The sequence below is a fragment of the Myotis nattereri genome (genome assembly GCF_964212035.1).
Source record: "Myotis nattereri genome assembly, chromosome: 11".
Taxonomy (NCBI): Eukaryota; Metazoa; Chordata; class Mammalia; order Chiroptera; family Vespertilionidae; genus Myotis; species Myotis nattereri.
In genome coordinates, this window is record NC_138086.1 from 17,003,305 (window position 1) to 17,054,159 (window position 50,855).

Here is a 50,855-nt window from a genome sequence, read left to right on the forward strand (position 1 = left end):
CCATGCCAGGTGCATTTTTAATTGGATAGAACTGTATAGTTTTCAAGGCCGACGCCAGCAAGCACATAAAGGGCTGGCTCTTCCATAAAAAGGGAAGTTCTGCTTGTAGCTTTGCTTAGATTTGGATTCATTTCCCTGAGCCCGCCGCGGTGAATAAAGTGTAACTCCAAACTCTCAGAGCGCTGTTTGGTTCTGGTCCGGTTTTTTTCTGTAACATAATGTCCCCCATGTTCTGACTCCCGCCTAACTCTCCTGCTCATTTACTGTAGGTTCGTTCCCTAACGCATTCTGTGACCAGCTATCATAAGTGTTCAGAGTTGCCCCCACACAGGCCCGTGGTCGGCAAACTGCGGCTCGTGAGCCACATGCAGCTCTTTGGCCCCTTGAGTGTGGCTTTTACTTACTAAGCCTTAGGAGTACCCTAATTAAGTTAATAACAATGTACCTACCTATATAGTTTAAGTTTAAAAAATTTGGCTCTCAAAAGAAATTTCAATCGTTGTACTGTTGATATTTGGCTCTGTTGACTAATGAGTTTGCCGACCACTGACATAGGCCATTCTCCCTCACACCTATGTGCATTTCCTCTTCTGGGAATGCCTGTCCCTTTTTACTAGTAGATTATCCCAAAATGTCCTTCTCATCCGACTTAGCTCATGCCTTTATCTTCTCTGTGGCACATTTTTTTGTCGCACTCTCTGGAAGCTAAATATCACCTCCTTTTGCTCATCTCTTTATCTCCTCAGTTGAGAATGAGAACTGCCTTGTTTAATATTATCATTGTACCTGGCACATAGTAGCTAAAAAATTCATGCCTGGCCAATAAATGACTGTAGTTCTATTCAAAGGGGAATACACCTAATTTAGGTTAGTCGGAAATAATTTAGGATTGTGAAAAAAGCTGGTGTGAACCTTATTTAAGAATTAATTTAGCCCGGTTGGTGTTGTTCAGTGATTGAGCAACAACCTATGAACCAGGAGGTCATGGTTCGATTCCCGATCAGGGCACGTGCCAGGGTTGCAGGCTTGATCCCTGGTGAGAGGCATGCAGGAGGCAGCTGATCAATGATTCTCTCTCATCATTCATGTTTCTCTCTCTCTCTCTCTCTCTCTCTCTCTCTCTCTCTCTCTCTCTCTCTCTCCTTCCCTCTCTGAAATCAATAAAAAATATTTTTTAAAAAAATTAATTTATTGGCTTCTTTTAAATTTAAGATATAAAGCAAAGAGATGACAGGCATCAGAAACAGAAATATTTTAGCAGAATCTGAAACTTTAAAAGTAAGGAATATGTGGATGAAAAAAAGGCCACATGTTAACCTGACTAGCTCAGGGAAGGCCTGCATGGCAATTTTGCAAACTCAAAGACCTAAAGTAACTACAAAGGATGGTCTGAAATTAAAACTTTAATTAAAAGCAGTTTATAGTGGGTAGTCATGTCCTAGGCCAGTATCTTCCCTGATAAAGGTCAATCTTTACCTTAACTGAGCCTATTGTCTTTTTGCATCCTAGATAACATACTTGTGAAACGTCAGGGTAACTTGTAACTTCCCTTTTTCCAGACCCTGCAGGGCACAGCCAAATGCATCTGGGCTCCTGGACAGAGACCATAAATTCCTTCATTGCTATTGTTGTCTTGTTGTCATGTTAAGTGTTAACTGTTAACTTTCCTGCACCCGTCTAAGTAAAAGAAGTATGAGTCTATCAATTTACTTTTTATCCAATCCCAGAGTACCCCCCCCCCCCCCGGCTTTGCTTGCTTCCACCTCCCTAATCTATCACCAATGGATTTCCTGTAGCCCACTTATGTCTCCTCCTTTGATTGTAATGTGTAAAACAAGGTGAAGAACTGCCGTTCTCTGGAGCATTATCCCAATCCGTTGAGATTCTGCTTCCCGGCAATTGTCCACAGTTTGGCTCAAATAAAGTCACAAAAATTCATTACAGGTTTGAATGTTTTTCCATTAACAAATGTTTAGGTCATAAAACATAAAATGATAGCATTATAGATTCTTAAAATTGAGAGGTTAATCAGAGCTCTTCTAATTCCAGGCCTAATTTCAATATTTCAGCTGAGAAACAGAGGATCCAAAGAGGAAAGACTGTTTCTTGGCACTTTCTGTTGACCTTATGTCATTTGAGGAGATATCGTAGGAAAATGAGCAGCGTGAAGGAGAAGCTGGAATTGAGAACCACGAGTGCAGGAAAATTCTAAGCCTCTCCCCAAATCCTGCCCACCCCCTCAGCCACTTGCTGTGGTTGTGGGTGTAATGATATGCTAAGAAATTGTAATAAGATAATTTTAAATTCTTCCTAAGTTTCTGTTATGTGATACTAGAGGATGCCCTCTCGCAATCTGGGACCCCTCGGGGGATGCCAGACTGCCAGTTTTGGCCCAATCCCCGCAGGCCAGGCTGAGGGACCCCACCAGTGCATGAATCCCTGCACCGGGCCTCTAGTATGCATATAAGATCTTTAGTTAATCTCTTCCTGCCCTCCCAACTTCCCCCTTCCCTCTGAGATTCATCAGTCTATTTCATGTTTTCATGCCTATGCGCTGAGCATCTGCCCCCTGGTGATCATTGTGCATCATAGCTACCGGTCCAATGGTTGAACAGTTGGATGGTTGCTTAGGCTTTTTGTATATACTAGAGGCCCGGTGCATGGATTCATGCACCAGCGGGGGTCCCTCCACCTGGCCTGTGCTCTCTCATAATCTGGGACCCTTCCCGGACTTGGGAAGGACTGTGGGAGGGCTCCAGGGCATGTCCGGCCCATCTCTCCCAGTCCCAATTGGGGCTGGTTGGGACTGATTGGGGCCGTCTCGCCCAGTCCTGATCAGAGCCAATGGGGGCCGGCCATCTGGGGAGGGACCACGGGTGGGCTCCAGGGTGTATCCGGCCCCATCTCACCCAGTCTTGATTGGCCAGACCCCAGCAGTAAGCTAACCTACTGGTTGGAGCATCTGTCTCCTGGTGGTCAGTGCACGTCATAGCAACTGGTTGAACAGTTGGACACAGCATATTAGACACTTAGCATATATACAGATAGAAGATTCTTTTTATTCTAATATAGTTGTTAGTATAAACGTGAAAATAACTGATTTTTACAAATCAGTGGCTATCATTTATAAATAAGGGAAACAAAATGAGTTAAGGGACACTGCAAAAAGAAAAGGCATAGAAAAAGAAAGTAACATTTCTAACAATTTCCTAAACACAGGAATATTGTACTTCTTCCTCATACTGAAAAGCAGGGCAGATGGGGAGCAAGATGGCAAAGCACTGAAAGGAAGCCTGACGAGATGATTCTAGAATAGAAAACAAACCTACGTGTTGTTAAGTTCACTGGTTAGTTCTTAGTCCTCATCGTACTTGAGCTAGCAGCAGAATTTGATACAGTTGATCCCTCCTTTCTACTGCAAATAGTTTTCTTCCCTTTGTCTCATTGCTTAATCCCAGGGTTCATCCCTCGAATGTCTTTATTTTTGTCTCCACATGCTGGTTTGATAAACTTATCTGGCCTCATGGCTTTAACTATCACTAACTTATCTCTCCAGGTCAGACTTTCTCCCTAAGTTTGGCCTCACAAAGCTTCTCTTGGACTTCCATAGGTGTGTCAAGCTTCGTACAATCCAGGCTGAGCTCCTATTCCTCCTCTCAAAGCTGCTCCTCTGACACCTTTTTCATCATAGTTAAAGGCAAGTCCATCATTCAGAATGCTTAGGTTCCATCCTGGCCTTCCCCCTCACAAACAGAGAAAAGTCCCTGCAGGTTAGGTGGTAATATGTTGTATTCATTGCTGGATCCTGAGTAGCCACACAGTTCATCTGGCACATAACACTGTTCAGAAAGTACTTGTTGAATAAGTGAAGGAGTGATTTTAACACTAAGTAAGAATGAATACATATTTTAAAATATGTTTTTCTTTAAAATCAGGAGTTAGGAAAATCAAAGAACAAAGTTAACAATTGGGAATGAAAGAAACTGACTTTTGTATGACTGCGAAATTTTTATATTAGATCACTCTATACATAGATGTGGTTCCTAAGCTTGGCAATACCTGAATAATCCTGAAGAGCTTTCAATGTCCTCCTGGCCAAGAATTAGAGTATCTGGGGAGGGGCTCAGGCAACAGCATTTCCTATAGCTCCCTGGTGATTCCAATGAGAGCCAAGCCTGAGAGCCAGCACTCCTTAGAAATTATACCTAGCGTTAGTGTTAACATACTAATGATTTGATCTAAATGTTTCATAATAGAATCTCTGTTTCCTCCCTAACACACTAGTACAGTGGTTCTCAACCTTCTGGCCCTTTAAGTACAGTTCCTCATGTTGTGACCCAACCATAAATTATTTTCGTTGCCACTTCATAACTGTAATGTTGCTACTGTTATGAATCATAATGTAAATATCTGATATGCAGGATGGTCTTAGGCGACCCCTGTGAAAGGGTCGTTCGACCACCAAAGGGGTCACGACCCACAGGTTGAGAACCACTGCACTAGTGTAATGTTCCTCATAAGATTTCCAACCACTCAGCACTGTGTACAGAAAGTCAAGAATGCAAGAAAATCAACCTAAAATTATTAGAACAAATAAGAGGTCTGAAAGGGCAACTGAAACAAAAGAAATACACAAAGAGAGCTAGCTTTCAATGTGCCAGAAATAACCAATTGAAATATACCGAGGAAAAACAATTCTATTCCCAAAGAAATCAAAATTACAAGATATGGAGGAATAAATAGATAGTCATGACAAATAAAAATTATGATTCTGTATAAAGTTCGAAGAGAAGTTTTTAATAAATTGAGACATACCATATTCCTGGGTTGGGGTATTAAATATTTAGACATGTCAGCTCTTCTCAAATGAGTCTAGTCTTAGTCACAATTCCATATCTGAAAGAGATTATGTGTGAAATAAAAATATTTTTAAAAGAACAATTATGAGGGAGGACTTGCCCTCCCAAATACCACATCACTCTATGAAGCTGTAATAATTAAAATAGTATGGTATCAGTGAAGGAATAGATGGGTATATGAGTGTGTGAGCACTTCCCTGGCTGCAGTTTTTGTTTTTGTTTTAAATTTATTTTTATTGATTTTTTACAGAGAAGAAGGGAGAGGGATAGAGAGTTAGAAACATCAATGAGAGAGAAACATCGATCAGCTGCCTCCTGCATGCCCCCCACTGGGGATGTGCCCTCAACCAAGGTACATGCCCTTGACTGGAATTGAACCTGGGACCCTTCAGTCTGCAGGCCGACACTCTATCCACTGGCCAAACCGGTCAGGGCATGGCTGCAGTTCTTTTTTTTTTTTTTTATTGGGCTGCAGTTTTTAATTGTGGGATTTAATTATCTGAACAACGAACTCAAATAATCTTGCATTTGAATTGTGTATTAATTCCCCCTCTTTGAGATTCACTTTTACAGGTTAAACATTCTGAAAAATAAATGGTTTAGCCTTGTTCAATGGTTACAGAAACAAATTTATTCAAATAGGAAAGGGAACTTCTCTTATTCCCTAAATCCTACTTTAGGGAGCCCTGGAAGGGAGGCCCAAGCTGGCACGTGACTCATGGAGAGTCATATGAGATATAGCTGCTAGCAACGATGTATTGGGAGAATGGAGCAGAGCAGGGAAAGAATAGAAGAAAGAAAGGGCCCTAGCTGGTTTCTCAGTGGTTAGAGCATCAGTCTTCTAATTGAAGGTTCCCAGGTTCAATTCTGGTCAAGGGCACTTACCTGCGTTGCAGGTTCCATCCCCTCCCCACACTGGGCATGTGTGGGAGGCAACCAATTGATGTGTCTCTCTCACACCAGTTTTTCTCTCTCTCCTTCTTCTCTGCCTCCCTTCCACTCTCTCTAGAAATCAATGGAAAAAATATACTCAGGTGAGGATTAAAATAATAATAATAATAATAATAATAATAATAATAATTTTAAAAATGGGCTGGATCAGAAAGGAATATGATAAAACCTTTTGTGTGGGGATGGATGTGATTGTATGGCTAACTATAGCAGGAACTGTATTTTTAATTCACAGTCAAAGGCCTGCATGCCCCATACATGTTTTAAGGAACGCAGAGTACCTGTGGGCAAGTGAGATGTATAGCAGCAGCAGGTGCTTTTAAACATGGAGACCAGATGCTTCATTGCTCCCTGGAAGTTCAGGTACAATGCTACCCAAATGGCTTGTTCCAAAAATAAAAAATGGGTGGTTCCAGGGACAGTGCCTCTAACACTGTGGTCCAGCCATTTCAACCTAAGACTCATATCAGTTGCTATAATTATCACCTTAAAACAGGACATGCATTTCTTGCTATATATAGATAGAAGCGACATGTATTTGGATGTTAGTGTTATTATTGTACCTTCCTCAGAACAACAGTCTTATTCAATAGTCCTTCACTGCCTGGTCACACCTCTCCCTGACACTCCCCCTCACCAGAGGGTCCCAAAGAAACCAGAGGCAGTGTTAAAAAATCTGATATACCTTGTTTGCACTTTGAGAAAACCAGCAGGAAAAGCCAACTTCCAAAATAGGCAAATGTGGAAGTGCTTATTAGCATTATGAACAGATATTCTTTTAAACATTTGAATTACTCAAAGCATGCTTTATTGTGTATTTATACTAGCAGATGATTAACTACTTGAGGGATAGACTTCATAAAAATAGTGGGTACCATGTTCATTGGATTACTGTTATTTTCATTATTATGGTTATTATCATTCTTAGTATCACTTCCAATTTACAGATGAATAAATTGAGACAGAAAATTTAAATAACAAATCTAACATGACAGAGATAGTAGGTGGTAAAACAAAGCTTGCTCATAGGGCTATGTCATCAGTAACATATTTTCATTTATTTACCACACAGCCTTTCCTTTTTGTCTTATTTTAAGCATTATTTTATAAATTTTTAAAAATTGATTTCAGAGAGGAAGGGAGAGGGAGAGAGGAATAGACACATCAAAGATGAAAGAGAATCAGTAATCGGCTGCCTCCTGCGCACCCCCTACTGGGGATAGAGCCCGCAACCCGGGCATGTGCCCTTGATCGGAATGGGACCCGGGACCCTTCAGTCCACAGGCTGATGCTTTATTCACTGAGCCAAACCAGCTAGGGCAGTGTTGGCGAACCTATGACACGGGTGTCAGAGGTGACACGCGAACTCATTTTTTTGGTTGATTTTTCTTTATTAAATGGCATTTAAATATATAAAATAAATATCAAAAATATACATCTTTGTTTTACTATGGTTGCAAATAGCAAAAAATTTCAATATGTGACACGGCACCAGAGTTAAGTTAGGGTTTTTCAAAATGCTGACACGCCAAGCTCAAAAGGTTTGCCATCACTGAGCTAGGGCAACCATTATTTTAAATATTTTATGATATAAGGATATATATAATAACTGTTCTGTAAATGGATAAAACAGGCACAAGTTGATTGGTCTAAGAGCAGAAATGTTCCTGAAATGTGCTGAACCACATTTTAAAATGTTGAGTATACATTTTCTCATAACTTGCATTATACTCTAATTCTTTATATGAATTTTTAATATTGTAAGCCTTTTAAAGTATTGTAAAAAACCAAAGAACTTCACAATGCTGGGTGCTTTTAGAAGAGCTCTTTATTGAAAACTCCCAAATTAGATTAGTAATTATAAAATAATTATAACCTTCAACCTTGACTTTTTCAAGACACGGTCAATAGCAGCATAAATACAAAATATTTCTTGAGGTTTGCTCCGACAAATACAACCTCTTCTATCGCAAAGAAGAGTTAGGTCCTCTGATTAAGGGTTTCCCACATTTTGAAATAAAACTGCTAAGCTCATGATAATGCATGTGTTTATTCATTAACACCAAGTAAAAGGAATAGGTCAGAGAGATAAGAAGGAAAACAAAAGCATACAGTGCTCCTCTAAGCCTAGGGAGTGAAGAGTTTCAGGAAAACGGAAGGAACCAAGGGCAACAAATCCAAAAGAGGGCCTGCAAAATAAGAAACAAGAAGTGGTGATCAACCTAGCCTAGACACTGGGAGGTCACTGAGACCCTTAAGAAGAATTGCTTTAGTGGAGTGGTGGGGACAGAAGCCAGATGGCCCTGTGAATGCTGACTGTGGCCCGAGTTAATCCAAGCATGACCACGTCAAAACAAATCTAAGGCTGGTTATTTTCATTAGAAAATCAGTGAAGACACTAACTTACTGGGTTTTTAAACAGAAAACAAACAACTCTCCCCAATTTAAATGCTGATTTTCTGCTTCCTTCAGATAGGCTGCTCGCTTTCTTTAGAATATACTGGTCTATAATCTGACCTAAAGATTCTTGATCAGATTAGATGCCATTGACTATCATACCCAATCTGTACATCACATTGACAACTATTAAATGCAAATCAAAGGAAAGACAGTAAATTTGTATGACAATAAGATCGTACTCAGTGAGATTTCACATGAGTCTGAACGATAAAGAATGAGCAGCAGTGTGAGTTAAAATTGATGAAGAGTGGATTTGGGTCTGCAGGTGCAGCCTCATAGATGTCATGTCTCTAGAACAACTGGCTGAAAAATATGGTTTAATTCTATGCAAGGGGTCCTGCTTTGTTCCTCCCACAGGAACCCTCATTGCAGCTGGGTTAGCGGATCATTTGTCTCCAGGAGAGTTCTTTGAACCAATCGGGACACAGATAATCTTATTGTACCTTTGCGGGTTTGTGTTTCTTTTGATGAAGTGTCTAGAGAAGTCATGGGTAATACTTTACTGTGTGCCAAGAACCACTTATGTTTCGGTTGTACAAGGTCAGATCTTAATTTAACCACCAACTGGGCACTTAATTTTAGATACACAGAGGGACACATTGGCTCCAAGGCACTTCCTCTGGTTTAGGAAGGCAAGGCCCTGGATAAGAATGACACAACGATCATTCCAGAAGGTGAGATTATGAAATATTCGATCTGTACCTCACCAAATAGCTTATTACGTAGTTTAGTATTAAGAATATTTGAAACAGATGGAAATACATATTACGGTAGTTTCTCATTACTTTCTTTCCAATTGATCACCATCGGTTTGCCTGTCTAGGGCCTTTTTAATTATAGAATAAAGCCAGGGTTGTTTTGTTTGTTTATAGAGTATTAACTCAGTTATATAGTTATTCATCACAATAAACAATAGCATTGTGATAAAAACAGATCAAGAATAAATATGTTTATAGGAAGGGCCAATATATACACTATGGAAGGGTCTTAGCTGGCCCTAGTTTCTAAAAAAAAGTTGAATGATTATTATCAATAATTAAAATAAATTTCTATCTAGGCCTTTTTATCACCTATAGTAAAAGATGGATGCTTTTTATTCAGATCAAAAATTCTTTAAATTCTTTTAAATTAGAAGAAAAGGAACTCAATAGAATTAAAAATTTGCTTCTGCAAATTAAATAATAGAATCTTGAAGTTGGAAAGTCCTTAGAATTTATCTGATACCATCACCCATCTGGCTCTTAAATGAACAGATAACTTCTAAAAAAGCATCTAAGTCTAAAATAAAATTATTTCTATGCAATAGCAGTGATATGGACACGGAAGTTCTAACACTGCTTTGTGATGAGGACATAATTGTCATAAAATATAATTTTAGGCTTCTGCTGTTTTTATGAGAATACTTCAAATGAAAATTTACCTAATATATTTATATTTCTACTGGAGTTGTCTGATAGGTTTGCTGGTTGTTTGCTTAAACCCTTTAAAAACTTTTTCTGAGGCTTATGAATATTAGGATTACAAGGTGAGACCCTCTTTTCATTAATTCCATGAGAGTAGTTGAGTCATGTACTGTAGTGGTTAAACCTGTGTTGCTCTAATATCAAATGACTGCATGGTCAGTTACCTAACCACTCTGTGCCTCACTTAATTTTCTCATCTGTAAAACGAGGGGGAAGTGTGTTGTAGAAATTAAATCACAGTCTATTTAATGTGCTCAGCATAGTGCATGTCACAGGTAAGCGCTCAATAGATATTACTTATAATAAATATCAAATTCAATAACAAATATTTATTGAGCACCTATGGTGAGCTTGACTCTGCAAAAACTTTGGAAAGGAGAGGAGGGAAGAGATTAATGTTGTTTGTGGGTAAGATCTAGAACGCATTATTTAAGGGCAGCACACTCCCTGAGGGCATGGATCCTTGTGTCTAGCATTGTGACTAGAACATAGCAGACATTGAATACCTGTTTTTGAGTGAGCAGATAGGATGTTCTGAAATTCCTTAGAAAAAAATATAATCACTGAGAGCTGGTGGGTCAACTCTTCTCCTTTGTTTTTTTTACTTAGTAGAGAAGGGGGATGTAGATAAGGTGCATCTGCATTTCAACAAGGTATTTGGAAGTATCTCTTGATGACGGTCTTGTTATTGAAAAGGAAACATTAATACTAAATGTTGGTGTCTTTGGGAGGATTTGTACCTGGATAAACATATTTTCTTGAAGGGTGCTAAACAATAGATCAACCTGAAGGCCTCTGTCCTATGCCAATTTCTGTTCAACATTTGTCATCATTAATGGAGCAGATAGACATAGAGAAAACATGCAAATAGATCTGCAAATAGAACACTACTTGGAGGAATAGAAAATGCATTAGATCTTAGCAGACGGCAGTAAAGGTCAAATCCAAAAAAAGAAAGAAAGAAAATGTAATACAATTAAATAAGTTCTATTATAGAATTGCACTGCTATAATGTGGGGGGAAATATGACTTGTAGGATTTGAATCAAGTGTGTAGCATGATGGTCCCCAATTAATCTGAGCGTGGGCTACATGGACAGATCCATGGTGTCTGGGGTGAAGGAGATGGTCACCCCGCTTAATGTGTTTATTTGACAGTAGCGGCTTCAGAGCCCATGGCCCAGAGCCTCTTTTAGAAAGTGATGGATATTAAAGAGGTGTGTTTACAGGGAAGCAATCAAGATTGTAGAAAGAGGTGAACCCACGTCATAGGAAGGACACATGCCCAGCCGTGGGAGGAGAAGGCTCTGTGGAGACCTGCCAGCCTTCGTGGGAGAAGTGTAAAGGCTCTCCTGTGGCAGAGGAACAGCATTTTCTCAGGGTGGCTCTGAGGCATACCCGGGTCATAGAGCAAGGATTTGAGGAGATGGGTTCAACTTCAATGCTCGTCCTCATTGTTAAAGCTTGCCAACGATGAAGGACAGTGTGAGATACAGGAAGCTTCTTGCCATTTTGGTGTTCAAGCTGAGCCTGGGAAATTACTTGTTGGGCCTGTTGTACGTGGAATTTCCTGGTGGAGCTACCCAATGGTCTTTAACTCTGAAGTGAAGTGGTTTGAGAGGAAAGGGAGGAGCGGGAAATGACGAATGTGTCAGAGTGCCTGTTCAAGGGTGAGGAACAGAGCTAAACCTGCCCAACGAGCTTTAAAATGCTACTTTCCCACTCCGGAGGGGTGCAGTTCCAGAATATTAACAGTAATGTTTATTGACTACCTGCAACATGCCAGACACAGCTAATGAGGCAGCTACTCTGGGAGGGCAGGATTTGAACGAAGGCTCAACTACCACACTCACCTGTCTCCAGCAGAAATCAATGGCCTGAACATGAATTCAAAATAAACATGAAGAAATGCAAAGAAATGCTCATTATTTTTTGACTGAATTTCAAGCAGAAAATGATTTGATTTGAGCACCAGACAGGAACTTCGGTCATGTCAAACAAAATACACCATGCCCAGGAACAAATATTTTTAGAGAGAGCATATATATCTAGATGAATATATGGGTGTACGTTTTCAAATACATATACATGTATGCGTCTGCAACAGTTTTTATGAAGGTCTCGGGATATTGAATTTGTATTGTTATTGTAGCTATTGGATGCAGTCAGAGCACTTTTTACTTTACAACTCAGTTGTGTAAACCAAATGTAGCTGTTTTATTGTCTGTATTGGCCCCACCTTGCTCCAGAGCTGCTACACACTGATTAGTGGAAAACACTTTCGGGGCCATGCAGACAGACATAATAACTTAGATAATGAGAAGGCTTGGATGGCTCAGGTGAATCCGTTGTTCAGATTCCTGCTTTTCCTCAATCCAAGACTCTCCCTCCACCAGGTTTCGCCTGCTTGACTACAAATTTGATCCATTTCCACTCTTCCCAATGTCACCAAGGTGCCCGGCTTGTCCGTAAGCGGCTATCTCTCCACCCCTAAGGCTCGGCCTGTGAGCCAGATGCCAGGCCAGCTGCTGGAAGGCCCTGTAAGCTCTGGCTCCATAAAGTCAATCAAAGTGGCTGGTCATGTCTGATTAAATGAGCATCACTCTCACACACCAAGCTTTCTCCCTGGCATTGAATAGTCTTCAAGGATATGAATTTTAATAACTATATAGTTTTCCATTGTTTGGGTATACAATACTGTCTTATACAAATTCTCTCTTGTTGGACGTTTTACATTGTTTCTTTTTAAAAAATATATTTTTATCGATTTCAGGAAGGAAGGGAGAGGGAGAGAGAGATAGAAACATCAATGATGAGAGAGAATCATTGATTGGCTGCCTCCTGCATGCCCCCCACTGGGGATCAAGCCCTTGACGGGAATTGAACTCGGGACCCTTCAGTCCGCAGGTTGACACTCTATCCACTGAGCAAAACCAGTTAGGGATTATATTGTTTCTAATGTGTTGTCAGTTTAAATATGGCTGGGATGAACATTTTCACATACAAATTTTTTTCCATATCTCTGATTATTTTTATGAGATTCCTAGATTAAAAAGCACAGACAAAGCGTTGGGCTTTTTAAAAATCACATTATCATCCTAGAAGTGATAGGGCACATTTATTCATATTTTGTCTCTTCATGGCCATGCTTACTCTATTCTTTTCTAGTCTACATTTCCATTTCCTAAGAAATCTCATACTTGTGAATCTAAAGCCTCTTTCTGTTCTATGTGTCATTTTCAAAAGCTAGCATGCATCTTCCAACATCTCTGTCATGGGTGAATTTGACTTGGAAATCAATAGTGGAGACTAAAAATGTCTAATTTTATAATATGAAACCACATACAAGTTAAACTAGTATGACAGTGTGTATCACTAGTGTATTTACTTAGAAATTAAGCCTCAGTTAATGCAGTCCCAAAATTAGAAGTGAACTTGGCAAAAAACATACGTATGACAGAGAAAGAAAACACAAGGTTAATCTATTCTTTTGCTGATTTTCACAGTGGTATATATTTGATCATCCAATTTTGTTTCCTGGGGGTGTGGGAGTGGGGGGGGGGGGAGAGAGAGAGAGAGAGAGAGAGAGAGAGAGAGAGAGAGAGAGAGATTTAGCAGAACAAGAGGTGCTGTTAAAGATGCTGTTTGAACTGGTCTAGTTCTCTCTGCGCCTATGAGTCTGTTTTCATTTTGTTTGTTGGTTTATTTTGTTCTTTAGACTGATGGGCTGCCAGAGGGGAGCGGGGTTGGGGGGCTGGGTGAAAAAGGTGAAGAGATTAAGAAGTACAAACTGGTAGTTACAAATCAGTCACAGGGACGCAAAGGACAGCATAGAAATACAATCAGTAATATTTATTGCAATCGCCATGTATGGTGCCAGGTAGGCACTTGAAATATCGGGGGGGGGGGTGCACTTTGTAACATAGGGAATTGTCTAACCACTATGCTGCACACCTGAAAACAACAAAAAAGAATATTGAATGTAAACTGTAATTGAAAAATAAAAATAAAAAACTTCACCTGGAGGAAAAAAGAAAAGAAAAGGCAAATACCATGAAGAGGGAATGGCTGTAACTCCTGGCTTGTAAATAACAGTCGCTGGTGCCTGTGGGGTGGGACCTGGGTCTGACAGTGTTGCCTCTCTTTGACATCCCTTGGGGACTAGTGGGCTCTGATGCCAAAGGAAGCCCTTTATTTGACTTGCCGCTTGTGCTGAAAAAAAAACGAAGGATCGGAAAAAGCTAAGTGTGTAGCCACCAAATAAAAACCAAAGTTATTACAAAATATTTTTTATATTGACGTCAATATGTCTTTAACATTATACAAATGGATGGTCAAAATGCAGAAAATGAGAATGCCCATTGTATAGAACTATATTGCCTTAACAACACCGGAAAATGGAAATGCTCTTTAATTATTGCTGTTCCTCTCGTAGGACAGATCCTGATGAAACTCTCGGGACCTTCAGCAGAAGAACTCCTCACTCAAGGGCCAGAGACAGTTAAGGTAAAGGAAATTCCTCAGGGTGTCAGGGTCTCCCCTTCCACACAGCAGAACCTGCACCCCCTGCAGAACGGCGGGGTTTGGCTGGGGCTGGCCTTTGTAGAAAACTGTGAGCAGAACCAAGTTTTACCGTATTGCTCTTTTCTTCTCCTCTCTTACCACTTCCCACTGGACTCAGTCTTAGACCCTCTGCCATCATCCCCTCCCACTAAACTATTCCAACAGATTCTGATTCTGCCCCGGGGCTATGGGCATTTTAAAAGGGACTCTGGAAGATGGAACAGTACGCTCTCCTGGAGAGAACCTCTGACTGATGTAACAGAATGACACCGATGTGATAGGTGTCGGGGGCAGTGATACATTACGGACGCAAAGCCCTTCCCTGCAACATGGAAGCAATGGTCCACTCCAGGAACTCTTCTTTAAAAAAGAAATAATTACTAATTTCAGAGAGGAAGGGAGTGGGAGAGAGGGAGAGAAACATCAGTAATGAGAGAGAATCATTGGTCAGCTTCCTCTTGCATGCTCCCTACTGGGGATTGAGCTCCAACCCAGGCATGTGCCCTTGACCAAAATTGAACCCGGGACCCTTCAGTCCATCTGCAGGCCAACACTCTATCCACTGAGCCAAACCGGCTAGGACCATTCCAGGAACTCTTTTTTTTTAAATATATTTTATTGATTTTTTACAGAGAGGAAGGGAGAGAGATGGAGAGTCAGAAACATCGATGAGAGAGAAACATCGATCAGCCGCCTCCTGCACATCTCCTACTGGGGATGTGCCCGCAACCCAGGTACATGCCCTTGACCGGAATCGAACCTGGGACCCTTCAGTCCGCAGGCCGACGCTCTATCCACTGAGCCAAACCGGTTTCGGCTCCAGGAACTCTTAAGGCCAGACCTGTTTAGAACTCACAGAAATGATTTCATTTTTGTTTTGCCCAAGACAGAGTGTGAGGATGAACGGGCTAAACGGATTTGTATGTCATTGGAAATAATCCATAGGGAACAAAGTCATATTTGCCCTTGGTCAGTCGTGTTCTGTGGGAGCTCCCAGGCTTCAAGGGAAGCTCTGAGGGGCCTCACAAACTTATCAACAGTTTGCCGTTATCACGGATCACGGATTAGAGGTAGTTTAGAGAGTCCAGGGCAGAGAGGTTACTAGTGCCTGTACCCAGGTTGCCTCCTGCATCGTACCTTGCAACATCATCCGACCTCCTGACCACTTGGGTCAGGCACCAGCTGGCATGCTGATCCTATTTTTCAGGCTGTAATGTGTAGACTCCAAAACAAAAGTACAGAACGAAGGCAAATCTAGGACACCTCGGACCGTCCGAAGCTCAAAGCCTTATCACATGGACCCGAAGAGAAAGATTTGTGTGTCCTGGAAGCTATTTTTTATTTTTGGAAGTCATTGTCATCAAGACTGGCTGTTAAGAGCGAGATCAGAGTGTTTTCTTTTTAAGGGCAACAGACTGTGTGTGGGTTGTTTTCCTGCAGCTTCGAAAGACCTTCAACATGAAGGTACCAGACTCATACTTTTTAGCTCTGCGACACTGGGTGGGTTTTTTAACCCCTTGAAGCCCAAATTTCCACTTATGCACGATGAATCTATTGTACTTAAAAGTGGAACTGGAGGATTTAAAGCAAGGCGATGTGTGCAAAGTGCTGTGCACGGTGCTGAAAACAACATGATCACTCAGTAATTTATGGCTATCATTATAATCACCATTTTTATTATTACCCAAGAGAATCTAAAATGTACACAATCACCCACTCTCTTTCCCACTATCTAAATCTAAAATTTTACTCAGCCCATCTGTAAAGTAATAACTGTTGACATCTGAATAACACCTTTAGCGTCCGAGAATCCTTAATTTAATGGCTCGTTACCTGGCATACACGAGGCCTCAGAAAACACATGCGTGGAGAGAACACAGTGCTTTCATCAAAGCAAGGCTGACCAGTGCTTTAAACGAAATGGCTCACTGTCCAATCGGATTGTCCCAGTTATGTTGTACACCAGCTACTTGTGGAGAATAAATAAGTAGTGGGCTTCTTCAGAACAGGATTGGCAAACTATTATTTAGAGAGGGTCAATGAATTTTGCCAGACTGAGTAGTGGGGCATCTATAAATAGGATGTCAAGAGTATTTGGCCTTCAAGGATGTCAAGAGTATTTGGCCTTTCCTCAGGTACCTGGCTGGTATTTTACTTAAACATTGTTTGCAGCCTGGCAGGCGTGGCTCAGTGGTGGAGCATTGACCTATGAACCAGGAGGTTACCGTTCCATTCCTGGTCAGGGCACATGCCCGGATTGCGGGCTCTATCCCCAGTGTGGGGCATGCAGGAGGCAGCTGATCAATGATTCTCTTTCACCATTGATGTTTCTCTCTCTCTCTCCCACTCTCTGTTCCTGTCTGAAATCAATTAAAGTATATATTTTTTAAAAATTGTTTCCAGCCTTCATTTGGGATTGAGTCCAGTCATTTTAATTTTGAAGTACAGATAAATAACTGTCTTCCTGCCCTTCTCATTGTGTCTTTTTTATTTTAATTATCTTTATTGTTGAAACTATTACAGATGTCCCTTTTGCTTTTTTTTCCCATTGATACCATACACCCTGCACCCGCCCCTTCCAGGCCTTCACCACACTATTGTCTCTGTCCATGGACTATGCATATATGCATGTAAATTCCCCGCTTAATTTCTCCCCACCCACCCACCCTCACCCCCACCTTCCCTCTGAAATTCATCCGTCTGTTCCATGCTTCTATGTCTCTGGACCTATTTTGTTAATCAGTTTATTCTGTTCGTTAGATTCCACATATGAGTGAGGTCCTGTGGTAGTTATCTTTCCCTGACTGGCTTATTTTGCTTAGCATAATACTCTCCAGGTCCATTCACACAGTTGCAAATGACAAGTTCCTTCCTTTTTACTGCCTTGTAGTCCATTGTCATTGTGTCTTAATGTCTCTACCAGCGGTGGGCAAGCTACGGCCCGCGGGCCGGATCCGGCCCGTTTGAAATGAATAAAACTATTGAAAAAAAAGACCATACCCTTTTTTTAAAAAAATATATATTTTATTGATTTTTTACAGAGAGGAAGGGAGAGAGATAGAGAGTCAGAAACATCAATGAGAGAGAAACATCGATCAGCCGCCTTCTGCACATCTCCCACTGGGGATGTGCCCGCAACCCAGGTACATGCCCTTGACCAGAATCGAACCTGGGACCTTTCAGTCCGCAGGCCGACGCTCTATCCACTGAGCCAAACCGGTTTCGGCAAGACCATACCCTTTTATGTAATGATGTTTACTTTGAATTTATATTAGTTCACACAAACACTCCATCCATGCTTTTGTTCCGGCCCTCCGGTCCAGTTTAAGAACCCATTGTGGCCCTCGAGTCAAAAAGTTTGCCCACCCCTGCCTAGACCCATTCCAGTGATGCACCCTTGTCTCTCTGACACATCAGGGCACCTGCACACAGATCGTCCCTTCTCCTGAAGCCTTTTTTCAGTAAAAGGATGGAGACAGCTTGTGTTAGGTGGGGGTTGTTTTATGTAGTCGTAGTTTCCTCATCGTTTCTACCCTGCTGTCATTAGGGATACAAAGCAGTGGAAAGTCTTAGATAACTTCCTTCTGGTGGTAATTAAAAGGACATTTTAAAAAAAAACTTTCCACAGATCAACTCAGTTCTCTAAGGAGTCTGTAGTATCTCATGTCCTGGAAGCCCAAATTTCAAACAGCTTTAGAGTTAAGCCAGTGATTTAAATAGGTGAAAGGCTCTGTATCTCATTACTAATCCCAGAGCCATGCAATCCCCTATCACCACAGGGATGTCAGCGAGAAAGGCAACAGGCAATGCCACAGGTTTAGCTTCATCGTCTAACTGTGCCGTCTGAGGGACTCAGTGCTCTCCACGGCTAGTGGGTGAGTCAACACATTTTCTCCGGTGACCACTGCGATCGCAATTTGCTGTGGTTGACTAGGAGTGGAGTAGAGAGAGGAGACATAAAGGAAAAAGAAAGTTTGTTTTTACTCATAACACTAATTGTCCAAGTGAGAATACAAAACACAAATACGTGAGGAACTTGCAAAGCAAGTACACAATGATTGCAAGTCCAGATGTTGGGGAAAAAAATATTATATAAAAGGAGATACACACAGATAAAGAAGGCCGGAGAGGAATTGGAGAATTTCAGCAAGGGCTTTTGTATGAAGAACATCTCAAGCCAGGTTTGAGGCAGTGAGGGCCGTGGGCATGGAATAGCTGGGAGGCTTATGAGTGCAGAGGAATAAGGTATGAAAGCACAAAAGTGCAAAAAAATGAAGCCAAGCGCAGAGTGGGCAATCAAATTTGTTTAGTTGGAAGAAAGACTGCATACCTAAGGAAAATAGTCAGTTCTAAGAATAAAGCAGAGCTTAGATTATGTTAGTGTTCATTCATTCATTCATTCATTCACTCATTCAATATGCATTTAGAGTCCATAAATCATGAGCTGATGCTTCTCTAGGCACTGGCGATACAGGCTAATTCTCTCGTCTTATTGGATTACATTCTAGGGGGAACAGAGAGACAATGAAGGAGTAAACAATAACAAATAAAATATCGCTTGAACCTATTTGTTGACTAGAATCCCTAGGGCACATGTTAGCCCAGGGGTGGGCAAACTTTTTGACTCGAGGGCCACAATGGGTTCTTAAACTGGACTGGAGGGCCGGAACAAAAGCATGGATGGAGTGTTTGTGTGAACTAATATAAATTCAAAGTAAACATCATTGCATAAAAGGGTACGGTCTTTTTTTTTTTTTTTTAGTTTTATTCATTTCAAACTGGCTGGATCCGGCCCGCGGGCCGTAGTTTGCCCACGGCTGTGTTAGCCTTTTGAGCAGACTGAGATATCATGGTGTGAGAAAATATGTTCAGTGGAGTGCACACTATCACTATTCTCCCCTCTGTTTCCAGCTGATAGTAATGCAGAACAATGAACAATAAAATCATAATGATGTGATTTACTGGTGTGCAGCCTGTGCACAGGTCAGGGTCCTTGACTATCAGCATGAACAGAACTGTCTTTAATGTTTGAGCTTATCTAACCTTGAGCCATGAGACGAGGTAAACAATTCTTGTGTTTGGAAATTGCCCAGTTGTTTGGTTTTTTGTTTTGTTTTGTTTTGACCTTGAAAACACACACTATAATATAAATACATTTTGTCCTGAAAAGTATCACTACTCTCAAATAATTTCATATTGATCAATCAGCCTAGCTGGAGGACTGTTTGAGTTTCTACACTTAGCTACATTGCTAAGATAAAACAACTGACCCAATAGTAATGAGAGACACTCCCTCTTCTAATTTGATATTTGGAAGAAATAAGGCAACGATAAATAAGCTATATTTTTATATCTTCAGAGGAGAGGGACTAGTCAAGAGCAGTGGCTTCTAATGGATAACTGTGCAGGGGGAAGGAATGTCTAGTCCACAGAGGGCTGGTCTTTAGTCTGGGGATGGAGTTAAGATGGCTCTTATCTCAATGCTTCACATTTCCTGAAGGCAAGACGAAGGCACTGCATTTGTGATGTTCTGTTCTCTCTACTTTAATTCAACACATATTCATTGAGACTCTTTCCTGTGCCCAGCACATTCTAGAACAGTAGGGGAAGCAGAGATGAGTGAGAGAGAACCCTTCACCTCAAAAAGCGTAGAGTCATTAGAAGTTAAACACAAATACAAAACAACTGCAACTCAAGGCAGCCAACTCAAACCACTGCTGGTGTGAGCAAAGGAATTACTAGTAATCAACAAATAAGCAAGTACAGCAGACACAAAATCATGAGTAAAGAATGGGAAAGGTTCACTGTTCTCTTTTCCTGCCATTGTCTTACTTCTGGATTAGAGTTTTAAACTTCCAATGCGCTGTGTCTTGAGGAAACGGATAGGCCAAAATTCTTGTAAGTCGGAAATGTGGGAAAAGTGAATTCTTATAAGCCCAACTGTAGTCATTACTGAAGAGAAAATCAAAATTAGAAAATACAGATACCAAAAGACAGGTAATTAAAGGTTCAGCCCTGACCAGTTCGGCTCAGTGGCTAGAGTGTCGGCCTGTGGAATGAGGAGTCCCAGGTTCGATTCCAGTAAGGGGTATGTACCTTGGTTGCAGGCACATCCCCAGTAGGGGGTTTGCGGGAGGCGGCTGATGGATGTTTCTCATGGATGTTTCTGACTCTCTATCTCTCTCCCTTCCTCTCTGTAAAAAATCAATAAAATATATTTTAAAAAAAATAAAAAATAAAGGTTCAAAAATTAGAATGGGCTTCATATCTAATATGGATTAAAATGTTAACAAATGCATTTGCATTTGTTAAATGGAGAAAGGTAAACGCATTTTAGTTTTTCACTTTGCATCTTTCATGTTAACTTTATATGGTGTCCTGTGCCATTTGCTGATAATAAAAAATTGCTTTTTTCAAAATTATATTTAGTCATGGATAGTAATGATGACCCCGATGAAGACAATCTTACAAGTTATGATATTCAGCTCAGTATTCAAGAATCCATTGAAGCCAGCAAGACTGAATTTTATCCTGAAAGGTAACAATCAACTTGACCGTCCTCAACAAATTTTTTTTTTTTTTTTTTTACAAAATTTCTTTATGACAATCATTTGGTTGTAAGATGAAATAAATGCTGTTTCCTGACTCTTCCTCCAGGAAAATGCTCTAACAGCTTTACAAGGGCCACTGTGATAGGTTCATCAGTCTAACCTTCCACAAATCCCCGCTCAGGCAGAAGATGGAAATAACCTGGAGGGGAAATTTCTAGTTGAATTCGGTTGTGCATGATTGTCTATTTTCTAAATTAATGGAATGGAAAGGACAATAAATTTAAACAAATTTGCAAGTACAGTTCATACAACTAATGTATAGATAGGTATACAGAGGTCTGTTCTGTATATTTTAGAGCCCATTCTGCTACTGACTCAGGCAACCTTTACTAGTATAAGTAATGTATTCTATATTTGCATCTTTAAAATATGAAGAGTAATGCTAGCCCACCTAGCTCATATGTTCAATGAATGGGGAAAGGGTTGAGGGCTTCTATAATATATGGAGAAGTAATATATAAACCAGAGCCTATTTCATTATCTACTTTTCAAGTGACCGGAGTTAACAAATTATACACAAAATTGGTGTTTTATGTTAGCAGGGGTTATAGAGTCTAAAACTGCAAATATAGATTTCTATCTTGAACAACACACATTATTCTTCTAAGCCAAACTTTAGTTTACTTTTACATTCTATTATAATAATATTCTGAAACTTAGTAGTGCTTTGGGATAGATTCAGTGCTATAAATTATTGTTTCTGAACTTTTAAAAAATGGACATATTACATTTAAATTCCTGGCCTCTTTAATTTTTCTCTATGTCTTCAACAGGTTTTAGAACTTTAGAGTTCTAAAGCATTCACAGCCCTAGGATGGCAGCAAATGTTTCTGCTTGATAATGTTAAATCAATTTGTTATGAAATGCTTTGTTTCCTTTGAATCAATTCACCCCAGAGAAATGCCATGAGGCTTGAAATCATGACCTACTGGGCTGGTAACTGGGCGTTTGCTCTGTAAATGCTCAGCCTGTTTTCACTTGTGGATGAGTTAAGACTAACTCATCATGCAGGGTGGATCATAAGCCCCCAAAGGAGCCATCATTAATTAGCAATTATTATGTTTAAAGCAGCAAACATTTATTGAGCATAGAATTTTGTAAATGGAAAGAAATCTTAGGGACCTTTCTTTTATTCCCAGCACATTACAGATGAAGAACCACCACTCAGAAAGGCTCATTGGCCTCCCCAGAGTCACAAAGCACAAAACCCGAGCCCAGTTCTTCTGACTCTGCCTCCAGTTGTGTACTCCTTCGTTGCTTGGCACTCATTTGAGAGACGGTGTTATAATCTTACATTTTATCATCTTCACTAATGGTCCTGCGTCTAGTGTCTCATAAATATATCTGACTCTGAGTCATTGCATTTTTAAGTGGATGAAATCAGTTGTGTGCATTTCCTTAAAATCTTGATTATTAAAATTATCTTCAGAACTCAATATAGATTAAAAGGTTGGTTCCTCAGAGTATTTCACTTTTATAATTATGGCTTATGTTTCTTTCTCTGGCAGATTTGTACCACTAAGTGATCAAAACAGAAAACTTGTAGAGGCCATAAAACATGGTAAGTGAGTGCATTACCTACACTGGGGTGAATTCGAGATTCCATCTTGCCAGGACAGACTTATCAGCCCATGTGTTTACTTTAGGCCACATTCTTGAGCTCCAGGAGTATGTGAAATATAAATATGCATTAGATGAAGCAGATGAAAAAGGATGGTTTCCCCTGCATGAAGCTGTTGTTCAGCCCATTCAACAAATACTTGAAATTGTCCTGGATGGTAAGAGAACATCAAGCCTCTTTGACCAAACTGAAGTAAGAATGTAGACATTGGGAGTGTTGTCAATGAATGTAACGAGCAAAAAGAAGAAGCAGAAGAAAATATTATTTGAAGCAGAGAAAAGGCAATACCCATGTTTTAAACGTAGGGTACAAAAATTAGCACATTTTGTGAGTCTCCGGCTTCACCTTTGCGTCTTTCTAAGAATGTGACACAGGTTGGCTGGAAAATATGGTTAATCATCTAAAAGTGATAGAAGTTTGTATATATCATGAATTAATTAATTTGAATATAAATCTTTTTTTAACCCTTGACCAAGGATAATATGTTTATTGATTTTATTATTTTATCTTTATTTTTAAAATATTTTTATTGATTTCAGAGAGGAAGAGAAAGGGAGAGATAGAAACATCAGTGATGAGAGAGAATCATCAATCGGCTGCCTGCTGCACACCCCCTACTGGGGATCAAGCATGCAACCCAGGCATATGACCTCCTGGTTCATAGGTTGATTCTCAACCACTGAGCCATACAGGCCAGACTGTTTATTGATTGGAGAGAGAGAGGAAGCATTGGAGGGAGGGAGGGAGGGAGGGGGGAGGGAAGAGTAAAGGAGAGAGAGAGAGAGGGAGAGAGAGAGAGAGAGAGAGAGAGAGAGAGAGAGAGAGAGAAGAGGTAAGAGAGAAACATTGATTGGTTACCTCCCATATGTGCCCCAACCAGGGATTGAACCCCCAACTTAGGTATGTGCCCTGAAAGGGAATTGAACCTGCTACCTTTTTGGTCTATGAGATTATGCTCCAACCAACTGAGCCACCTGGCCAGGGCTGAATATAAATCTCTTTGCTTTTGGAAGTCAGTTTTTAATTTTTCATCTTGAACTATTTCTTCATAATATAACCATTAATAAATATTATGGTAAATTGACCTTGCTCAAATATTAATAATAATTTTCATGTTCTGATACAGTATTTTTCATACCTCAATGTCTAATAAAACACTTTGAGAGTGCTCTATCTTTCAACCTTCAGTGTTGCTCCCTGGTTCTATGTTGTAGAAGATAATGATGTTTCGTGATTAACTATCCAGCCAGCTAGCCAGCTAAAGGAAATAGGTAGCTAGACATATAGACAGATATAGAAGATGATGGTAAGCGTAGTATAGCTAACATATTCTGACAGGATACATTCATTCAAATATATGCTCAGTCCCACATTCACAAGCTTCATTTGACAAAAACCAATTTCAGATGCAATTTAAATAACAATGCTAAGGATTGGGAAATGGATTTATAATTTGTCAGGATGAAAATTTACAACCCATTTAAAGGAAGAGAGCACCTTGAAACATGCATGTTGGTTTTTTAGCTGTCAGTTTGATTTGCAGGTCCATGCTCATCTACTTATACAATCATTTGAGAAACTTTACTCACACCTCCTTTTAGCCTTCACTGCTTCATCAATTGACTTTGTTCAATCTATTATGTATAATATTGTATTATTCTGATCTATGCGATATCCTTTCAATAAAGATGTTTAACGTTATGCAATGCTTTCACATCTCAGCATCCTATAAGACACTCTGGGAGTTCAAGACCGCTGATGGAGAAACGCCGTTGACTTTGGCCGTCAAAGCTGGTCTGGTGGAAAATGTAAGAACTTTACTAGAAAAGGGAGTGTGGCCAAACACCAAAAACGACAAAGGAGAGACGCCTCTTCTCATTGGTAAATGACCTTTTTCCTAGAACTTTTCGTTTGCAATAAATAATAAGTAGTTAATAAGTATTTATTGGAAACCACTATGTATTGGCTAAAATTATGTGACCTCATCTCCCTTTCTTTCCCTGGGTTCTCCCGTATCTCCCATCTCACCTGCCCTAAGATTTTGTTTTTCTATCCCACAAAGAGGTCAAATGGGAAAGATCCTTCAGTACCAACTAGCCAGGAGCAATCCAAACCAGTTTTATGAAACAAGAAGTACCAGTTCTAAAGAACATTGGCTAGGGAGGGGCTAGCTGTAAGGAGGGTTGCATGTTTGGTGTATAGCCAGAGGCAAGAGGCAGAAGGGGACTCTGATGAGAGACTCCAGGTCCACATCAGCAACGAAGCCAAACTGGAAGGAAGAGGAGCCAGCAGATTAGGAGTACTCAGAGGCAGCAGCCCTGGGCACCTACACGGCGTTAACCACCACGACACAGCAAAGGAATAATGAAAAACCTAACAGTGTCGTTTCTCAGCGTATTCTCAGTCTGTGTATCCTGCTATTTGTAGGCCAGTAGGAATTGGCAGGTCTGTTTGCAGAGGCAGAGAGAGGTGATATTAACTACAAATGACCAGGGGTAACATCACCTTTCTCTTAGAGACTGAGGTTGTAGAGTAAGAATTTGGGCTTTGGTATCAGATCTGTAGGCTTATTTTCTCCTAGTTTTATTGAGATATAATTAACATAAAACATTGTATCGGTTTAAGATATATGACATGATTTTTATATATTACAAAATGATTACCACAATAAGTTTAGTTAACTTACATCACTTTATGTAGTTACAATTTTTTTTCTTATGATGAGAGCTTTTAAGATCTACTTTCTTAGCAACTTTCAAATACACAGTATAGTATTATTATATGGGACTTAGATCTTAGCTCTGAGATTAGAATTATAGGCCTCAGTTTCCTCGTGTGTAAAATGAAAATATACCACCTACCATGCAGGCTTGTTATAAAAATTAGAGAAAATATAAATATACTAAACCCCTGACACATGATAGCTGCTCAGGGGAGAAGAACCATTGTGAAATTGTGTGTGTGTGTGTGTGTGTGTGTGTGTGTGTGTGTGTGTGTTTCAGGAGGAGACGTAAGATTATTTACCAGCAATCCCAGAGAAAGAGAATAAGGCATCATGAGCTCTGGTCATCACTAGCTAACACTACCACAGCTCCTGTTCACAGGGAAATCACTAGAATTTTTAAAAGCAACCTTAAAATATTAACAAAAAGCTCAGACAAGTCATAAACATCCCAAAAATATTTACATTCAACATTAATTCAACAGCATCAATGCAAACAACATTTATTGAGACGCTACCTTACGCCAGGTGGTGCCCTGGGCAACATGGACAAAGATGAGTGGAATGATCTTTCTTCTCCCAAAGAGTCTAGTAGAAGAGCTAGATATGGTATAAGTAGAAAATTAATGTTGCAAATACTATAATAAAGGTGTATATTCAAAGTAAACGAGGGCAATAAGGAAGCACTGACTCTGTGAAACTTTCATAGATATAGTTGCTCTTGAGTTGTGACTTGGGGGAAGTAGAGGGTCATCCACAGACAGCGGAGGGAAATCGGGGCAGGGGTTCTGCTTCTGGACAGAATGTTAAATAAGCGGGGCCACAGCAGCCTGGGGTCACGCTGATCCGAGTCCGTCTTGCTCACTCTTGCCCCATGTCAGAGCTTTCCACCTTCCTAAATTTAGATCTGATTGGCCAAGCTAACATTATAATAGGGTACAGGCAAAGCTTATGTAACAAAAAACACAGATACCCAAAGCAAACAAACAACAATGACTTAAGAAGAAAGAAGTTCGTTTCTCTCTTAGACATTTCAGAGTGTGTGGCCCTGGGTGGCAGGGTGGCTGTACCACCATCACACAGAACCTTCAGATGTCACCATTTCCCAGCCCACAGGAAGGAGGAAAGAGGCAGCCTTGGGAAGGCATCTTCCCCTTTAGGAAGGTGACCTGGACATTGATAAAGCATTTCCATTCTTATGCCATGAGTTCAGGTTTTGTCACGTAGCCACACTTAGGTACAAGGCAGGCCTGGTTATGTAGAGTCTACCTGGATAGACTGTGACCGGCTAAAACTTGGGGCTTCTGTTGCTAAAACAAAAGGGGAAACACGAGTATAGAGGAACCCATAGCTGTCTCTGTATATGTGTTAACCAGCTTTATGTCACCATAACATGGTGCTTCTCATAAATAAACCAGAGCTGTTATCCTGAGCTGGCACTACAGGCACTAAATAGAATATTCAGCTATGGGTTGCTGCACCACTATTAATGTGATCTGCATTGTTTTTGTAAAGGCATATACCATGGAGTATCTGCAATGACATCCATGTATTTGTTGTTGTTTTTATAGTCTTTGATTTCTTCTCTCTCCTCCTCCTCCTCCCTCCTCCTCCTCCTCCTCCTCCTCCTCCTCCTCCTCCTCCTTCCTCCTCCTCCTCCTCCTCGTCCTCCTCCTCCTCCTCCTCCTTCTTCTTCTTCTTCTTCTTCTTCTTCTTCTTCTTCTTCTTCTTCTTCTTCTTCTTCTTCTTCTTATCACACTTTGCAAATAAAGAATTAGTCTCTACTTGCTGTTCCTAACTCACTTACTTCATAAAGAGGACATAATTGTCACTCATTTGTTTTCTTTTTGCTTCATGTAAATTGTTAAATGCTTAATGCCCACAACAGAGCATTAAGCATTTCTTTGCATTTCAAAGTTTCATTTGTTGGTTTCTCTACTCTATCAGTATCTGAAGTGTGGGAAAGGAACTTGATCATTGAGTTATCAGTGAAAATAGAGTTAACATTTAGAAATAATATATATTTAAAACCAAATGGTAATATCAATGAGAAGAGTAATGGTAATATCAAAGAATCTCATGAAGGAAATATTCTGGAGGTGTTCACTTATGTCCCCATCATCCACATTTCTGGAGGATAAGAATTTTTCTTGGGTTAAATTCTTCAGGACCTTCATTGTGGAAATCACATTGTCTTTTTAGGTTCATAGGAAAATGGATAATTCATGGCACTTTCTCAATTTTCTTCTTGAATCTGTGGGATGCTTTGAAATTTGCTACTCACAGTCCATTAACTCATGAAGGAGAGATAAGAGAAAAAACTGCTGTTCTTTTTCTGTGCATTGTCAATCCCATTATCCTCGTACTTATTTATTAATATCCATAAATGGCCCCCCAAAAGTCACTTTTGGCCCGTCCATCAGCCATCTGGCCTTACTATGATACTTTGATGTCTTGCAGTCATGTTACACAGTTACTTGCTGAGTGGTAGATACCTGATTAGTGATGACCTGACACTTAAAGGGTTTTGCACTCAAACTGCCTCTCTGCCCTGTCTCTGAAGTTGGTGTCACCTTTCTCTATTGGATAGCCATGAGATTGTCCTGGCCACTGGGGCCCAAGGTACAGAAGAAGCCAGTTAGTTTTGCTTCGGACATTTCCTTTCTCACAAATCAACATAAGTTCTCTTCACTCCATCGCCTCTTTAGATCTTCCATTGCCTGTCAAGATACCTCAGAAAAATCTGCTCTATTTGTATGTCATATGAGTCAGAAAATAAATCACTGCTGACAAGTGAATTATGTGAGCAAAACACATATACCCACAGAGAAAGTGACAGGAATTTAAATAAACAGAAAAAGTGCCAGCAGACGATAAATGTACAAAAGTGCCTATAAACTATGCAAAATTCTCTAATGGGGATTCTCTAACTCCTGAACTGAAACTGGGTTTTCTTAAAATATTATTACTGAAGATATATATGTGTATTTTTTACTTCATAAATTATTTGTACTTGGTTATGTTACACAAATATAGTGTCTTGTTAATTTTCATTATTCAGCCATTTATTGATGAGGCATGTCTTTGTGGGTTAACTTGGGAGGGGCTCCCCACGATTTGCATTGTTATGTTTATGGGAAAGAAAACATATTCTTTCCAAAAAAGTAAATTACAAGCAAAGTTTTATTTTTAAAAGTATTTTAGGTTGATATGGCCTAGTTATGCTGTTGTTCTCGTGAAGAAAGACTAATATCTCTAATCAATATGTTCTCTGAATCAGGCAAAAGGGAAAAAATGCAATAGGAGCAAGAAGATAAACGAGGACACACCTCTTAGTTCGTTTGACTTATTGATGTTTGCTCTGCAATAACACCAGCTAGGATGAGGTAACTCACTGTAATTAGAGCTGCCAGTGGCAGGTGGGTGATTTCAGAGAAATGCATTTGTCAACAGACTCTAATTTAGACAGTGAGTAGGGCAAAACCTGAAATCTCACTGCAGCGATGGCTTGCCTGCCTCCAAAAGCTTGTCTTCAGTCTTAGTTCAGGCCTTTGGGAGCCCTCTCCCTTGGGTTGGCCTCAGAGCCTTTCTGCATTCTGCCTCCTGGGTGCCCAGGATGTTCTCTGTGGCCCCACATCTTCTCCTGCCTTTCCCAGCAAAGGCCCAGACTCTGAGTTCCTCTTCAAACACAAGACAGGACAGCCTTCCTCCCTAACCTGTAAAGTCCACAAGTGAGGAACATCTGTCTTTTTCTGTTGTCCACAGTGCCTAACACAGTGCCTTTCATATCACGGCAAGTATTGAATGAATGAATGAATGAATGAATGAACCTGTATTTATCTCCATCTGCAGGGAGCAGCCTTCATCCTGCTGTTTCTTAGTAAGATTTTACTTGTTGATAAAAGAAAATGCATTACATCTTTTAGGAATATTTATATCTAGCCCACCAGTGGGGCTCAGGGATTGAGTGTCGACCTATGAATCAGGTGGTCACAGTTCAATTCCCAGTCAAGGGCACATGCCTGGGTTGCTGGCTTGATCCCCAGTAGGGGACATGCAGGAGGCAGCCAATCAATGATTCTCTCTCATCATTGATGTTTCTGTCTCTCTCTCCCTCTCCCTTCCTCTCTGAAATCAATAAAAATATATTTTTTAAAAGTTTCATGATAAACAGTGCACATTGCAAAGATAAGATGTTGTATGTAATCTTTCTAAATTTTAATTTCTTCATTAACAAAATTAAAATAACATCCACTGTTGGGTTGTATAAATTAAATAATGTATGTAAAACTTTTAGCATATTTAGGAGCTCAGTAAATGATAACTATTATTATTAGTAATATCATTTCATCACTTTTAGAATCCTGAGGCTTTAGGGCTCATGAAACCCTTGAACTGCCTAAGGTTAGAGTCTTAAAGAAACAGCAGTGTTATCTTGCTTGCTTGCATTTTGCAATAAAAATTTGTGGGAGTTACTATTATTATTATTTAATCCTCACCCAAGATATTTTGCCATTGATTTTTAGAGAGAGTGGAAGAGAGCGGGAGAGACAGAGAGACATATCAATGTGAGAGAAACACATCAGTTGGTTGCCTCTTGCGCTGGCCCTTCCCAGGGCCCCGGCCAGGGAGGAGCCTGCAACCTAGATACACGCCTGCCGGGGTCCAACCCCAGCAAGTCCAGGGGTTCCCAAAGGCATAGACGGAGTCGGCGAAGAAGGAATGTTACGGAGACAGCGTTCAGTTGATCAGCAGCCTAGCCAGGATCTCCAGCCAAGTTCTGGTCTCGATCCCCAGAGAGGTTCTGCTCTGGATCTCCAGCGAAGTTCTGGTTAGGATCTCCAGCCAGGTTCTGTGTCCATGTTCTCTTGCTAGGTTCTCCAGGTTCTCCAACCAGGTTCTGTAGCCATGTTCCCTCACTAGGTTCTCCAGCCAGGTTCTGTCCAGGTTCTCCAGCCAGGTTCAGTCACCAGGTTCTAGTCAGGTTCTCTTGCCAATTTCTGTAGTCAGGTTCAGTCCAGGATCTTTTGCCATGTTCTCTCCAGCGAAGTTCTTCTGTCTCTAGGTTCCGTGTAGGTTCTGTCTTCTTTCTGTCTCTGGTTCGGTTCTCTCACTAGGTTCTGTCTCTAGGTTCTGAGGCCAGTTTCTGTCCAGGATCTTTTGCCATGTTCTCTCCAGCAAAGTTCTTCTGTCCCTAGAGAACGTTCTGTGTAGGTTCTGTGCCTAGGTTCTGTCTCTCTGTCTCTTGCTGTCTTGTTACAACTGTATTTATACCAGTTGATTCAATCCTATCAATCTCTATTCCAAAGGTTAGGGCGTTTCTTATCTCCATTCCAGGGAGTAAAGATTATGTAGCTTAAGCATGATTGTTCGTAGTTAAAGTGATTAATTACCCACCTGGCACTTAGTTAAGAGGTTTTATTCCCTCCCTAACTTCAGGGGAAAATCCCTACCTGGGGAAACAACCTTTCTCAGAGACCTTGGTTAAAACACATAGTGCCAAGAAGGTGAGCAAACATATTAAGAACAGTATGCCATATATGCCAGGTCCCTTGAAACAGCAAGGATGGACCGGCTCCCGGCACACGCCCTTGACGGGAGCCAAACCCAGGACCCTTTGGTCCACAGTCCAACACCCTATCCACTGAGCCAAACCGGCTAGGGCCTGCAATGGAAATTTGGGTATAAGAACTGAAATGGGGGTGAAAAATACAATTTTCTCTTTTGATATTAAAATGGATAACGTTAACACCATCTAACATTTACGTTCATATGCCTGCTGTCAATTGTCATTTTAAAAATCTCTTCAAGCGGTAAGAAGGGGCTCCTGTGACATGGTGTCTGCTCTGCTCAAGCACGACACCAGCCTGGACCAGCCCGGTGTCAAGCGCTGGTCGGCCATGCACGAGGCAGCCAAGCAAGGCCGCAAGGACCTCGTAGCTCTGCTGCTGCAGCACGGCGGCAGCGTGCACCTGCGAGACGGCTTCGGAGTCACGCCGCTAGGGGTCGCTGCCGAGTACGGCCACTGCGACGTGTTGGAGCACCTAATCCACAAAGGTACGCGGCGAGGAACTGCACGTCCGGCTTGTCTCCTTGTCTCCTTCCTTGCTGGCTTCTCTTCCTCTTCGGAAAGTAACTGGGCATCCGGCTTTGGTGCCCAGCTCTCGACAGCCTCCCGAGTGGTCCCCTATTCCACAACGCAAATTTTTTTAATCTTTTAGAAAATATGTATTTCATAAATAAATAAATTTTTATTGATTTCAGAAAGGAAGAGAGAGGGAGAGAGAGAGAAACATCAACGATGAGAGAGACTCATTGGACAGCTGCCTCTTGCACGCCCTCTACTGGGGATCAAGCATGCAACCAGGCATGTGCCCTTGACCAGAATCAAACCCTCCCAGGGGTGGGCAAACTTTTTGACTGGAGGGCCACAATGGGTTCTTAAACTGGACTGGAGGGCCGGAACAAAAGCATGGATGGAGTGTTTGTGTGAACTAATATAAATTCAAAGTAAACATCATTACATAAAAGGGTACGGTCTTTTTTTTTTTTTTTTTTTTTTAGTTTTATTCATTTCAAACGGGCTGCATCCGGCCCGCGGGCCGTAGTTTGCCCACGGCTGCGACCCTTCAATCCACAGGCCGAAGCTCTATCCACTGAGCCAAGCCAGCAAGTGCTCAACTAAACCGTATGCACACTTACCTGCAAATCTGCATGCCCAGCTCAGATTGCTCTCTCTAAAAACAGCCCTGTTTTCACATAGATGGCTCCCAGGGTCTCACACTCATCTTCTCCTAAACCAGCGGTTCTCAACCTGTGGGTCGCGACCCCTTTGGCGGTCGAACGACCCTTTCACAGGGGTCGCCTAAGACCATCCTGCATATCAGATATTTACATTACGATTCATAACAGTAGCAACATTACAGTTATGAAGCAGCAACTAAAATAATTTTATGGTTGGGGGTCACAACATGAGGAACTGTTTTAAAGGGCCAGAAGGTTGAGAACCACTGTAACGGAATTCCTCTTCGTTCACACTTCTGATTTAATGATTTCTGTCATCCGAGACAAAGTAGATTTATCTCTACTTCTTCCATCACCTTCTTTTCCAAACCCAGTCAGGTGCCGAATGCTGCCGTGTCCCACTCACCTGTTCTCCTTGGCAGTCCCTCTGGTTTGCATCCAGGTCAGGCCCCTCACATCTTCTCTGGACTCTGCAGTCATTTCTTAACTGTTCTCCAGGTTTCCCGTCTCCCCATCAGAGAATATTTGCTGCATGCTGCACTCAGCTCCTCTGCCTGAAGGACAGTGCAATAGTGTAAATCAGCAAAGAGTCCTCAGTGGCTTCCCACTACCCACGGCGTCATACACAGGCCCCCTCCGCATCATCCCCGATAGTTTCACCAGGTGTAACCCTCACTACTTCCAATGTGCATCCTGCACTCCAGCCAAATTAGATGGCTGCTCCCCAGCATGCCTCCCATCCCGTGTCTGCGTCAGAGTCAGATGTTTGCCTTCATCTGGAATTCTGTCCAACATATTTCAAAATCAACTTCTTGAGACACCTCCTCCCTGAAGCCTTCCCTAATTCTGCCCAACAGATTGTGATGTTTGAAACCTCCAAGTGCTTTATTAAGAATTAAGAAACCAGCCTGGCCAGCGTGGCTCAGTGGTTGAGCGTGGGCTTATGAACCAGGAGGTCAGGTTTGATTCCTGGTCAGGGCACATGCCCGGGTTGTGGGCTCAATCCCCAGTGTGGGGGTTACAGGAGGCAGCCGATCAATGATTCTCTCTGATCATTGATGTTCTATCTCTCTCTCCCTCTCTCCCCCTCTGACATCAATAAATATATATTCAAAAAAAGAATTAAGAAACCAAATTCTGAAACTGGTTTCTGCTACCTACTCATTGTCTGCCCCTAGCTTAGTCACTTAAACATCTGGTTCTGACTTTCCTCATCTGTAAATAAAGGCTAGGACCACAGGATCCCCAAGGGTCATCTATGGGGAAAAGACTAACATTTTTGAGGCCCTCAAAGTGCAGCCTCATTTAATTGTTAAATAAGTCTTATAACCTAAGCTGTGCACCCTAGTTTACATGAGGAGATGTGGTTCATGCAAAGTAAGTAGCTTGTCCCCAACAGTCAGCCTCAGAGCTGACTTCAAGCACAGACCTTTTCCCCTACATGGAACCTGCTGGTCCCGATGTTGGGTGAATGTTACAGTTTGTGTTCTTTGATGATTTTTTTGTTTCATTTCCCCTCTGAGTTTCTTAAAATAGATTTATTATCTTAGGTTCTTCTGTTGAGTCACACCCAGTGTTTCCACATACAGCACAGTTGGTAAACATTTGTTGGTCTTTTCCCAGGAGCATTTGTTATAGAAATTGACTTATTTCTCAGATGTTCTAATGATGCAAAGGTTTTCTAATAAAATAAAACATGCTGCATAATTGTTTATTAAAAATATTGAGAATGTAGATGTTCTTAACTCTATACTTTTAATTTTAAGTCCTAACTAGAAAGGAAAACAATCGTCTAATTTGAAGGAGCCCGTCTTTCCAGTCCACCCAGTTATCACTGTGCCATGTGTTCATACTGCCAGGGGGTGACGTGTTTGCTTTGGCGGACGATGGGGCGTCAGTGTTGTTTGAGGCAGCAGGAGGGGGCAATCCTGACTGCATCTCTCTCCTGCTGGAATATGGAGGAAGCGGAAATGTGCCTAACAGAGCAGGGCACCTTCCTATACACCGAGCTGCCTACGAGGGACATTACCTGTGAGTGATCAATCATAGGATGGTCATTTTTACTTAAAAAAAATACAAAATTGCATATATAATAGGATCATAATTCTCTCTAAGTAATAACCCACCGAATCCAAAAAGAAATAGGCAAAATGTTCAAAAATTTTTGGTCTTCTAAACATGTCAATTTTTCCCCTTTTTGTATTTTTACTTTTTAACAATTTAAAAAATTTTCAATTACAGTTGACATACAGCATGGTATTAGTTTGAGATGTACATCATAGTGTTTAGACATTTGTATACATACCTTGTGAAGTACTCACCCCACCAAGTCTAGTAGCTATCTGACATTACACATAGTTATTACAATATTATTGACTCTATTCCCTGTGCTCTATCACATCCAATGACTATTTTTATATCTGCCCATTGGTACTTCTTAATCCTTTTACCTTTTTCACCCATCTCCAAAGAGGCCCACACCAATACACATCATAATATATTTTTGTACTTTATAAATTTTCCACATTGAATGTATACTACATACTTTTATAATGAAGAGTTCCTCTTTTAGAGGGAAGTTACACATGAGAATTCTTCACAAGCCATCCAAATATGTCCTCCTGTTTTTTTAACTGTGTTCATAAAAGACTATAGAGTTTCTAAAAATGTTGCCCTTTGAAAAGAATTAAAATTTGTGAAAATGCTATTGGTATTACTCTAATTATTTAGCAACATGAATGGATATTATAGTATAATGTTAAATGTATTATTGAGTAGAAAAGTCTCATTATAAGTATAGAGTTCTTTATTCAAAAAAAAAATGGTTGGATAGATTTTTAAATCACAAAAGTGCCACAATTGGCATATCAATAGAAGTCTATAATCATTATATTAAACTACCTGCAATGAGGGGTTGGTTTTAGGCAATGGAATATATTTAATAAGTTCCAAAACTTTGACATACTTAGGCTCTGTCACCGTCAGTGGCCACATCAGCTAAGTGGCAATGACATAATTAATGCTAAGTGACACGCTGTTAAAGTTTACCTGGCTTTGTTCCCAGTGTTCATAAATTCACACATGGTAGCTCTGAGTTAGGCACCGGAGATCAAGTTATCCTTGCGGGTGGCTCTCATACATGTTTAGTTGGTCAGTCGAGTGTGGAATTTACAGCTATCACAAGTTCTTAGACACATAAGCAGTGGTTAGTTCTCTCAAGTGGACTGTTATAAGGTTGATGAAATAAGAAAGAATCGTCTTATGGCTAATAATTCCATTTTGAGTTATCCTGAAGTAGAATATCCAGGATGTTCATGGCCAATGGTAAAGCGTGGGTAGCTCAGAAAGCGGTGAAGGAGGAGTAATGAACGAGAACTCAAGAGGCCTAAAATCTCACCCTTGCTCCACGTCTGGGTGACCTTGGACAAGTCGTGTCTCTTCCTCCAGGCTTCATAGTGCTCTTCTGTTAAATGAAGGCGTTGCACTGAGAGATGTTCAAGGCCACTTCCAGCTTTAATTTCCCGTGACTCCATGATTCTAACGGTCAAGCTTATGAAGCATTTCTCTATGGCATCAGAGGGGCTTGCCTTTCTGTTATAGTTTTCATTAAATAGCATTGGCTGCTGGTAACTTGTATGTTGTTCGGAGAAGAATTGGAAGATGGGGAGGGTTCCTGAGGAGCCAGAATTCTAGGGCCAAACATGTGATCCCCAGGAATATTTAGAACAGGAAGCTAAATAAAAACTAAACTACATCACACTAAACCAAATAGTAGTAAGTCAATGGAGAAAGGTTATATGTCTTTGTATAAGGTTATCTAGCAGAAATAAAGAAAACTAAAACAAACTGTACTCATTTGTCTAATGAGGAAACTGGTTTAATTAATTTCTCGATTGTCTTCATGCCATGTGGATATTTGATTTATTTTTATTTTCAGTGCGCTGAAATATCTTATCCCAGTAACATCCACAAATGCGATCCGGAAAAGTGGGCTAACACCAATTCACTCAGCAGCAGATGGGCAAAATGTCCAGTGCCTAGAACTGCTCATTGAAAATGGTTTTGATGTCAACACTCCGCTCGCTGACCACATTTCTGCGAGCTATGACGATGAGAGGAAGACTGCGCTGTATTTTGCAGTTTCTAATAATGACATCCATTGCACAGAAGTTCTTCTGAATGCAGGTGCAGATCCAAACCTAGATCCCCTCAACTGCCTGCTTGTGGCAGTGAGGGCCAACAATCATGAGATCGTCCGGCTGCTTCTCTCCCATGGAGCTAATGTCAATTGCTATTTTATGCATGTGAATGACACGCGTTTCCCCAGCGCCATTCAGTATGCCCTAAATGACGAGGCGATGCTGAGGCTGCTGCTGAATAACGGCTACCAAGTGGAGCTGTGCTTTCAGTGCATGCACGGAGACATCTTTGGGAATTCGTTTGTGTGGTCAGACATCGAGGAAGAGGTGCTGCCAGGGTGGACATCTTGTATAATAAAGGATAACCCGGTGAGTTACATCCTTTTGTTCTGCATCTTTTCATTTCATTTTTTTAAAAAATAGATTTTTGTTGATTTCAGAGGGGAAGGGAGAGGGAGAGAGAGATAGAAACATCAATGGTGAGAGAGAATCATTGATTGGCTGCCTCCTGCACACCTCACACTGGGATTCGAGCCCGAAACTCAGGCATGTGCCCTGACGGGGACTTGAACTGTGACCTCCTGGTTCATAGGTCGATGCTCAACTGCTGAGCCATGCCAGCTGGGCTCATTTCTTGTTACATCTCCCAATCAGCCTAACTTTGGCTCGTTGGGAGATGTAACAAGAAAAGAAAAATCAACTCTAACTTTGATATTTTTCTCACTCTTGAACTTTTATTAGCAATAATATCCACACTAATAAAAGACAAAGATGCTAATTGACCATACCTTCACTATGCCCACCAAACAATCAGAAGAGTATGCAAATTAACCCATTAAATTTGCATACTGCTGGTGACCCAGCGAGGGAGCAAAGCGATGGAGAAGGGAGAGAGCCGAGGCAGCAGAGAAGGGAGGGAGCCGAGGGTGAATTGGCTAAGGGAGGGAGTGAGGCAGCGGAGAAAGAGCAAAGCCCGCCTCGGTGGCCTTTGCTCCCTTCTCTGCTCTGCTCCAGTCTCAGGAAGCCCTATTCTTGCAGGAATAGGCCTGAGGAAGCCTTATTCTTGCAGGAATCTTCCTGCAACAGGCCTCTAGTGGGGATATAAGAGTAAAACTAGGCACCAAAGAGGGTGTTTATTTTTCTTGAATTGAAACTGAATGTAGAAGAATGGGAAAATGTATTCAGTTAATAACGTATGCTTATTCAGTGGGATATTGGGACTAAAAGCATGGAAGGAAGAATCCTGGAAAGAAGCATGATTTTTCCATGTTATGCTGGCTACATCACATCAGAGCCAGGCATATAACTCCAGGACCCATTGTTTCACAGAAACAAGCAAACAATTTATTTTTCTTTCTTGTTCATTACAAGGAGGTGCCTTTTATTTCCTGTAAAAAGACAAAGATAGTAATTTTCATAACAAAATTGAGTGCTTATGTATATGGTATATTAAAAGTACTACTAAGTTAAATTTTATCAATTCTCTCAGTTCTGTGAGTTTATTACAGTTCCTTGGATGAAACACTTGGTAGGCAGCGTTATTCGTGTATTAATAGATTACATGGACTATATCCCTCTGTGTGATAAACTGAAGTCTGCCCTGGAAGTACAGAGGGAATGGCCAGAAATCCGTCAAATACTAGGTAAAAACAAGTTTTGCCTACAAAACTTTTTATGAAAGATGTCTATAGGGGAAATTTCTCAATGTTATCTTTGATACTTTTTTCAGTGCTACTTTATTTTCACTGTTTTTGAAAGTCACCCTTACTATTTCCTCTGATTTAAGGTACTAATATTGTTTTGCTTTTCTTAATACTTCCTAACTCTTTGATTATATAATAGGTAATATTATAACTATATTAACATCCTAAATAGAACTCATTTTTTAAAGTTAACTTCTAGGCTATCATAAAGTATGTAGACTGTAATCTCCATATGGGCAGGAATCTGTTTTGTTTATTTTTATATTCTCAAGGCTTAGCATAATTCCTAGTAAGTGCTAAATAGTCAATAAGTACTGAGTAAATGAATGAATGGTGTGTATTAGAATAATCCTTTTTGATATGCTCTCTCTCTGGTCTTTATTGACACATTCCTACCATCAAATGTTTTTATTATAGACAGGCAACTTTGTGTTCTCGAGGCTAAAGTTTAGTTATAAATGTGAATTATATTACAAATGTTTCAATAAAATGGCATTTAAAACTAATTCAAATACATATAGAAACTAGAAACAATAACAGATTGGAGAGGTTTTCTCTTTCAAAATATGATTTGGAAAAATGAACTCCCAAAGCTACTTGGACATCAGTTGCATGGAGCCTGCAGAAGCATCATAGAACTTTACGTCACACGCATATGACCTGGCACTCTTAATAAACCCAAATCATCCATGAATGGATTAACAAAACCTCAACAACTAATTCTTTAGGATCAGGCAAATTTTAGGTAGATTATATTTTTCAGTCAATAAGATAAAACTTAAATGTTGAGCTGATTTACATATCAAATTTGTTAGGTATAAAGTTCTATAAAAAGAAATATGAGTGATAAAGTAGTTTTCATTTAAACATTTAGTTTCAATCAGAGTCTCACACATGAAATGAATTCACCTGAGTTTTTTGTGGGAAGGATGGAGACTTTGGCTAGAAAGATTGATAGTTCAAATGCAGATTTGGAGGTAAGCTTGTATTTTCTCAAATGACTTCCCCTTGAATGAGTTCTACAATAGAAGAGACTTTGTGGGAACCAAAATTGGAATCTTAGAGAATTGATGAGTAATGCAGTATTGTGAGCCTAGAAATTGACCTCTGGGGATAGATGGACCTAGGATGGCATAAAATTCTGGCCTTATCTAGGAGCAGGATTGTTGAGTTGTATATGTCATTCAGGGCTGATATTTTCCTGGAAACAAACAACAATTTGTTGTACCATTCCTTTTTCATTGAAGAGAGGGGAATTTTTTATTTTCTGAAAAAAGACCAAAATAGCATACTAGCCATGTGATTTTGAGAAAGTTACTTACCCTTTTTATGCCAAGGTTTTCCTACTGCAAAATGGGGCTAGGATAGTAGTTACCTCATAAGGTTGTTGTGGGAATTTAAAGAGATGATGCATGGCCTGGATGGTATGGATCTGTGGTTGAATGTTGACCTCTGAACCAGGAGGTCACAGTTCGATTCCCAGTCACATGCCCAGGTTGCAGGCTCAATCCCCAGTATGGGGTGTGCAGGAAGCAGCCGATCAATGATTCTTTCTCATCATTCACATTTCTATCTCTCTCTCCCTCTCCCTTCTTCTTTGAAATCAATAAAAATATATTTTAAAAAATAAATAAAGAGATGATGCATGTAAGGTGCTTAGCATACTAAGTAGAACATTAAAACACTTAATAAATTTAGCTATTTTATAAACTACAATATTCGTGTTTTTATATTACTTTTATTATACATAAGTGTATGTGAAGTATGAAATGCACATGTAAAGTATGTCACGAAATCCTCACAACTTGTAGAGTTGTGTGCTGTCATGCAGATTTTCATCAATAAAAAACTGAGCCTAAGGGGAATTATCCAACAGTCTGGACCCTATGAATTCAGGAAGCTGGGCGGACAGGCCAGCCTTTCTGAACTGGGCCCACATTGGGATAACAACGAAATCAGGCAGGATGGAGATAAGAGAGGTCCACATGAGTGGGGTGCAAGCAAAACCGGGAAACCTCAGAAAGCAGGACACCGGCCGCATTGAGGACCATTGCAAGAAGGCGACAGAGTAGGAAGCTCTGTTAACTTCAAAGAGCTATCTGGAACCTAGCTTCCTTCCAGAAATTCGGGAAAACTAAATTCCCATAAAAATGAGCAACAGAAAAGTATCACAGTCAAACCTCATATAAATTTATTATAAGAAAAATATAAATAGACATGTCAAATTTTTAAAAAGATTGTCAATTGTCAATATTATAGTGCAGGGCAAGCATGTCAAACTCGTGGCCCGGGGGCCACATGTGACCCACAATGAATATTTTTGCAGCTCAGCCAATATAACGGTATGTAAGAAATGTTTTAATAAAAATTTCATCACTTAATTTTTACAATATCCTGTTATACATAATTATTAATAACAAACTACAGCATTCACTAATGACTGATTACTATAAACATGTTGCATTCATTTTCCTTACGTGCCTTACACACAGGCACACCATTTCTCTCCACTAATAATTTACTAGCAGCGAATATTTTAGCAGCTAATTGCCACGTCATTAGTCTTGTACTGGCTTGTTTGGTGTGCACAACAGGAAATATTTTGCTTCCAGAGAACAAGAAAAAAAGGTTTATTTGCGTTACACTTATTAATTTGTGCAGTTATTCAGTGTCTGGTAAGTTAATGTTCAAGAAAAAATATTAATTTTTATTAAATATTCTATTTTATATTAACAATCACTCATTTATTTTAGCCCTTTGTATTCAGCATGTCTCTATTGAAATAAATCTACATTTCTATGAAAATTGAAGCTTTTGTTTTGTTGTGGCCCACATAAACTTAAACCTTGTTTATTTGACCCTTGTTAGCCTTTGAGTTTGACATGCTTGGTGCAGGGTAAACACACTGAGATGATGAGGCGCCACAAGAAGTGATTCCTGTACAAGTCAGAATAGTAGTTTCTTAGAGGGGAGGAATAAATGAAGCTTGGGGTGGACTTTGGAAGGAATTCTGGGGTGGCTAGTGAAGTTCCTCTATTATAACCTGGGAGGTAAAGATGTTGACCTAATAATCCTATATAATAAAAGGCTAATATGCAAACAGCGGAACGACCGGTCGCTATGACTCGCATTGACCACCAGGGGCAGACGCTCGACACAGGAGCTGCCCCCTAGTGATCAGTGCGCTCCCACAAAGGGAGCACTGCTCAGCCAGAGGTCGGGCTCATGGCTGGCTAGCGCAGTGGTGGTGGCAGGAGCCTCTACCCGCTCCACAGCAGCGCTAAGGATGTCCAACTGACAGCTTAGACCTGCTCCCTAAGCCAGCAGTCAGACATCACCCGAGGGCTCCTGGGCTGCAAGAGGACGCAGGCCGGGCTGAGGGGAACACCCCCCCACACCCCCCCCCCCACACACCCCAGTGAACGAATTTCGTGCACTGGGCCTCTAGTCACTTATAATAACTTAAGAAGCTATATATTTGTTCAGTTGCTTTACCTATATTTTATTTTACAATAAAAAGATTAAAAGATTTTGGAGATCATAAGGGCAAAAAAACCTAAAGTTTAGACAAATTAATTTTCCAAAGTTTTAGACATAGACAACAACAAAGCAAGGATTTGAACCCTTCCATGTCTCATTTCAAAACGTAGGCTCCTTCTCCAACACCAATGTGTTTCCTGTCGTAGAATATTTTGCTTCTAATTGGTAATTAATTTTCCATGTGTTTATACTGAAAAAGAATGACCGATTCTTATGACTTTAGAAAGGCAATCCAAATATAAATCAGAGGAATGTTTTTGTTTGTTTCAGTCATATATTATTGCAACCAGAATGTAAGTCAGTTGATTGCTATAAGTATGGATAACCACTGGATGTCAGCATTTCTCCAGGTATACAGAGGCAGAATATTTGTTAGGGAAGAAAATTAAATGGTAAAAAAAAAAAAAAAAAAAAAAAAAAAGATGGGTTTATTCTGCCTATTTTGGTAACAATTATTTTGCCTCAATAGTTTTTGAAAAACATTGCTTTCATTTTTTAAAAAGAAATAATTTGCATGTTTAGCATCTCAAGTGTAATAGAAATGTGATGTCTTTTATTTTTGAATTGAGTGATAGTTCACATTAATGAATGGCTACAAAATATTTCCTTTCCTGTTGCACACACCAAGTACTTTTCTAATACTTTACATGAATTAATTTGTTTGATCTTCAAATGACCCTAAGTGGTAGGTCCCATTCTTACCCCCATTTCACAGATGGGAACACTGAGTTCACAGAGGTCAAGTAAGTCGCCTAAGGTCACACAGATACTCGGTGGCAGAGCCCCAGCATTTTCATCCAAGCTGACCGAGCCCAGGGCCTACGGCTGAGCCCCTGTGCGATGCTGCCCTTCACTAGCTCACGTTGCCAGGATAATGTGCCAGTGCTGCCATTGGCATCGAGATAAAGCAAGAGTTGAAAATAAAGACTAACTCTGATATTTAACCTTAGCAGATTTTTAAATATAAAATGGTTAGGCGTCAGGCACGGGAACAAACCTAAGAACCATGGACATACGGAATCATTTGCATCAGATATTTCCCAGGTAGTTATTCATCAGAAAGATTGGTAGGAGAGAGAGAAAGTAGAGAAATATGTCTCTGTAACACTCAATTCTAAGGAGTAAGTCGGAGGAGGTGCGAGCAGTTGCTCGCTTAAGTGAAGTCCATTCATTCATTTAACATCCCCGGGTTGAACAGCCGCTATGAGCGAGGCTGTCTTCCAGACCCAGACAGACTGCATGCTGGCCTTCCTGGAGCTTACATCCCAGAGGAATGGTCTGGAAGGCCTAATTAATTACAAGGTGAATTTCCCTTAAAGTCATAGTTGTTAACGTGTGCATACCTATTGGTGTTAGTCTAAAACAGCCTGTATCTTCCAGATCAATCCACTAATACCGGTTTTTATTTTTTTACTTGTTTTCCCCATTCATTTTAGAGAATCCTTGCTCATTAAAGCATTTGTGTCGGTTAAAAATCCGAAGAATTATGGGACTCCAGAGACTCTGCCAGCCCGCCTCCATAGAGAAGCTTCCTCTGCCAACAACCATTCAAAGATACATATTATTTAAAGAGTATGACCTCTACGGACAAGAGCTAAAGCTGCCATAACTTAAAAGTGACATTTTAGAATGTGATTTTTAAAAATATTTCTTGGAATCATTTTACCTCCTTAACTGTGTTCAAATCCATTGACAGTTTTATAACAGGATCCTGTGTTCTTACGAGAACACCACATTTCACATCTTTAAAGACCTTAACATTGTGATTTTTTAAAATTTTAAGTATAGTTAATATACAACATGATATTGCTTATATTAGTTTCAGATACACAATAGAGTGATTTGCCATTTTTATACCTTGTAACGCGATTATCCTATTAATTCTAGTAATCATCTGTCACTGTGAAAACCACACAATATTATTGCTATATTCCCCTTCCCCTTTTCACCCATACCCCCATCCCTCCCCTCTGACAACCATCCTTTGGGATACATTGTGATTTTTTTTTTCATTGAATTTTTATTGCCGAAAGTATTACATAAGTCCTCCTTTTCCCCCATTAAACATTGTGATTTTTTAAAGCAAGACATTATTTTGTATTTGACTCCCTGTTGATTTTCTTCCCTTGCAACAAGTCTTCAAACTCTCCCTACCAAGTGGCTCCTACAGTATCCATCGGCAAGTCTCTCCTCTGTTTATAAAACAAACAAAAGACCCACTTTTTCAAAGCCACAGCTTCAGCCCTTCCTCCCCGTTCTCTCCTGGCCCAGCTGCATGAACCAGCAAGCGCCGTCCTGCCTGCGGATTCACACACTGTGTCTGGCTCCTGCTCCCGCCGCGGCCTTTCTCTGGATCCTTGGCCGGTTCCTGCTGCGAATGGCAATGAGCATTCTTCAGTCCTCTCCGCTGCTTCCCGCAGCACCTGGCACTGGCTGCCCCTCCCGGAAAAGGTCTTCCCGCGGTTTCCATAACGCCTCTGCCTTCGCGCCTTGGCTCTCCTCCCCACCCGTGTGCTTCTGGCTTCTTTCTGCGTCGCTCACCGCCTGCCAACCCTTTTGTAACATGTCTTAAGCCCTCTTCCCTTCTGATGCTACAGTCCCTGGGGCCTTGCATCCACGTTCACAGTTCCCATGGCTGCCTGTGTGCTGTTGACTACAAAATGCGTATCTGAAGTTCACCTTCTCTCGTGCGCTTGAGACCTGTGTAGACCATCGCCCTGATGCACATGCACACAAAGACACCTCAAGTTCAATGTGTCACAAAGGAACTCACTACCTTCCTCCGCCAAAAGGCTCCTTCTCCTATATTATCTAGCTCAATGGTTAGTGCAACGATCACTTCCGTCTCCCACGTCAAAAGCCTGGACATCAGCCTTGACCATCCTACCTTCCTTACCCAATGGAGCAGATCACCAAATCCTGGTGTGTTTCTCTCTTGAAATCATCTTCTTCTCAGTTTCACTGGTTCGGTCCTGATTCCAGCTCTTATGTCCACTGTCTGGGATCCTGTAGAACTGCCTCACGGGCCTTCCTTCCTGTTGTCTCACCCCATGTAACATGCATTCTACACACAACATCGCAGGATGATCTTTCACAAATGCGGTAGCGTTTCACTCCCCTGCTTAAAATCATTCCCATTGCTCTTAGGATAAAGTTCAGAGTTCCTCATGATCTAATTTCCTGCCTTCCTCCTCAGCCTTATTTCTCGATGTCTCCCTCACCCTCCCCTTCAACCATGGTAAACCACTTTTAAAAACATATTCTTCGAACAGTGATTCCCAGACCTATGTGAAAACTACACATCAGTAGTTTTTGTTTTACTAGTTTTAAAAATGGGGTCATTTGTCTAAATTTTCATAGAGGATCTCAGGCAGAGGGAGAAGGAAATGCAAATAGATTTGTTTATGATCTACTATTGCTGCCATTTCATAAAAGAGCAGCCATTTTAGTGCCAGAAAATAAGGCAGCCTTAAACTCAATGATTGAAATGGAATGACTTTAGCTTAGGAAAGACTTACCACACTGTCCTCATTTTCCTATTGATGGGTGAAAATTTCATTCTGGCCCAACAAGTATCTTAGGTTCTTTGTTATAGACCATGCTCTCTTACATCTCGGGAGTCTTGGCACTTTCTTTTCCTTCTATCTGGGATCCTCTTTCCATCTCCTTCCTCCTCTTCAATGACCTAAGTCGTCTTAGATCATCGAATTGCCTTAGACTACACGTTGGCAGAAAAAGGAAGTGTATGACACCAACACGGATCCGGTAGAGACGAGCAGCCCTAAGACCAGACAGAAGCTACCTGGCTTCAGCAGACATTAGACCATCACACCCCGCTCTTTGAGCGAACTGAAGATTGGTTTGCAAGTCTATTTTCATAGATACCACAAGAGCTCAGGTCCATATTTGGAGGAACTTCTTCATTAGGTTTAATCATTCTTTTCCTTATAATGCTTGCCTGTGTTTTTGAAGCTCTTTGTGGCTTGTTTTTCCCTGTGCGGGAAAAACTGTATCTGCTGGGAGAAATACACCTGCCTTTAGCTCATGAAATCTTGCTTTACAACGGGCACAAGTGTTTCCCCTTATCCTACAGGTCTCAGCATGGATGCTGCCTCCTCTAGGGAGGGAGGCCCCAGCACAGCCGTTCTCATGCTCTGCTATAGGTGCCCGTGTTCTCCCCTGTCTGTCCCAACAGATAAGCTCTGTGAGGGCAGGGTCTATGTCTGCTTTGTCTTCCAGTGTTTTCTTAGGGCTACATACATCCCCTAAGGCACAGAGAGGGTTCAAACATCATTTGTTCAATATGTTGAATGAGTGAATGTTGTACGAGACCCAGACAAAAATAAGCAATGGCTTGTGGTAAATGATAGTGTTGACTCTCTGAATTGGGTACATAATATTAATAATGTAATTATTTAAATGCATTTTTCTTAGATTTTAATGTTTTTCTTCGATTTGTTTTTATCTTAAGGGTTACTGTACTCTTTCAATTGTAATGCCTCACTGGCTGTGAATTTTTCAAATTGTATTTAGCTTTAGGTAACTCTGAGATATAAATAGGTATAAAAATTACCTGTACAATTAGAGCTATAGTTGTATTCCCTACAGAATATATTTTTATATAAATTAAACTGCAATGTGTTTAATTAGAACTATAATGTTTTATGTATAGAATTTCACAATTCCAATGTTGTTCTCCTACTTGAGGCTAAAATGCACTGTTGCCACTAAATAAATAAAAAATAACCATAAGCATACAAGTTTGCCATATGACTTCAGATTTTAAATAAACTAAAGCTTTGACATTTCCTTTAATGTATTTTTGCATAAATGCATTCAAAATACTCTAAATATTAAATAAATTTTAGTACACTAAAGCTTTGACATTTTATTTAATGTAGTTTATGTAAATGTAGTCAAGAAATACATGAATATAAATATATGAATTGACTGCACAGGTTTTTAAAATGTTTTTTTTTTTTTGGTGTCTGTGCAGTAGGAGAAAAATGTATTCTATGAAACAGAGGCAGTCACTGTGCCCCAGATGGATTTGATCTTTTTCTTATCACATCTTGAACTTCCCTAGCAGTGTTTTTTGTTCTTGAGTGGGCTGGGTGGTAAGGAGAATGAATTTCTACCTAATTAGGACTCTGTTTCTCTCAGAATATGTCACTATCTGGGAGAGGGCAACAGCTGCTCATCCCTGTGAGCCTTTGGAGAAGCCAAACATTCTACGGTGGTGCCTGTGTAACCACCGTGAAGTCAATGGGGTAGTGTTTTGAGGACATCCTTCCATGCTGCCATGATGTCACGGCCGTTTTGGTCGCTGTGGGTTCTATTTTGTATTCTACAGAAATCCTGGGAAGAAAGAAGCAGGTTTGACCCCTCAGGTGAGTGTATTTTGTTTAGTTTTTCAGGAGGTGATCTTTAAATAGTATTTCCATTTCCAACCTAAGATAATTTCATAAGTCCATTGACATCAAGTGCCTCCTGAAGAGGATGGTTCACTCGTTTTCATTAGTCACAGTGCATGTTTCCAGGCAATAGGATGACAGTGCAGAAAATGTGAACATGATTGTGCCCAGCAAATATTCATGGGTAGCACTCCTTCTCGATGCATGCTATTGGAAAAATCAATACATTATGGATCAGACAGCATGGGAACTACAAAACAGATGAAGTGTTTTACATCACAGTGAACCACACTTAAGCTTTGTCCTGGCCTTTTACCAGACATCCCTATCCAAATTTTGGTTTCAAGACACATCACTCTTATATATATTGTCACCTTCCAAATCAGAAATCATTTAGGACATATAAAAACTCTAAACTGCCCTAACTGGTGTGCCTCAGTGATGGAGCATCAGCCTACGGACTGAAAGGCCCCAGGTTTGATTCCGGTCAAGGGCATATACCTGGGTTGGGGGTACATCTCCAGTAGGGTGTGTGCAGGAGGCAGCTGATCGATGTTTCTCTCTCATCGATGTTTCTAACTCTCTATCCCTCTCCCTTCCTCTCTGTAAAAGTCAATAAAATATATTAACAAAATAAATAAATAAAAATAAAAACTCCAAACTACTTCAAGTTATTCAAGGAAGAAAATGAAACACTATATGTATATATCCATATTTGTATACATAGTACATATATATGACATCTATATAGCTAAAAGCCTAAGACCGAACAACCACAATGACTGGAATGACCGGTTGACCAGTCGCTATGATGCACACTGACCACCAGGGGGCAGACGCTCAAGGCAGCAACTGCCCCCTGGTGGTTAGTGCGCTCCCACAGCCAACTTTCTGCAGCCGGCCAACCGCCTGAGGCCCCTATACGCCCCCCCCTCCCCACTGCTGGCTGGCTGGCCCCCATGGGGACTGTGCGTGACACCCTGATTAGCCTCCAATCACTGGCCAGGCTGAGGGACCCTACCTGTGCACGAATTCGTGAACTGGGCCTCTCGTATATACATATAATATATATATAGATACATGCATCATAGTATGGCACATTAGCTGTGCAATATAATGCAGTAGGTAAGAACATATACTTTGTAGCCAAACAGACATGAGTCTGAACCAGGCTCCACCAATTATTGTTTTTTAAATATATTTTTTATTGATTTCAGAGAGGAAGGGAGAGGGAGAGAGAGATAAGAACATCAATGATGAGAGAATCATTGAACAGCTGCCTCCTACACACCCCCTACCAGGAACCAAGTCTGCAACCCAGGCATGTGCCCTTGACCAAAATCAAACCTGGGACCCATCATTCCACAGGTCGATGCTCTATCCACTGAGCCAAACTGGCTAGGGCTCCACCAATTATTAGCTGCTTGAATTTGAACAAGAATGATATAAATGTATAAACACGCTATCTAACACCTGAACTCTCATCATTCTTACATGGTGACAGTGATAGTGCCAGAGTTGCCAAAGTTAAGAACCTTGGCCTTATTGTACTAGGCTGCAGATTGTCATGTTTAGATGTGAAAATACGAAAAATAATGGTAGAGAAGTACCTGGCATCTTACAATATCTATAAATACTTCGAGAAAGGGCACAGAATAAAGACAGCAGGGAATTGCCCCTAGCATGTAATCCCTCACATTTACTTTTACTTAGTAAAGCCCTGATCATCAACTGTTGAAAAGGGAAGACAGGGCTTCTCAAGGGAGAAGATGTGTGAAAGGAAGAGACTTATTTGACCTTGGTGGCCTATGTTTTGTAACTTCAGGGAGTGCTAGACATGTCTGGGGATTTGCTGTTTTTGGAAAGAGACAGCCTAGTAATTTGAATCTGGGCACTGGGAGTGCCTGAGTTCTAATGTTGGGCTGGCCAGTGATGCCACCAGAGGCACTTGGCTGCTACTAACATTCTGTGCTTCAGATTCCAGTAAACTGGGAACGGCCATTTCTCTTGCTTTGGAATTCTTGCATCCCGGATCTCCCAGTGAGATTTGAGATAAAACTTCTTGGAAGCAGCCCATAGTGCTGGATAAGGTAGAAGGTGTGGAGGGCGCTCAGTGTGATACTTACTTGGGATTGAGCGGGTGTGAGATACCAATATCAGCTTCTTTCTACGCGAGGCAAAGTCTGCACTGGCTTCCCACGGAAGCCATGTTTACGCTTTGTGGCAGTCAAAGAATGAGGCGAGACCTTCAGTGGTCAACGATCTGTATTGGTGAATGTCTGAATATCCCTAAAGATCTAGTTTAATACTGTTTCAGTGAAGTGACAACTTTAATCACCTTTCACTAGACAATAGTAACATTTACTTAGGCTTGACTCATTGCAAGCCCCATGGCATGGTCTTAACTCTGACTCCAGACCCTGCTCTTCACAATCACCTGAGATACCCAAGAGACGAAATTGAATCTGTGGGTTGGAGGATGCCCTGATTAAATCTGAACTTCACTGTGTCTGACATCCTACACAGATTCTAGGATTTCTGAAGACCCTCTCTTCAAACAAAGCCTTTTATTTGACAATCAAAAGTAAGGTTTAGAATGCAAGTAAGTTTAAGAGAGGTGGAATCATATTAAAGCCTTTCGACGTAACAAGCTTTAGCTAGGTAAAGATGGTGAGAACCCCAACTCTATAGAAGAAAATGAGTCGATATTTCCTATAAATCAAAAGTGTGATTATTTGATCTATGAATGTGGAAAGAATTTTGAGAAACATCTAGCTCACTTGAATACATTCTGGAAAAACCACTTCAATAACAATGCCTTTCATTTTTTCTGTGTTTGATGGTTCACAGGCACTCCACATACATCATCTCATTTGATTCTTACAACTACTTTGGGAGCAGGGCAGGGATAAGGTAATCAATCGTGCAGTTAACTAAGCTAGGACTCAACCTGTGTCTCCTGACTGTAAATCCTGACCTCTTTCCACCCCAACATTTTCAGTTCAGATTAGGAGGGTGTTGTTCATAAAAGCCAAAAAGTGGAAACAATCCAAATGTCCATCACCTGGCAGTTACAGAAATACAATATGGCATAACTATACAACAAAATAACATTCAGCAACACACTATGACATGAATGGGCCTCAAAAACATTAGGTGAAGGGAAAGAATCCACACGCCAATGCCGAGTAGTGTATGATTCCAGATTAGTGGTCCCCTGGGGCTGGGGGGTTGGAACAAGGGTTGACTGCAAATGTTCTAAAATTGGGTTGGAATGATGGTTGCACAACTTGGAAAATTTACTGAAAAAAATCAGTGGACTTTACACTTAAAGTGGGTGAATTTTAGGGGTTGTAAATCGCATCTGAATAAATCACTTAAAAGAGAATAGAAGGGGCATGTCTCTCTCTCCCTGACGGGTGATGCCATGGTTACACCCTCGCTGAGGTGACCCAACTAAACAGTGAGCTCATCGGGCTCAGAGGAAAGCACTTGTTCTGGTGCTGGCAGCACATGGTCATTAGCTGTGCTCTGCTGATAAGACGGTGAAAAGCAGACGAGGAGACAGTGTTCAAGGGCAGCACAATGCTTGCTGCTTTCCCCAGTCTTACTGGCCTTCAACCCAGACAAATGCCAACTGCTCTGCCAAATGGTCATTTTCATATTGGGGGTGATAGGGCTTTCCCACGTTGTTATTTTTGTTATTATTATTTATAAACACATAAAAACATACAGATTGAGAGCTAGAAGTGAATGTTTCCTATCCTCGTCAGGGCATGAATTGGCAAGGCATCATGTTACCGGTGGGACGGGTCTTCAGTGACACCCTTGACTTCTAGCTCTGATTCCCTGGGGTGCAGTAGAAAGGACAAGAAGAAGAGTGGGGGCGCAGCATTCAGAAGTGAGAGCCCAGGGAAACCAGAGAAGGCAAATGGTCACAAGGCCATGGGTCTCAAGAGCACGGGGAACTATGGACAGAAAGGTCAGCGAGGAACTGGGAGTCTCTGTGAAAAGACAGTGTCTTAGATTTTCAGGATAAAATTGCAAATGAAAAGGCTCAGTAACA

The 50,855-nt window shown here is 40.8% G+C and overlaps 1 protein-coding gene across 1 annotated transcript; it reads left to right on the plus strand.

Annotated features, from left to right (window-relative positions):
* The first annotated feature begins 20,714 nt into the window (after window positions 1-20,714).
* On the plus strand, window positions 20,715-43,459 carry ASB15 (ankyrin repeat and SOCS box containing 15). Its single transcript, XM_081101691.1, has 9 exons — window positions 20,715-20,833; window positions 22,415-22,467; window positions 22,553-22,684; window positions 24,250-24,408; window positions 31,061-31,306; window positions 33,853-34,024; window positions 35,931-36,501; window positions 37,622-37,775; window positions 42,812-43,459. Exons 1-9 carry the CDS (start codon window positions 20,727-20,729, stop codon window positions 42,982-42,984), a joined length of 1,767 nt encoding a protein of 588 aa, XP_080957817.1. The 5' UTR covers window positions 20,715-20,726; the 3' UTR covers window positions 42,985-43,459.
* The last annotated feature ends 7,396 nt before the right edge of the window (window positions 43,460-50,855 follow it).

What these genes read in the sequence shown, in the direction of transcription:
- ASB15 (XM_081101691.1), top strand. Translation starts at nt 20,727, where the DNA reads ATGGATAGTAATGATGACCCCGATGAAGACAATCTTACAAGTTATGAT. An exon ending in ACTGAATTTTATCCTGAAAG is followed by an intron (nt 20,834 to 22,414) that starts GTAACAATCAAC and finishes TTTCTCTGGCAG; the next exon opens with ATTTGTACCACTAAGTGATC. An exon ending in AGAAATCCGTCAAATACTAG is followed by an intron (nt 37,776 to 42,811) that starts GTAAAAACAAGT and finishes CATTCATTTTAG; the next exon opens with AGAATCCTTGCTCATTAAAG.